This window comes from Erigeron canadensis, chromosome 2, assembly GCF_010389155.1.
Source record: "Erigeron canadensis isolate Cc75 chromosome 2, C_canadensis_v1, whole genome shotgun sequence".
In the NCBI taxonomy this organism is placed as follows: Eukaryota; Viridiplantae; Streptophyta; class Magnoliopsida; order Asterales; family Asteraceae; genus Erigeron; species Erigeron canadensis.
The window spans coordinates 6343973-6408812 of record NC_057762.1 but is presented as its reverse complement, the minus strand read 5'-3'; the positions used below and the strand labels follow the sequence as shown (position 1 = coordinate 6408812).

The window sequence follows — 64840 nt, the reverse complement described above, 5'->3', positions numbered from 1 at the left end:
TTATGAGGCCTAAGAACCTCCGGGGCCTAAGAACCCCATAGTTGATATGAGATAAAGGCCTAAGAACCTTTGAGGCCTAAGAACCTCTTGAGATTATTGTTTAGCATATATGGATCCATGTATGTTTTGTTAGCGCAAAAGTGAGTATGCAAGTGATGATATGACGATATCATTGGCTACATGCGATAGTCTTTTGTGTTTTTGCCCTCCTTCGTATGTATAATTGTATGCAAGTATATTCACTAAGCCTTTGCTTATATTTTAGATGTTTACCCTCTTATAGGTAGTTCCGGAGGAAGGAACTATTGATTGTTGATTGAAAATAGTTGATTTAGAGTTTGAAGCGATTTTGGACGTCTTGAAGGTAATTAGGTCATTCCCGGGCGAATGACGATCTTTTGGTATAGATACTTAGTTGTCCCTCATTTCTTGGCTCATGGTACATTTTAGTTTGGGGTCATGCTTTTGGGTAAATTTCTGTAAATGTTCCAGTTGTAAAGTTTTTGGATAGTTGTGAATTCATAATTTTGGTCAAAAAGGTGTCAAAGTGGGTAAATGACCCGTTTGATGAAAATCTTGATTTGTGTACTCGTTGATGTTGTAAATGTGTTTGAAATGTGTCTTTATTGTTGTTGGAATATTTGAAATTTAGTTTGTGGAAGTTGGGCAAATGAATATTATAGTTTGGAGTTGTTTGGTATGTCAAATGGCTAGTTTTTGCATCAGATGCAGGTCAGAAAGTTCTCACTGAGTCGCAGTGGGAGGTGTCCTAACCCCACTGAGTCGCAGTGGGAGGTTTTTCGCTCGCAGATCAGAGATTTCCCACTGAGTCGCAGTGGGAGATGTCCTAACCCCACTGAGTCGCAGTGGGAGGTTTTTCGCTCGCAGATCAGAGATTTCTCACTGAGTCGCAGTGGGAGGTGTCCTAACCCCACTGAGTCGCAGTGGGGGTAAAAAAAAAAATCTTGTATTTTTGGTTTATCGAGTCGGGTTCTTTCAATAATTGCACTTTATGGAAGCGTATCTGGTTGTTTAAATATTAAACACTTAGAGAATTCATATGATATTGGATCCATAGCCATGTTAATTTTTAATGAGGAAACTTAACAAACCAGCATGACAGTTTGACTTGTTTCGACCCACAGAGGTAAAACTGATTCATCTTGACCCGTTCATGTTAACTTTTAAGGCACCCGGCCAGGGCCAGTCTTGAGTTATACGATGCTCAGGGCAAGACAACTAAAATATGCCCGTACCAATATTTTGTGGCAAACCACCAATACACAAGTTAGGTTAATTTATGATTATTTTGTTTTAAAAGCTTATGAGAGAAAGCATTATAAAACTAGAAACCAAAACTAATTTTATTATTAATTTTTTCAACAACAAAATATTATCCAAATAACAATACACTTTGTTATTAATTAACAACAACATATAATATCATATTTACATACTAACAGTTTAATTCTTAATAATTTTACTTTTTAAATATGAATGAAAGTAGTCAAAACTCTAAACTACATATAATTACAAAAGCAAGCCTATGAGTAATTCATATCCACAATATAATATAACTTAATAATAATTTCAAATATAATTGTAGGTAGAAATTCTAAACATATAGGCACATATTCTTTATTACTTATTAGAAACATCATTGAAGAACCTTTATTATAGCATCAAGTTAAAATGGACAACTTCTATAAATTTGTGAAAATCAAGGGGTGTAAATGTAAAGTTACCAAAAACTATGCAGCCTTCATCTTCCACTTTCTGCAATAGAATTTTTTTTTTCCCTCAGTTTTAGTCTTCACTAATATATAATAACTGTGATGCCTAACTAAACCTATTATAACATCATTTTGACTCCTAAATGAACCTAGTATATTATAGCTTGAACCGAAAATTTGTTGCCCCTTATTTTTTTATACTCCGTGTTGTTGCCCGCCCTGAAAATTTGGTGTACCGTTCATGTTAATGAGTAAGGCATATTTGGGCACAAGTTATGCTATAAGCATATTGTGCACATCAGGTTTTTTGCAAAAAAATTGACTCACATTAACTCAAAACCTTAATTTATTGGCCCAAAAAGAAACAAAAAGCATTTAATTATTTCCGAAAATATTATAAAAAAATTAAAAGAGAGTGTCTAAAGGTACACCATATATGCTAAGGGTAAACCTATATAATCATTAGTTACAGTAATAAAATATAAATACAAAATGATGTCTTAAAAACCATATATCTACTTGCATGCGGATCATAAATTTAACATGTTGACTGTTACCATCAGATTTAATAGGCAAAATTAATCCCTCTAAAATAAAACTTTACATGTAAAAAGTAAGCTTTAAAGTTTTAATTAGTGAAAATGTTAAACATTAAAATGTTAAAAAAACAGCTATACAACCGCTCATCAATTTTTATTTTTTTTAAACAAAAAGAAAGCATGTAGACCAACTGCTAGCCAACTAAGTTTAAAACTTTGTATATAGCTTATAATTAGCAAAAAGTAAGCGATGGACATCATACTTTATTAGCAAAAATATATTTAATAGTAACAGTAATAACATCAATAATAATAAGCAAAAAAATAATAATAATAGACGTAGATGTGTAAAAATATATGATGTAATATTTAAATTTAAAAACCTAACAATAATAAAACATATAACTTTTAATAATATAATACATATATAAATGATTCTTAATAATAGGGGTGAGTACGGTTCGGTTTGGTTCGGTTTTTGACTAAAACCGAAACCGAACCGTTATAATTCGGTTTTTGAAAATTAAAACCATTGGGTTTCGGTTTTTTCGGTTTTGGTTTTTTTTGATTTTGGTCTATTTCGATTCGGTTTTTCGGTTTTAGTCGGTTTTTAACTACTTGTGGTTTGGGTCAAATTGAGCTTCAAAATTTTATAAGTTTATACCCTATAATTACACCTTAATTAATTTCAATAAGTTTTCAAAACAATATTAGTAACAATAACACAACAATAATGACAACAAATCCATAAAAGTGACTTGTACAAACTTCAAACAAATTTTATATATAACTATTTATATCTTTTACGCGTTGTTTAATTATACAATTATTAAAACAAATTAACTTTGTTGTGTATTTTCACTTAAAATATATAAATGATATTATTATATACACCTAAAAATGCAAATATTATAACATATTTATCAAAAATTAATAATAAAATGATATAAATATAAAATAAAGTAAAAATATATTTTTTTTGGTTCGGTTCGGTTTTTCATTAGAAACCAAAACGAACAACAACTTTCAGTTTTTAGAAAACCAAAACCAATGGTTTTTGGTTTTTTTGGGTTTTGATTTCTTTGGTTCGGTTTTTTCGATTTTTTTGGTTTTCAGTTCAGTTTTTGCTCACCCCTACTTAATAATTCGTGAATGTATTGGTTGATATTAATGTAAGAATGTATATAAACACATTGTCATTTAATGCAAAAAAAAAATTTACAAAATTAAGGGACCTATTATAGATTCCCTCAATTTCTAAAAGCACCCCTATTACTCTTTTGATTAGTTAAGGTTTTAATTCATTTCATTTTCCAATACAATTAAACATTAACATAAAATAACCCGGATTAATTGTAATTAATTGTGTGATAGCTTGATTTAATAATTCAGATTATTAAATATTAATGTTTAATTGTATTAAAAAATGAAATGAATTAAAACCTTCGCTAATCAAAAGAGTACTTTAGAAATTGGGGGCATCGGTCCCAATTAAAATTACCATGTATATGAAAATCGTATAATTTGTAAGGCCCAAAAGTTAATAAAACCCAGTGTTTAAGAAGCCCATTGGCGTGGAGTTGTCAATGTATATTTAAGAGGAAACACGTACGTACCTTTCATCATCATCAAAACCCCAAAACCCTTTATTCGTAATCAAATATCAAATATGTCAGTAGACGAAAAAGAGATAGCACCTGATATAGTATTTGAAATATTAAAAAAGATTCCTGTAATATCATCATTGAAATTTATATCAGTTTCAAAACAATGGAAATCCATCATCCAATCCTCCCCATTCAGGTATTTTATGTTTTTATATGTAAAACTGATATTACTAAAAATAGTTACTTTAATAAATAATAAAAAATTAATATATGAATTACACTTTCAGGTATGTATGTATAAGCGGCTAATAGTGTGGTTCCGAAGTTAATTGTGATTTAGAAATAGGAAAAAAAAAAAAGGCTACAAAAGTATGTTAAACACAAATGTATGAAGAAGTGGCTGATCAGGCATCAAGAAGGAATTCAAGTGGCCGGGATCCTTTGCTCCGATCCCTGCCAGATTCCTTTAGCAGCTCGGCCAGCCATCGTTTCTCCTTGTCGACGTCTGGGTTTGCTGTTCCGAGTTTCTCCTCTCTCATGACAACAACATAATCCAATATCTCAATTGCATCATTCCACCTAGATATCACATTCAAAAGATTATTCACACAAACCAACAACAAATTATAAAACCATGTTATAAGTAAAATCTAAATAAAAACTTGCCATTCAAAAAGAAGTTAATCTTTATCTAATCATAATTAACACATTAATGATAGTTCTTGGTTTGACAAATTATTGGGGCTAATGGTCTGCCCAATCTGAACTGCATTCAAATTACCCAACTTAACCCAATTGTATTACCTGACCCACCTATATTACCACCTCAAATAAAACTAAATATTTTGATAAAAGCATAAAATACCTGCCCATTGCATCATAGGTACCAGCAAGATTGACATAAACCCCAAGTGTATTCGGATGATGAGGTCCGTATTCTGTTTCCAAAACGCTTCTAGCTTCTTCAAACAGATCAGCAGCCTCCTCAAACCAATTAATCTGCACACATGCTAGTCCCATTTGGTTCAAAGCAATCCCGAAAACTCCAGATTTCTTCTCCCCAGCAGCCCGAAACTTTGAAATGGAAGCTTCAAAGTAATCATACGAGTCAGAATAACTGCCCATCATGTAACATAAAACGCCGATCTGAGCCTCAACTCCAGCTACCGTTGTCAATTGACCAGGAGCTGTCCCGTAAGCCTTGAGTGCTTTCTTCAGTAAGTCAAGTGCTTGGTTTAGTTCATTCATGGACTCATAAATGGCAGAAACTTCAATAAGCCCATTTGCTATTTCGTCGCTTTGGCTTCCGGAAGCTGGCTTGATGTAAATACGTAATGCGTGTTCACAGTATGTTTCAGATTCCCGAAACTTCCCAATCTTGTTGTAAAGATCAGCTAAACGAACATAAACCGAAGCTACTGACGGATGATTCTCTCCTTTTGTTAACCAAAACACGTTGAGTGCTTTCTGATAAGTGAAAATAGCTTCATCATAACGAGCTAATGATAAATAAGCATCACCTATACAAACATCAATAGCAGCAACATCAGAATCATGCCCATTTGCTGACATGGCCATACGGGCCAACACATAATGCTCGATTGCAGCTTCATAGTTTCCCATTGAATCACAAATAAACCCCATAAGCCTCCGATCTGCAGCCTCTTCTAACGACTTACTCATTCCGTTCTTTCCATGTATGTCGATAGCCATTTTACATAACTTTTTTGCCTCGTCAAACTGCATAGTTTGAACATGAGCCTCGGCTACATACCTACACGTTTCACCAAACCGAGCATCATATTCACCCAAAACATGTTTCTGAATCTCCAAACCTGCTTTATAACAAAGTATAGATTTCTCAATATTTCCTTGCATTGCGTACGTATCACCTAGCTGCATACACCCTGCAAACTTAGCCAACGAATGTTTTTTTCCTTCTTTAATGTTCGTGATCTCAATCGATTTTTCAACAATGGGAATAGCTTCATCATACTTTCTCAAGACACAATACAATGCCGCTACAATATGCAAACACATAACATATTCCAAATCTGGTTTTTCAGACTGATAACTTTCAATAGCCCTCATAGCTCTTACTGCAATACTGAGTCCTTTATTTTGATCATCACCCGCTGACAATACTTCCCTAGCTTGCTTAAGTAAATATGGCCCAAGATACCTCGGGTCCTCATTTTTATTCAAATTCATTTCATTTTTCTTTAGGTTAACCCTTAAGCCTGACTTCTTCTTTGGATTTGGTTTTGGAAGCTTTCCAGAAGTCGAAGATTTAGCAGGTGACAATTGTCTCGTTTTCTTGTTCTTAAGTGTAGTAACATCCACCTCTTCTACTTCTTTTTCATCACTCGATACAGAGGTTTCCTTTTTCTCACCAACGTTTTCCTTTTTGCTAAGCTCGTCTTTTGCAAAACCGCCACCAGCAAGATAACGTAGCTCAGAATCAATTCTTGATTCCTGACCATATGATATAAAACTGAATCTTGAAGGGGATTGATCAGAGCTCTCCATTTCACATACATTGTCATATAGCTGATCAATAGAGTTGTGACTATTGATGGTTAAATCAATGGAATCGTTTTCAGGAGTGTGTGTGCTCAAAGGGCTTCTTGGTGAGATATGGGTGAACTGTTCTTTGTTGGAAATGTGGGGATCGTCTTGTTCGGTTTTGGTGCTTGAAGTTGAGTTTGGTTTCTCTGTTTCAAGTTTGGACATTTCAAATTCAAATATTTGTTTGAATCACAAATCCTTGAACCTGCAAAGAATAAAACGAATCAAAACGACTTAATATATAAATGGCTATACTTATGAACATATTCATTCAAATAACTTCACTAATTCAGATAAAAGTGTTATCTATTGCAACCTTAAATAGTCAGAATTTTGGCAAACATGTTAATGCTAAAACTTCAAGTTGCAATATAAGTACATCCTAACTCTCTGTTTGTTAGTTCAAATCAAACAATCCAATACCCCTACTTGAAAGGTACATCCAAACACCCCCAAATCAGGTGCACATATTTGGATCCCATATATATATAACACCAAAAAAAGATGCATTATACACGTAAATCACCGGCCATTATCTTTCACAAGTGTTGTAAGCCTCTGATTTAAGATTTAAGATCAAGACGAGTTGAGTAATATAATCGCTACATGGTCCACAAATTGGTCAAAATTGGTCAACTCGGGCTAAATTCGGTCAACAATGGGTTAAAATTGGTTTGAGTTCAGTAGTTAAACTATTGTGCTAATGTTGCTAATTATACTTCTGAGGTCCTATGAATGAGTATGCTTATGTTTCTGGTAATCTGGTCTATTTCTAAACATGTAATTTCAAGGCCCGGGAATTCGTGGACCAGTAGATCCAAATCCGGGTAGCGATTTTTGCAACCTTGTATTTCCTACACTTTCTACCAAGGAAATTTTTCTCTCAATCATTCCAACAAATCACATGTCATGCAAATGAATAAACACCCTAAGTAAACAATTTATAGTGAAATCCGAAAATCCAAATCACATATTTACATTTAGTTTCTGGTTTCTACAAACAGAATCATGCAGAAAATTACGTTAATATTATCATGCGAAGCGTTCATGTTAACATAGAAAGAAAAAAAAAAGACATAACATATTCATCAATTTTGAATAAAAATATCAGAAACTTAATATAGAATATAAAATAAGAAAATGAACCCCTACATCAAAAACATAATCTGTTGACTAAATAAAAAAGAAAATGCATAGACATTTTCATATAATAAATGTATCGGGTGATTGCAATAAATAGATAGAGAATTCTTAGAGAATTGATGTTTGATATGTAAGAGCAGTTACCATTCATATATTACAAAAAATGTAAAAAGGGTCTCACATGCACGTTATGAGGTAAACAAAATGAAGGGGGGAAAATAGAAGTTGATAATGACATACCGTTAATGTATTTGAAAATGAAAAAAAAAAAAGGAAGTAGGGGAGAAGGTGAAAATTATATTTTGAATATATATGTATTATATTGTATAGATATATTAAAAAGGGAATTGAGATTATATGAATTGATATATTGTGTGAAACGAGAATTGTGGGAGGTGGGGTGGACGGTGGAATTAATGTTGGAGACAACCACATGAAAGGGCAAGACTTAAAATTTTGTCACATATGACTTTTGAAAGTTTAAACTGCTCTCCTCACTAGCCTAGTGAGTTATTTTTTGAAAATGGCTATCAAATTAGTTTCCCAACATGGATTTCCCTTTTAGTCACTACTTGTGTTCCCCCTCTTATCGAATTCGCAGGGTAGATATTCTGTTTTATCTATACTCATGTGTAAGCCATTTTGTTCTAGAGCCTCCATCCAGTGCTTTAGTTTAGCTCCTTTGTAGAATCCGATACAAGCACGATATCATCGACAAATATCATGCACCATGGGATGTGTTCTCCCACATCCTACTCGATCACTCATGGGATGTTCTTTTGCATCATACTCAATCGCTTATCTAGGGTTAAAGTAAAATTTTATGGGTTAATGGATAATCCCTGCAGTAAGCTTACTACAATTGAGAAAAAATATGTGTTGTCCTCTAGGTTTTTAAGGTTTTGTCCCTTTGTACTATCTCGGATGGATCTTATGTATCTTTTTGGCACTTGTTTCCCATTTGAAATCTTTCAAATTGGCTTCCGTGAGACTCTATCACAGGCTTTATCAAAATCTTTAATAAAAAAAGATCATATGTAGATCTCTCTATATATCCCTTTACTTAGCCATGAGACTTCTGATAATGTCTATTGCCTCAGTCGTGGACCTTTCTATTGGTTCTCTCATACCCTTGTTTGGCATAAAAGCCTTATCTCGACCACTCTTTCTCATAGTTTCATGGTATTGTTCAACAGTTTAATACCTCTATAGTTGTTACACCTTTAAGTGTCTCCCCTTTTTTTTATAGATTGGGACAACCTCATTTAGTCTTGCATCTTTGCACGGAAAAGATCAAGGTAAATAAGTCTGCAAGCCACTTTTCCACTATTATGACTAGCGATGCCACAATTCAATCGATATTTGGTATGAACCTATTGCTGTGTTTTTTTGGAACACTGAACTTACTACTTTGTTTCTCCCCATCTTCTGTAAGTTCAATCTAACTTCATCTTGACTAATTGTCGTGTCGTCATCGTCGTATGTTGAATGGATAGTCCCGATTCCAGTCATCATTTGGAACTTTACAAGAGCTTGAACCATTGATGGGACCATTTACATTCGTTGTATCTCTGACCTTCCTAAAAGGGTGTCATATGGAGATGGGAGTGGACTATTACAAAATCGAGCATCTTGGTTCTCTGGTACAGGCGATCTCCGATCTTGACGTTCAGATCTATCATTGATCACTCCTAGGGGCCATACATGTTCTCCAACGAAGCCTACGAAAGGTCTCGAGGATACTCCTTCAAGAAATGGGCTGGAGGATAACTCGGTCCCAACATCAATATACACTCTCAGAAAACATGGATATTAAAGACCAATGCTTTGATGATTAAGGTCCCACAAATTTGCAGTCCCACGGATGTTGGTAGATGATTGTACATCGGCCACAATTAGGGAAAAAACTCTTTAGGTTGGGGTTGTTTTAGGGGTGGGTAATCGTGGACAGGTCATTGGCAATTCCCAGTTGGTAGAAGGGACTATTTTATGCCTTTGCAATGTTGTAGATGGGATTGTTAGAGCCTCCTTTTATACGTGAGGTTAACTTTAGTCCGATCTTTAGGCCCTGGGGTTTATCTTCAAGAGTTTCGGCTTTTCTTAATTAGTTTGTTGTTATCTTCTATTCATATCTATAATCTATAATGTACAAATCTATAATCTATAAACCCCTATAATACAAACTGGACATCTATTTTAAGAAATTTAAGCATTTTTTTCAATATCCCAAAAACGCCCCTAAATAACCCTAAGAACATCTTATCACACGGTCGTTTCTTTGTCTCTTTCTCACACACACAACCTCCATCTACACAAACATATACACATCGTGACAACACCCACTACACAAGACCTCCTTCATCTCCCGTCACCACCAGTGACACCATCTCCAACCGGCAACCCCCGCCACGATCACCACTCCACCATCTATGGCGACATGACCTCCAAGACTTCCTGTCGTCGCCACCACCACTTCATTATCCTGATAAGTATGACACACTACAACAAAACAGGGAGATACCGACAGAAAAATCTGTCAGAAATCTGTGGCTAAAGGCCTTTACAGACAGAATTCTGACAGAAATTTTTCGTCGGGAAAACCCTCGTGGGAAAATAAATTCCCGAAAGAAACTTTCAGTCAGAAACAATTTCCGACAAAAAATTTTGTCGGAAGTTTGTCGGTAATTCACCCTTATAATCTTGCATTATCCCGTCGGAATAACAAAATTACCGACAGAATTGTGACAGATTTCCCATAGAAATTCTGACAGATTATTATCTGTTACAGACAGATTACCGACAGATTGTTTTCCGAAAGAATATTTTTACCGATGCTTTTCTGACGTTTTTCCGACAGGTTTCAAACTACTTTTCTGACAGAATTTTACATAATTTCGACAGATTTTTTGGTATGCAAATTCCGTCAGAAACACTGTAGAATTTTCTTATTAATAACCTGCTGCTAGAAAATTATACAGAAACCATACATATTTGATATATCAAAATACCAACACCCAAATTGCATTTTACATTACAAGATACAGAATTCGTCAGTCGTACACTTGTTCAAAATACAATGGGATCCAAATTCAAAGTATATGTTAGTTCCAAAAGGCGAACAAGGATCAATACTAGGAGCTTATATTGATACTAACTTGATTGTGGCATTTAATTTGTCTTGCATTAACTTGGTAAAAAAAGGCCATTTGATCTTTCACTTTTTTTTAACTCGAGTTCCCTTTCTTTTTCACGCTCTTCCATCTCAGCCACCTTTAACTTCAATTCATTCGCTTCCCTCTCGGATGCTTCAGCTTTCTCTTCGGCCACTCTCTTCTACCTTTTGAATTCTTCTTTTAAATTTTCCACCTATGAAATTAAGAACATAATAAATAACAATTAGATCTAAGTTTGATATTTCCATCAGAAACATAAATGAAAAGAACTAAACTTATAAAACTAAAAAAAATATTCATAAAGCTGTTTAAAACCCTAGTGATCAAAATTTAAGGCCACATATCTAACTACAATAATGCAATATCCAAGTACCATGACTAAAGTTCACAAATAGGCACCACGACACAAGTTCATAAATAGCAAAATTGAAGCTGATCCTAATAAACATTTATAGCAAAGGTATAATGACCCAACTCACGAAAAGCAATCTTGTTTTTGGTTTAAGGTTAAGTCACAAGCTAGTTTAAGTAGGATTCACAGCCTGACTCTTACAAATATACATATATACGACATATCAGTGGCTTGATAAATAGGTAAAACTTGTAATGAGGCTAGGTTGTTACATAAAAACTTTTATAAAATGACTCCACAGAAACATAGATAGTACATAGAAATTCATACTCTGATCAAAGAAAAGAAGAGCACATAAAATTCTATTTGTTAGCAATGCCATGGCCTGTTGTTATTCATGAAGTACTTTAAAAGCCAACATATATGAGACTACAATTATGAGGTAATTGTATACACATCAGTAACCAACCAAGGTTATTAAAACACATGCAAGCATTATCTATCGCGAGCTTAAATTATAGTACAGGTCAAGAAATATACATGCGTAGCTCAACTTAGAATTAGTCATTAACTTAAAGAAACATTGCACAGATACTCATAAAAATTTCATGTATCACCTTCCGTACCCACATTGTACCTGTACCTGATGACCCATTTGGACAGTCATTGACTCGGCTCATATTTGGCTCAATGATATTCATTGTATAGTAAGTCTAACAAGAACAATGACTTCAAGGTATAGCCCAAACTTGTTAGACCAAAACACCAATTCAGCCACCATCACGAGCATTTTCTCTGGTCTTTAGACAACCAGATACACATACACACAATTATAACAGTTATAATTCTTCCTCGAGTTTCAGTTTCATGACTTCAAGGTGACCAAAACACCAATTTAGCAACTTCCTCAGTTAACCAAGTATAATATGCTACGAGCAACCTAAACAATCGACCCAAAACAAAATGCATACAGTTAATCGAAACAAAAGAATAGAAGGCAAATAACTGATCTCTTCATTAGAAGTTCCAACCTGGTTACTTCCACTCGGAGTACAATTTTGAATAAAGAAACAACAGGTTGTGGATTAGCCTCATGCACTCTTATCAAACAAATGTGGGTTCGAGCCTTTCTAGTGGTTCTCCTATTTTAATAAAAAAAATTAAACCTTTTTTTTTTTGTAAAATTCCAATATATCAAATTAATGAATATTTGTTTCAACAAATACAATAACGATATTTTAGGCCCGTGTCTAATACACGGTGATTACAACATTATAAGCATTTGATGTTAATTTATTTTAAAAATACAAAATTATGGAAAAATTTTGACATCATATGATATATTAAAATAGTAAGAATGAAAATCTTGAAAGAAAAATTTAGAAGTGCTATATAAATTATTTTTTAAAAATGAGATGTCATTACAATTTTCTTTTATTTATTATATAGATTTAGTTTAAAATTTAGTTTTTACTATTCTTATAGCTAAAAACTGATCTATATATTAAAACTAGTGCTCAAGCTCGTCCAATGGAAACAAAGAGAGAAACAAAAAATGTACAGTATATAATTTAAAAAATACATACCAATTCATCAATAAAGACCCCCTGTTGTTGAAAAAGGGGTCATAATTAACCTATAATGGACAACATACTAAATTAAAAATAATGAATAATAAGAATATATTAGATATTATTATATTGGCTATATATTAGATATTATATTTATTTATTATATTGAAACTATTAGCTAGAGAGTGTAAATTTGTGATTAAAATATATATATATAGTGAAAAGTTATTTTGAGAACCCTTTTTTTTTGTGAGAACCTTTGATAACTTTTCAAATTAAGCCCAACCGATGATTATTCTTTACATCAAAATTGTTTTTTGATTGTTTTTTGAATAACTTATGTGTAATTTTGAAGTTTATAATTGTGTGGAGGCATAAATTATCATCCGTTATACAATTATGTGGAGATTTGGATTCTTGATCACATGTGCACGAATATTGCTATGATTACATGTGATCGACTTGCATACATGTGATCATAGCAATATTCATGCATAAGTGATCAAGAATCCAAATCTCCACGTAATTGTATAACGGATGATAATTCATGCTCCACACAATTATAAACTTCAAAATTACACATAAGTTATTCAGAAAACAACCAAAAAACAATTTTCATGTATAGAACAATCATCGGTTGGGCTTGATTTGAAAAGTTCTCAAAGGTTCTCGCAAAAAAAGGGTTCTCAAAATAATTTTACCCTATATATATATAAATTAAAGTTTTAAGATATGTTTTAGGATACCACTATATGTAGTTGAGAACGATTTCAACATTTGCCTTATTAATGCCAAGGTCTCCCATTAAACAATTGTGAGGATATTATACAACTGTAGTTCGGGACAAAATGCTACAAACGGTATATAATCATTGTAATTTTTATAAATGTTATTAGCATAGGTGTCATGTTATACTTCTATTTAGTTCATACATGTGAATATAAATGTATAAATATGTATAGGTTTATATAAAGAAGTATATGCGTTTATGTATATTTAGAATATCGTTTCATTGTATATAAACAACCAAAGAGATTTTAAAAAGAGATTTTCTTTCAAGTACACTATATGACATACTTGTAAAATAATGCATATTAACATATTAAAAATAATGTTAATAAATCCCATACATCCTAATCATATATGCATTATGTATTTAAAAAAAAAAACAAAACAAAAGAGCAAAACAAAATCTGTCGGAATTTTGTCGGAAAACTGTCGCAATCCCGTCAGAACTCTGTCGGAAAAGTGACAATTCTGAAGAATTTGCGACAGAATGTATTTTAGGCAATTAATTGTTATTTTCTAATCGAAAATCTGTACGAAAGCCGTCTGTATTTTCCGACGGATTTCCGACAGAAACTAAATCTGTAGGAAATCCGTCGGTATTTTTCTGACAGACTTCCGACGAGGCGTTATATTTTATTTTTTTATTTTTAAAAGGTCATTCTTTCGGAATTCTGTCGGTAACTTTCCGACAGATTTTCGACAGATACTATAATTAATGTCTTTATTTGCTAGAAAAATTATTCTGTCGGAATTCCGTCACAAATTTCCGACCGAACATACTTTAAAAAACAAGAAAAATCAAAAAAAAAATTATGACAGATTTTTGACAGAGAGTTTAATTTCTTTGTGAAATCTGTCGGACTTTTTATATTTTTCCCACAGATTTTCAACAGATTTATTTTTAGTCGAAAATCTGTCAGAATTTTCCGTCGAAAATTAACAATTTTGTAGTAGTGACACTTTTTATTATTATTTTTTATTCTTACACATATATTTGAGGGTTTGAATAAATACCCGAACGGTCATTAGCACTCGACAATCTCATTATTTACTCTTGGTAATTAAACTCAATTAGAATAAAACATACACTTTTTTATGATTTTTTTAAATGTAATTATAGCATATGAATGTGTGAAATTTAACAATGATGTCAGTTATATATAATGGAACAAAAGCTTAATAATCTGTGCAATTGTTATATAAGATTAAAATCTATATTAGAATTTAACTATCTTGGTATTAATCTTTGATGTATTTCTTATTGATAGTTACTTGGGATTTAAAGGTGCAAAAGCTAAGGGTATAGGATTCGAAATTGAAGCGGTCCACGCTCTTCAAAGAGGACACAGGCAGTAGAGATTCATAATCTGTCTCAGAAGGTTTGTATTTAGTTTTGAATATGGTTGGCTAATCGAGTTTTAATCTACTTCTAACAAGAAATGGACAACTTAGTAAAAGAATCTGTATAAATATTTTAATAATATAAATACGATTTGGTCGATCATTGATAGCTATAAGTATGGTTCTTAAATTGATTTCGCTATGTTGTTTATGTTATAGACTGATAAAGCATTGATGTTGGATGAGGCAATCGAATATATGAGTGACTTATTTTTATATATCCAACAAGATTTCAGATTTAAGCAGTAGACTTGATTTATAACCATTTTGTTCAACCATATATGTCTATATTTGACACCATTTTTTGTAAAAATTGTGAAGCTTGGTTACATTTTTGAGCTGAAAAAGGGAAACTTTGTTTGGTCTTCATTGCGAGTATTCTACTATATACAACTCGTGAGTTTGTTCATACATTTACACAACAACACGGTACCACCACACTTATCCCCTTTTTTTAGAGGTATCGCTGCAACGCGTGGGCATCCATCTAGTTAGAGATTATTATGAGTGAGAAAAGATATGGCCAAATCCCGTATTATGAGGGACGAATCTAACCTTTGGTAAATTGTCTTTTGTACCGGAGATCCTATAATTAAGCATCTTTCATGATTAGTTTTCGTTTCATAGGGGGATATATCGTCATTACTAAAAATAAAAAATAAAAAAAAGTTCTTACAAATTATAATCGCAAACTTAATCATTATATCTTAGTTTTTCATTTGTGTCAAGAAAGAAAAGGAGGAAAAAAAACAAAAGATGAAAACATAAAACTTAACATATTATATATATATATGGGAACCCTTTTTTTGCGAGAACCTTTGAGAACTTTTCAAATCAAGCCCAACAGATGATTGTTCTTTACATGAAAATTATTTTTTGAGTATTTTCTGAATAACTTATGTGTAATTTTGAAGTTTATAATTGTGTGTAGTTATCATCCGTTATACAATTACGTGGAGATTTGGATTCTTGATCACATGTGCACGAATATTGCTATGATCACATGTATGCAAGTCGATTACATGTAATCATAGCAATATTCGTGCACATGTATCAAGAATCCAAATCTCCACATAATTGTATAACGGATGATAATCCATGCCTCTACACAATTATAAACTTCAAAATTATACATAAGTTATTCAGAAAATAATCAAAAAACAATTTTCATGTAAAGAATAATCATCGGTTGGCCTTGATTTGAAAAGTTATCAAAGGTTCTCGCAAAAAAAAGGGTTCTCAAAATAACTTTTCACTATATATATATAACAATTAATGAAGCCTTAGCTATAGTAAACTTTGGCTTCTTTTAAGTTTAACCCTATGTTGTTAATACTTAAATATCGGTTATAACGGTCGAGGACCGATATTTGATAAACCGATTATAGCGGTGATATAACGGTGTTATAACGGTGATTATAATATTATGCAATATATATAATTTCCAATATAATTATCACTTAACACTTAATACTAATATTAAAAGTCAAGCTAAAAAGTATTTGAAACCAGATAGAGAAGTGTATACAAAGAAACTGATGGATTACTTGAGAAGTGAAGACATAGAGGAGAAACTCTTCTTTGATTGGAAAATAATAGTCGGACCTTTTTCTTCGTTTTATGTTAATATTAGAGCTGGAAAATTGGACTTTTATTTATTTAGGATTGGACTATTAAATATCTATTAGTTTTGGGCCCAAAAAAAAGAGTAAAAAGAAAAAACCTGTATTAACACCGCTAAAACCGATATTTAAAAACTAAATATCGGTAAATACCATCGCTAATATCGAAACCGTTATTTTGACCGTTATTATGACCGGTATTTTTAGGGAAGGACCGATAACCGACATACCACCGTTATTAACAGCATAGGTTTAACCACATAATTATTAATCTTTTGATCTTGGCCACAATCTTCAAGTGTGCTTAACTATAATGACTTTTTTGACTTTTTAATTTTATGACATAACTTTTAAAATTTAAATTTTGCCACAAAACTTTCATCTTTTAAAACTTTTACCTTTAAATATAGTAAATTTTTTGACTTTTTAATATTACCACATAACTTTTCAAATTTTTAATTCAACCATAAACTTTCATTTTCTTTAATTTTTGGTTTTTAACTTACAGACTTATCCCTATTTAAGGTAGAGAGGTTTATATCTTTAATAAACTAAGACATCCGGTCTTGTAAGGCATCATGATCAAACTTTTAACCACTGCCTCCAAATGCAAGGGTGTTAACATGTCCAGGCGCACAATAAACTTTTTATTTCTACCACATAAGTTTTTTAATTTTACCGTCTATCACAAAACCTTTCATCTTTCTTAAAATTTTGCTCATAAATACAGTAACTTTTTTTTTTGATTTTTTAGTCTTACCGCATAAGTTTTCAAATCCTTACTTCAGGCACAAACTTTCATCTTCTTTAACTTTTGTCATTTAAGTCGCAGTCTTACCCATACCTAAGGTACAGAGAGTTATATCTACAATAGACTATGACATCCGGTCTTATAAGGCATAAAGATCAAACCTTTAACATCTATCTCCAGATGCAAGGTTATTAACATATCAAGATCTGCAGCAAACCGCGGAGTATAATAACTAGTTTTAAGTTACTTGTATTCTTTTTTTTTTGCTCATTTAGACTGGCTGGATATCATGATGTTGATGTTGCACGAAATTTTATCTCAATATTTGAAGAATGTTCTATGCGCTATTAATGCGCTAGGAAATTCGTCAAATATGCTGCACATGGAAATATCTTATTGTGATTTTGCTTCTTTAAATGCATTATGATGTGGTCTTTGTCATTGTCCTTGTCATCTTGTTGGTAAGTCGCATACATTGTGTACATGGTCCCCGATGATGAAATTTTAGTGGTGAGAAGAACCTTTGTCATTTATCTTTCATTTTTTTTTCTTTCCCATTTTTTATGTTATTTTTGTAAATCTATAGGAAAATGATCTTAATATCAGAACGATTTATTTATCATACTGTACTATTTTAATAACACTCTATACAAGCCAGTATAGCATATATGTGATACATATATCAATAAACATGATACGAACATCACTTCCCATTACATAATATTGTAAGATGACACATTTTTTTCAGGCTTTATAAAATGATATTGATAATTGTTATATATTTAGACTTTTATTTATGTGATCTTATATTATGTGCATGTTTTAGAGAGTCTTTGAGATTGCGTTATAAAATGATTATCTCATTATTACGTTTATAAAACGCAAATAATATAAAAAAAACGTTTTTATGAAAAAGTGATTATTGGCTATGAAAACGCAGTTTTGGAGAAGCATGTACCAGCATGCTTTTTCAAAACGCAGTTTTGAAAACACATAATCTATTTTGAAAAATTAGATTTTGTTTTGTAAACGCAATACCAAACAACCCCTTAGTGTATTATATTTATTGTCAAAGTAACTAGTCTTTACTTAACTCCTTTATAAAAATTCTAATCCCTTTCTATTTTTAAAAAGATATACAAAACAAGTTAATTTGAAATGACCCGACCCTTAATAAATCTCACTTTTGGAAAGAGTTATAAGTAATTATTTAAGTTTCCCTTAAACTATATCTTTTAAGAAAATCTTTACAAGCACCTTTACATCAATTACATAGACATCAATCTACACCACTCGACAACGCCACCATCATTTCCATCCTCGCCTGTCGCTAATACCACCATCGCGTTGTCGCCGCCACCACCACCAAATCACTGTTGTCGCATTGCGAGCGACTGTGTAGTTATATATACATATATATATATACACACTAGTGTTCAGGCCCGTCCAATAGACGGCTAGTCTCAAAATATATTAATTAAAGCTAAAAAATTGGAATTCAAATATATTAAATAGATATACCGAAATCAACTTGGAAATTGCTAGCTGAATAGCCACTCCATCGGTCAAAATACTCTGAAAATTTTCCGTACATTCACCATTGGCCGAGCCATGTATGATAGTGCCCTGCAAATAGCAAAAAAAGAAAATGGAAAAAACTGGTAAGTTCTGTTAGTGTGTTTCTATATATTTAATCCAATTTTAAAAAATAAACCACAAACAAATTAACCATAAGAATCGAATAAACATCTTTGCATACAAATCCAAAAAAATTATTCAAGATAAAAAGGAACCCAACCAAGGACATTCCAAACGTCAATCAAATGATTTTATCGGCTAATGCAAGAAAGATAGGGAAACAAATTGTAGACAAAAAAAAAGTCGAGTCAAAAACCTTGCAAAGCCAACACCTGTTGTGTTAAACATAACGTGGATCAAACGGTTTTATTTAAAGGTATTATTTAAAATTGATATCATGTTTTTCATAAGATCTGAAGTATATCTGTTATACAAAAACTAAAATGATGAATTGTTCCACCATGCTAAATAATCATACTAAAACATTCACCATCATCTCAATATGTAGCATTTTCCCCTGATAGAATAATAGCGGCTAAAAAATTACACCATTAATGAGCTAGTTTCAAAACAGATTCAAAATAATCGTCGATATATTAAAATAATCATAATCTTACTCATAGCAAAATTCGACTTTTTATCTAAAAGCTTATAGAAAGATATAATCGTAAATCTTAAGTATACACCATTAATGAACTACTTTCAAAACGATATCAAAATAATCAAAGTCAATATATTAAAGTAATCAGAAACATACTCATAGCACATTTAGACTTTATATCTAAAAGTTTATAGAAAAATATGATCGTAAATCCTAAGAGTTAATATAGGTTACAAATACAAAATTTAATATATAATATTTAGATTAGTTAAGTCATATATCACAACTTAATTAATACAAAAGCTAAAGAAGGAACATACTAAAATTAACTCCATATAAATATTAATTCCAGTTTACCCTTTTTTTTCAACTTTAGTTAAATAAAAAATTTACAGTTTCTTATATTCTAAAAGTGTAAACTATATAATTTGAAAAATACATACCAATTCATCAACAAAGATCATCTCGAACGTTTTGATATTATTCGGGTTGTTCCACTCCGAAACAATCCATACATGCACCACACGGAGTCGTAAATGATGGTTAACATGTGTTGGCTTAAGATATTCAAGATAAATTAATGTGGTCATATTTTTTTTTGTTGAAGAAAAAGCCATAACAAACCTCAAACTAAATTAAAAGAAATAATAACAATAACATAAGAATTCAATGTTAAAAAATAATAATAATGATTAATTATGTGCAAAGTATATAAAAAGAAAAACCCTTTTGTAGTTGATCGTAGCTTCTTCTTTTTTGTTGTCGTACGTGAGTTATATTATAGATTACCAATAAAATCAAAAAGTGTAAATTAATTATTTTTAAATTGGGTGAAATTGTAAATTGGTGATAGAAAACCAAAAAGTGTAAATTAATTATTTTTAAGTGTAAATTGGTGATGGAAAACCAAAAAGTATAATTAATTATTTTTAAATTGGGTTAAAGTGTAAATTGGAGATGTAAAATCAAAAAGTGTCAGTTAATTATTTTTAAATTGGGTTAAAGTGTAAATTGGTGATGAAAAACCAAAAAGTGTAAATTAATTTAGATTAATATTAAAAAAATTAGAGGATTAATAAGAATGGAGGATTAGGCTAAAGGAGGAGTATTAGGGGTGCCAAGTGTACCCCCAACCCCTATTTTAATTATATATATATATATATATATATATATCGATTCTTTTGAAATTGAAATGACACATGGGATAAGCTTTTTTATTCTTCATATCTCGAAAAGAAATGAGATTCGCTCAGCTTATTTCTCCAATTTGACTCAAGTTGGAGAAATCTTAACTATTCAATGAAGATCAAGGGTTACGATTCAAATATCATCTTTAAATCTTAGTCCATGATTTTTCTCTAAGGGTCAATATTACCCTAACATCTCATGTTAGAGATAATTTGAGAGAATACTTGACCCATAACTTAAAGGTCATATGCTTTAATGTGGTGGAACTCACTTAAATCATCAAGCATATGCAACGCTTGGGTTTTGAACTCTATAGACTCATGCCACCTAATTAATCAGTATATAACGCTCGTATACACTTTGGATTATATTAACTCATTCATTTTTTTCTCTTATAAATAAACATATATAGTTTAACCCAACTAATTGACACTATATTGATGAAACACGCAATTCAAATAGACCCGTTTGTAAGTATATGGATCAAACCTGTAACATCTATACATGCACACATAATATGAGTCATCAATAAAAATAAACTACCATGAGCCCTAGATACAATCCTTCGGATTAACTAAAGATCAAGTCGAACCTTGTCATCTAAATATTCGACTTATATCATAATTCTTGCTGGTCAAAAAACATAAAAAGTGTATTCAAATGCATACAACCTTAGATTGTTTAATTCATTAGATTATCACTCTATAGTTTGATAGCAGCTTCACTCTTCCTATTAACATCTACTCAAACATTTACCGCTAAATGTTTCTATCCGCATATGATACTAAGCCGCCGGTATGGCCTTCTTTCGGCCTTGCAATACCTAGATTCCATTTGTTCACTTCATATCTGAGACCAATTAAATTTTGGTCTAATTGACGTTCTTACAGGTAAAAAGGTGAAACAGATAAAAAGATAATGAACTGGACCCAATGACAATAGTATCCATACAAAGAAAAAAATATGCTGTACCTTTTTCAGAATCTTGTTTACATGGGTATAACTTAAAAGCTAGAATCTCCTTTGGGCCCAGTGTGGTCAAAAGTTCCAGCCCATTCAACCCAGAATCTCCATATATCTTTCTTTCGAAAAGTCCTCATTTATATTCAAGGCTCCCCTGTATGCACCCATGATAGTTACTACACAAAGAATTCTAGACCTGAGGTTCTCAATAGACTGTCAAACCTGTCCTACGATGGTAATCTATTGGTAGGGACATGCAGCATAAAAGTTGAGGTTAGTGATTGAAATCCCACCTCACGTCCATTTAATCACAGAGTTGGGTGACTTACCTTCCTCATGTTGGCTGTGAGACTGCTTGGTAGGAGGACGATAATGAATTGGTTATCCATAGGACCATTCGTAACCATTCACTTCTTTCACAGACACTTTTTCTGCCACATCAGCATCACCTTCTCGCCTCATTCACTCTCTTTTTTTCCTTAATCGTTCACCTGCCATTTGGACCCCACATTACTCAATTTGATAACGCACTATATAGCCAAACACTCAAAATAAAAAATAAAATATAGAAAAGTTACAAAAAGAAATAGGAAGTGAATTAGGTGATAGTCTTCACCTAGCCAAGTATCACCTACCTTTCACCATGTCCTTCTAAGTCCTAACTCATTAACCCTTTCACCCACCCCTTTGGTCCCCCATAGCCTCTTTAGTTAGCCTTTTCACTTAGCCTTTAAGAATGGTTTTATAAATGCTCAAACCAAATTCATAATTTCAAAACTGACGCATGAGATTCTTAATAATAAAGTTTTTGCATCCTGCATATTATGGAGCCTTTTTGGTTAGCTCTGGCGATTATCAAGCTGAGAAACAAATAAAATAAGAATATATGAATTGACCGGGCTTCATTTTTAGTGATTCCTTGCCGCCATGGCCTATAACTTTTTAACGTGTCATTTTGCCAAACCTAATAATAATACACTTGTAAAACTAAGTATCTTCGACATGTTAACAACCTCCCACTTATATCATTAACCCAACTGCTGGTTAATCCCGTTGAGGTTAATTATCTGCATATATATGAGGTTATTATGATTAGGTCCTGATGTTTGGCAGAATAACACATATAAGTGAGGTTTTAATCGACTTTTCACGAAAACTATATATTGCAAACACCCCTATTAGCCAAGTTTTGTTATAACTTGTGAATTAAATCCTAAGTTTAGTAGCAGAAGGAAGTCTGTCCATGAAATAATAAGAAAATTTAAAGTGAAAGATAAGATAGGAAAACTATAGTATTAAAATAACACATCTATTGTAACTCTTTTATATCATTCAAAGAACATGATAAATTTGTCGTTATACTTTATAAATGTGAGCATCAGTCTATCTCCGTACTTCAATTTTATGAGGTGCATATCAGTTCTTCTCAAAAAGAGATATTTGAGATACATTACATAATAGTGTCATCATATACCAAATGTGACAATGAAAAAGTTGACATGTTAATAGCCTAGATGAATGATACAGAAAGACCGAATGAAGCAACATAAGATGACATGCATCAACTGACCAATCAAATATCCCGAGTGGTATCCGTCTCTTTATTCTTTGACAAATGTAAGCACATTCATCTACTTAAAGAGAAACCAATAATTAATCAGAATATATCCAATCTGATGTACTAAGGAAACTAATCTTGATCAAGGTAAAACTGAAACCAGAATATAAAAAAAATTTCAACAAAGCTAGAGCTAAGACATCAATGAAAACTAAACAGATGACAAGAAAAACATGTGGTTAATTGAAAGAAGAGGAAAATAGGAGTGTCTAAAAAATATGAGAAATAGTAAAAAAAAAAAAAAAAAATTGGGTATGGGTATACACGACCCATTTTATTTATTTTACCTATTGGTCCTAATATCATAGGCGACCAAACGGCCGTCCCCTAATTACTAGAGTGGCCTGGTTTAATAGTTCCATGTGTGTTAAGCTGGAAGCATAATAGGCCTGCACCAGGGAGCTTTAGCATAGGGAAGAAAGGAAGCCCATAAGCTGTTGTTAGACTTGTGTTACTTAGGGTCTTAAATAGTTAAACTTATAATATAGTATATAATTAAGTAGGTATTTTGTTGCATAATCTGTATACACCTATGCTGTTTTAAGAAGACGCATTTTGTTATAACTGCTCTTATTTTTAGATATATTTATGTCTCGGGTCTTATCAACCGGAGAAGCGATTTGCACACTACCAACTTTTTAGTACACCACCAAATGTGTTTTATAGTGTTATATTGTACAACATTGTAAAGCACGTTTGGTGGTGTATTGCCAAAATCTGGTGGTGTACACACCACCATGGGAAAGTTGCCATACACAGACACATGAGCTTGGAATATTATTGCAATATACAGAAGCATTAAAAAGATGAAAAATATTCTGTAAAGCCTAGTGCTGAACAGATTTTGCAATGAAAGTTTTTTGTTTTCACATAGCAGGCATATGCGATGAAGATTCGGAGATGGATACTGAAGTATGCATGGTTACTAGAGTAAATTGGGTCTCAAGAATCAATCATTTTCGATGTACTAGTCTTTTCGTGGTTCGGAAATGCTATAAATACCCAAGAAATTCTAGCATTTCTTCCTCAAGACCACTCAGCTTCTCCTCCAAAATACACATAGAAATTGTGATTTAGTAATATCAGAATTGATAGGACAATGGATCCTTCTGAGAATCAAAGGTAGTAACAATAAGAATAAAAATAGATCATTATAAAAAAACAAACTAAACACACGAGTTCTTAAATTTATTATTATGCTTAACTAAAACATGTGGTTTCTTGGTTAGGAACAAGTGTGCAGCATGCTATAGGCAGTTTAACAAAAAGGAGCATTTGGTGGAACACATGAGAATTTCATATCATTCAGTTCATGAACCGATGTGTGGAATTTGTGGAAAACATTGTCGGTCATTTGAGTCTCTTCGTGATCATCTCATAGGTACTATATTATACTGTATATGTTTTAAATACGTTATGTGGATCAATACACATATACACTAACCACGCTCTGATTCCATATACAGGACCATTGCCAAAAGCTGAATGTGAAAGGGTGTTTAGAGACCGCGGATGCACCTTTTGTTTACACATCCTTAGCAGCCCAAATGCTCTAAGGGTTCACCGTGATAGATGCCAATTATCACGTGGAAGTAACGTAAGATCATAAATCCTCAAACCTTAAATTTTCTGTATATTGTTTTAAGTATTCTAATGGATATCCTGTCTATGATTTATTTATTGTTTAGGGCGTACTACATCGATTTGCTAACTTAGGCATCCAAGACGATCTGAGAATTGATAGTGGATATACAAGAGCAGTCGCTCTTGCCTGCAAAATGGTTGGTGGTGGTAGTGATGGTTCTTTAGATCAATGTGCACGGATTTGCATTATCGATGAATACGAGAACATTCTATTTCATACTTATATCAGGCCACTACTTCCTGTCACAAACTACAGGTAATTTCTTTTTTTTTTCCAACGCTCTTCTTATAGTTTGGGGGCACATACTTAATCAACTAGGACTGCAAAACATTACATATAAGCTTGACTTGTTAATTTGTCATCATAATTACATAAGGTACCTACATGGTACATAGGGTCCAAAAAATCCAGATAAATGGGTCTCGAATCAAAGAAAATCAAGTCAAGTTTAAGCTTGAATATATAATGACAAAAGTTTGACTCGTTTTCAGTATTATAACACTATGTTGGACATGGCTATGTTTGGCAATATAAACTCCGAGTTGGGTTGTGACTAGGGTCTGTGGGCTATTTTTCCAGCCTATTTTGAGAAGCTTTTATTTTAAAGACCTTTAAGGGTTTTTAGAAGTAGCTTAAGGCTGCAGTTTTCCTTTTTCACAATACCATTCTAAGGCTAATTTTTTATAGGGGCTTGTTTTTATGGGCCTTAAGCTACTAAAAGCCCCTCAAAAAGCCCGTTACCAAACATGCCCATATATATATTTACATTAAAATCAAGTTTCTTCAAGCATCTCCTCTTCATATCACTAAAGTATGATACAATTCTCAGGTATGAGAGCACAGGCATACGACCAGAATACCTCAGGGATGCAATGCCAGTGAAACATGTTCAAAAGAAAATTCAAGATTTCTTATGCAATGGGGAACCAATTTGGAAGATCCGCCCAAGAGGTGGGAAAGCAAGGATTCTCATAGGCCATGGTCTGGATCATGACATGAGATCCCTCGAACTAGATTATCCTCTCATAAAGATAAGGCAAGTACTATATCATCTATTCATGTAATTAAACATATACTCACTACATGATTGCGAACTTATTATGCTCTTCATATTTCTTTAAAGGGATACCGCACAATATCCACCCTTAATGAAGACTAGCAAGCTTAGCAACTCACTCAAGTACCTAACAAAATCATATCTCGGGTACTAATAGTCTTTAACAGGCTTCAACATCTATGTTACTTACATTATTGGTGTACTCAAAAGTATGTCCAAATGTTCATGATGGATATCTTCTCTTGCAGCTATGATATTCAAAACGGGATACAAGATCCATACGATGACTGTGTTGCAACAATGAGACTTTACAGAAGAATGAGATCTCAAGCTCATAGAGTGGAGGAATATCCTCTTGCTACAGATTCCCAAAACAAGGGTAACTTTTCTTCATGGCGGCAGGGTGAGCTTGAGAAGATGAGTCCTCATGAACTGTTGGCAATCTCAAGGACTGATTACTACTGCTGGTGCTTAGATAGTAAAGATGTGTCTTGAATGAATATATATGGCTCAATTGGGCTGACTAATTTATAAACTAGTTAGATATAAATGGAATAAACATGGATATATATCCATGTATCTTTAGATGATAATAAAGAGATTATGCATAATACTTAGGACAGCACTTTGGTTAAGATTCTAATTACTTTGTATGCTATATAATTTGAGTATGAATAAATGCATCTTCATTTTCTAAAGAATGTTTTTACGAATTGCATCACACGCTTACACAAGTTTGTTTTTTTAAGATACAGTTCTTAAAATAATATAACCAGATATGACATAAGGTCTGCAATATATGTAGCTCTAACTCAAGTTCAAAACAAAAACGGAAATGACCCGTTATCGGCTCCCACCAACCGGTTTTACTACCAACATGAGGAAAGGTAAATCACTTAATTTAACACTATGATTAAAAGGACACGAAGTGGGATTTAAACATTTGACTTCTGCTTTTATGCCACATATCATTACTGAGTACCAGATGTTGTTGAAACCATGTTAGTGTGACCATCATTCATCATCTATCCTTCCTAATATGATCACTACTAGAAAACTGGGCTTTACCGACGGAATTACCGACGGGCAAAATTCCGTTGCAATTACCGACGATTTACCGACAGATATAACGTCGCAACGTAGTTAATGAAATTTCAGTTAGGTTATCGACGGATTAGCGACAGATTACCGACAAAGAAAACTCCGTAGGTAATTCGTCGAAAAAATACAAACTTCACCGGCGGATTAGCAGATTTCTAAATATTATTTGAAATTTTTTATTTTTAAACAAAGTTCTATGTTTACCGACGGATTACCGACGAATCAATATATTAATTAATTTAGATTTAATACTTTATTTAATAAATTTCATTTTTAAATAAACTTTTATATTTACCGACGGATTACCGACGGATTTGATAAATTAATTAATTTGGTTTTAATACTTTATTTGACAATTTTTATTATTAATTACAATTCTATGTTTACCGACAGATCACCGACGGATTTTAAAATAAATTAATTATTTAAAAATGTCCGTAGGTTATCCGTCGGTGATAACGACGGATTACCGACGGTTAATTTTTTTATTTTTAGTTTTCGCTTTGGTACTTAACTTTCTAGCTTATATACTTCCTACATATTAGAAAAACATACAAATACTAATTATAGCTTGTTTATACTCACAAAACTCCTGTTTTTCGTCGTCACACATTCTATAATTATTCTTAACTTGAAAATATTCATCCTTGACTATCGTAACCATTTTAGCATCCTTTTTATGATACGTTTCATCAATGATCATAGTATATAACATAAAACAACCACTTTTCATATCTGCTTTTTTTGTTGTTTGTTTGCTGGCCAAAGTAACATTTGAATTATAATACAATAGCAACACCAAACTATAACTTTATTAACATATTATAAAAGTTAAACAATTTCTAATGTTTTTTTTTTATGTAATTTAGGTTGAAAAACACAAGTTTTTAGATTTGAAACTAAAAGGCAACTGAGCTAACCTCAATCGACCAATCACAACCTTCAATTTATCAAAATTAATTAAATCAACACATGTTTATATTAAATTTACACTATTTTCTTTTTTATCACCAATTTACACTAAAAGACATAATTATATACACTTTTTAGTAATCTATCACAAATTTATACTTTAACCCAATTTATGCTCTGCCACTAAGCAGGCTGGCAGAGAGGGCACCAAATGCTTAAATAAGATAAGAACTATGTGCTTAACACAAACTGGTCCTCCCTCTAAAAATAAATTTCTACACTTTTTAGTTTTCATCATCAATTTACACTTAACCCAATTTAAAAATAATTAATTAAGCTTTTTTTTTTGTCACCAATTTACACTTTAACTCAATTTAAAAATAATTAATACTTTATTGCATAATATTCATCTAATAACAAAATATACCTAAAAGTTAGAGATGTTTCAACACTTGGATTAATACGAATTAGAATTTATATATATTTTTTTATTTATATTATTTTTATTATAAGACTTATCGACAATAAAGTATTAAAAATATAAATAATATAATAAAATATAAAACAAAACTAACGATAATATCAATTGAATATATTCAATATATGTATTATATCTCACATATACGATTTCATACAGTAATATATATTCATCTATTCAATTGAACCCTATAAATATAAATTGAACCTTACAAATACAATCAAAATACGCGAAATCATTGAAAACCCACGACATTTGAAAAGGTTTATATAAAAGAAAGCCTACTACATCATCCAACCTTGATATGATTTTGTATTCATTTTTTACATTAAAATATCTCAAATGTTTTATAAGTATATTTTTGCAAACCTATAAGTATTTTTTTATTCTATATATTAATATTAATTCTTATATTGATAATGTTGTAAAACTTGTGTATTTGACATGAGTCTACTATAAATGTGAATAATGTAAATTGTTCTAACGTTTATGACAAGTAAAAACCATTACCTTTTCTTGTGAAAAATATACTTTAAAATCCCAAAGCTATTTTTTTTTTTAAGCATGAAACCTTGATATGATTTAACATTCAATAATTACATTTAAATATCTCAATTTTTTTTTAAAATATACTTTTACATTTTAACGTATAAGTATTTTTTTGTTTCATATATTAATTCTAACATTAATAATATTGTAAAAGCTGTGCATTTTACTTTTGATTTAATAAGTCTTTTTAGCTTGCATATATATTTACTTTGATAATAATCTAATCTTTATAACAAAGTAAATCCGTGTATTTGACACGGGTCTGAAAGCTAATTTACATATTAAAATATATACGTACGATATAATAATACAATTTTCAAGATATTTATACATGTGTTTTAAGTTTAGGAGATAAATAACACAAACACTTGTAAAAAAAAAAGTATAATCTTGTAAAAATAAAAAATAAAAACAACGTGTCTGCCTTTCAAATTTTGTAGTTTTGTTATCACAAAATCATAAGCTTTTAATCTTTTGTAGTTTTATTATTACAAAATCATAAAAAAAAAATTATGTTGTAAGACTATCTTGTGGTTATTTGGAAATGAAAGTGACATTCTAGAAATTCACTTTGAATTTTCACCCCTGCCTCTTAATTTTTCATTTTCATTTCATTTCCCACTAAAACTTCCCTCATGTATTTTAGGCAACTCTAGTCCACATATTCTTACTTTCAAGATTCATGAAAACTTATCCAGTTATCTTCATTCTCACCATCACTTTTTCTACACTAATCTTTTTCATCCTTTGTAACCTAATAAAACCCACCAACAAAATTCTTATCTTAATAAAACATTAATGAAACCATTATTAAAACCTCGACTACCTCTTCACTATTCTTCAAAGTATGTAAACAACAAAACCACCACCAAAACAATCCAAATCGAGCCAACACATCGATGTTTAAGTTCCTTTTTAGTTATATCTATAAATTTTTGTTCGTTTTTTATAGATCTAAACACCCATCTTTATTTGTTTTGTGTAGATCTAAACAGTATCGTAAATCATGGCCGAAGATATGAGGTTATGTTGTTCGATCCACACTAAAAGAGGTAACACAACCGATCTTTGATGATGTATATTGTTATTAAGTTTTTTTCCATATCCACTTGAAAAGTTCTTATGTTTTTTCGTTTATCAGATTGTTGGACTAAAAAGCTTTCATCTTTGTAAATGAAATATAAAAAGATTGTATATAGGTAATGTTTGTCTAAATTAAAAACAAGCAATTAATTTCAAGTTCTATTTTTATTTTTATATTTTGTGATATTTTACTTGGGTTTGTAATATTATTTGGTTTAATGTTATTGTTTCAGATCAGAAAGAACAAAGAACAAATCTTGGGCTATTGATGGAAAAAAACATAAGAAAAGGCAAAGAGTTTATAATTTTGTATGTAGGTGTATAAATTTAGAATGAGATTCATATTTTGATTTGAATTGGGAATTTTGTTGCAATGTTTGTTTGTAATGGTTATTTTATAATTTTGATTTCAATTATATATTTTGTTGTGATGTTCGTTTGTAATGGTTATTGGTAAAGAAGAATTAAGAGAGATTAATGAATGTTTATCTTAATCTTAATAATTAACTAAGATTATTTCTAATTTTTTTTTTTGTTTTTCAAAAATTATCCGTCGCTAACTTGCTTGATTAACAAATTATTTCACTTTGGAAAATACTTGCAGCGTCGGATTACCGACGGATGATTCTGTAGGTAAAATTTGAGATCGGTCGCTAAATCTGTTGGAAAATATTACCGACGTGGTTTTTACCTACGGATTTTTTTCGTCGGTAATCCGTCGGAAATTGTCGTTACCGACGGATTAACGACGGATTTGACCGTCGGTGAAGCCCAGTTTTCTAGTAGTGGATACTCCGTAAGAAATTTGTCAGAGAGGTAATCCCTTCTTTCTTGGAAAAGGTGCTTTTGGTGGGAGTCAAATCTGTAGTGATGACTATGCTTAACAAGCTCCTTTTAAACTCAAGTACGAAGAGTCGATAGTGCAATTCTTGACAGTAACATAAATCCCTATTTCTAGTAAATATTTAATGTGTGTATAAAGACATACTATAGGGTTTCCCATTAGGTGTTTGAAACTAAGAGGACTAACAGTGCACACATTAAACACCAGAGGGATTGAATGTGTAGATACTTTCATAATAAATAGAGTCATTTAATTTAACCCCTAAATAAAAGGTTAATCAAATAATCACACCCTAATACCCTCAATAAATTTGCGTTTGTCTTCCTCTCTGATTTTGGCATAACTCTACTTCATCCCATTATATTAAAATCATCTTGTTTTGGGAACCCGAAATTAATAACAATCATGGTTAATGTTGTTACAGGTTCAAACATTATCACTTGAATCGAATCATGTCTATTCCAACAGAAGTCAATTTATTTCGTTAACTTGCCTTACGAAAGAGAATATATCATTGAAGTAGAGCATTTAATATAAATTACAGTTTTACTACATGATCACGATCAAGAAACTATGACATACATACATCATATATACAGATAGGTCATAGGGAGAAATAAGAATCAATATGAATACCTTAACTGAATGTCTGACCAACAATGGCGTGACTTCTTGGAGAAATCGATCGGGTTAGTGTACAAGATAAAAGGTCACTAATAGTATTCTGAATTTCTGATTGGCCCGATATTATTAATGAGTAAAAGAAATTTAGTTTAAGGATTAACTCAAAGAAATTGTTCCTGATTGCATATTTTTAAGGAAGAAATATGTTTCCCCTCACAAACTCTCCATGCCTTCACAAAATCATGGAAACAACATACTTGTTACCCCCATATTTTTATGCACTAAATTGTTTCGTGAGCTGACTAATCCGACGACACCACTTGTTTTGCGGGTAATCGCGATCTTGTGGTCTACCTCGCGGGCCACAAGAGTTTTTATTTATTTATTTATGTACTGTATATTGCATAAGACCGTGCACGTGAGAGCGACGATGTGATGGTACTGATGATGGTTGGTGTTGGAAATTAGAAATTGGAAATAATTTACTTTAAAATAATTGTTGTATAGAATTTATGAAAATATTTTAAAAAGTTAAAAATTGTTATTGTAATTTACTACATTAATTTTATGGGATAGTGTAGATTAAAATATTTTTAAAAAATAAAAGATTGATTTTTTATCCGACCAAATAATTCGTTGGCTATATTTAATAACTAGATATAGATCCGTGTCAGATACACATATTTTTATGACATATTAAGGATAAATTTTGACATATGTGATTAGAAAAAATTGTAAAAAAACAAACCAGTGAATTTAAATCTAAAGAAGGTAATTAAAATTATGAAATAAGTAATTTAAAATATAAATAATGTAATGAAATCAAAGTAACCGAATATAATACTGGAACATTGATGAAAACTTGTTTGCCTATTAATATCATGTCAATGCTTGTTGTTGAAACTGTTTTCTTAATAATACAATTAAAAAAAGTTCTTATAGTTTTTGTTGTAGTACTTTGTTTTTCATACTAGTTTTGAATTATATCGTTGTTATCAGTTAAATATATGTTATATATATATACTCATTGATAATCGGATAAGTTATATATAAAATAACTTGAATACGTTATAATTATAGTTGGATGAAGACTAATTGTAATCAAATTTGGCTTTTTATTTATTAAAAAGATATTTTTTTTAATTACTTAATTAGTTAGATATTTGAGATAAAGATGAGTTTTATATTTTATGCATTTTATTTCATTAAAATTATTATTTTTAAGGAAAATGTTTAAAATTGTAAATTGATGATGAAAAACAAAAAAAAAATGTAAATTATATTATGACATGTGCTAATTTAATATAATTAGAGAAAAATGAGAGCTTTGATTAGGCAAATGAATTTAAGTCAGTTGCGTTTTAGTATATATTAAAATTAAAATTAAGATAATATAAGATTATTTGTTATTTGTATTTAATTTTATAATGTTAGTTTTATAATTAAAACTTATAAAACATAATTATAATAAATTAAATTATCTTATATAAAATTCACATGGACCCTACCATCAAAAATAACGAAATTTTGTAGAAATAAAAATATGGAAGACTAGTCTTTGGATTCCCAATTTTCAAGTCTTGTATCTTGTACTTTGTAACTATAACAACTAGGAAATTGCTGCCCTACTTTACGGTGCTTCAGTTGTCGTGTTGAAATGGTTGATATTTTTATGTATTGTGTTGAACCTTCAACGGCTTAATTAAAATGTATTAGCCATTGATAAGTTTGTTTTATTTATATATTTATTAAAAGGCAAAACCACATCAGCTTATCGTTGCGAGCTTTCAAACATTGTGATTATGTTTTGTTATCGATGATATGTCATTTTATATGTTAGCTAAAGACTTTAGCTTCAGTATATTAGTTGAAAAAGGAGAAAAATGTGGGGGGAAAAAACGAATAATGATAAATAACAGTACATGATATGACCATGAAAAAGTCGCAATATATTGGTTGGAAACCCTAAAAGTTATTTAATTCATATCATGTTTTTATGGTTTCAATATAATAGATCCTTAGATTTTCTTTAAATTAGCCAATAATTTCTCAAGTCATGGTTGTCGTCAAACCAGAGAGCAATCAGGGATAAACTAGTTTCATGGTTGTTGTCTAACCCTGTTTTGATCGTATGTTAGCATGTTGAAAGTGGTGTCTTGCCATAATCACGTAATCAATTATATAATATTTAGAGCCATTTTTAATAATTAACTATCTTTTGACTAGACTATGGTTATTTAGATGTAACCTGATCGAGGTTTTATGATAGAAAGTAAGTAACTGCTCAGTGCCGTCTTTCGCGAGTTTTGAGCCCCAATATCTCGATGGTGTATGGGAGAGGTTAAGATGTAGGCAGACCTTACCTCTACCTAAGTAGAGAGGCTGCTTCCAGTTTCTACCTAAATGGTAGAAAAGACCCTCTAACTTTTGCATGGGATGAGGATCGGACCCATGACTTCTGTCTCCAAAGGCAAAGGTGTTTATCACTTATCTAACCATGCTGCTTATGATATCAGAGCTATTCATGTATGAGTTATTGAAATCCAAAATATGCTTTTAGAATGGTATTAGAGCCATAAAAAATGAGAGAATGTATTCATGCTAGTCTTTCATGCTATTATTCTTGTAGAGATTCTTCCTTTTTCATGGTAGGGTTGATGTCTATTTCATGTAGAATGTGTAATGTCATTTTTCTCAAAAGAAAAAATGATAAATCCTCATAACCAATCTTCCTAAAAATTCTCTTAATATATCCACTTGTTAACACATAGAATTTACTAATTCTCTTTCCAAATCTCAGCCTTTGATTTTCCACATGTCACAATCCTATTAATTAGGAGGATTTGTAGGCTAATAATTTAGGAGGATTGATCATTACCCTTTTCTTAATGTAACAGTTTGTCGGTTAACTTAAAATAATAATAATAATAATAATAATAATAATAATAATAATAATAATAATAACCCTAATGGATACTGGTTCAAAAGAAACGAATAGAAGTAAAAAGTCATTTCACATCATGTGATCCTATTTTAAACATTAACGAATGGTTAGAATTTAGAATTATACTTTGAAGTTATATAGCAAATACGTAATATTTCGAATCTTGTTTTAAGTAGACTAGTAATCATTGCGTTCAATTCGGTTGTACGTTGCAAACCAATACAATAAGCTAAATAATCTTGGTCCCAGACGAATAGAAGAAAGTTTGAGTCTCCTGGTCTACTTGGGTGTTGAATCCAATAAGTACGACTGTTGGCTACTTTATGCTAGAACGTTTTTTGGTCGGTGCAAGTTTCTGGTTGTCGTCGACTCTTTGTACATATATTATTTAATGCCTGTTCGGGACTATTGGTTATCTTTGGCTCCCCGCCTCCCCTCATGGAGACCTTGTAACAATGGTGCAGGTTGTCCATACAAAAGAATGTAAATTTATGATCTAAAAACGACAAATCCTTTTGCAGCCAGCAACAACTTTTATATACCATTTCGGTGGTGTAAGCTATGGCTTACAAGTTTCTGGAACCAGTTTACAACTTTCATTTTACTTGTTTGACCCATTAAAGTTAAAATAGGACATATATGGACCCATTTTAGAGAGAACGGGTCTATATCGCTACATCAAACTTTATGCTTAGATCCAATGAACATCAGCAATTCTACAGAGTAAGTGCTGAAGTTGAAAGTACAGGTCAAAAACTGAAAGACTACTTACTGCTGCTTCTTAAAGAAATACGGGGAACATGTTACCACTGTTCTTAGACAAGACAGTATAAACAAGAGTTTGTGTAATATAGATCTTTGATCATCTGAACAACTACGACGTCTATGAAAAATTGAAGACTAGAGTCTAGTATAATGATCAGTTGAAATCGACCACAACTCCCAATCCAATCAAAATCGAAAGTATTTCACCATTTTTCAAGAGTTTGGGGCCGCCTTAACTTCAATAAAAGGTTCAGTTAACAACCACCGTAAAGAACTTGAGCTCAACTCGTGAAAGGTACGCTCATAAGCAATTAAGCTTATTTGTTATAGTAGAAATATATATACAAGAAACAAGAGTATACTGTTCGCCTAAAATGACTTTACAGTTTCTATAATCATCATGTCACAAAATTTAGAAGTAATAATTGATCATGGATCAAGGAGATGTGGAACCATATAGCAAATAACCGGAGATGAGGGAGCTGAAGGCGAAGGCAACAAAAGCCACAAAACCCAGACCAACTGATGTAGTGGCCAGCTCTGGGAACTTGTCTGCACCCCAGTTTGATTTCCAATCATCCACTCTGGTGGCTGCCGACGATCCGGACGATATCAGAAGATAAGTCAGCACCTGAAGTTTACCAATATTCAGTAAGAGTTGTGAAATATCTCAAAAAGTAGTTTATAGAATCTACATGTGTTTTTAGACATACAATTATTGTTTTTATACCACATTTATAATTTGTTCACCATGCGACTAGAACCCACAACCTCTAGGTTGATTCCCGAATTTATGAAACTTTGATAGTGTCGGAAAATACATCAATGGTGGCAAAATTTGATAGTTGATCACCATTTTGTTTTAAAGAAAGAGGAAATTGTTAAAAACTTCAAGCAATGACGTCATACCATAAATTCTGAACAAATTTATTAAATACAAATGCAGAAGGGGCACGACAATCACTGCGAAGTCTCCAGAGTCCTGGCGTCATCTCTTAAGAAAGCTCACAACTTCAAAATGTTTGAATTAAGAGAAAACATATGATAGAGCTTATTGTCCAAACCCAAAATGCAGGTGCAAGACCCATACTTTTGTCATTGTGGTTTTATGATTTAACATTCTGATAACACTGGTTTACTTGTAATAACTTGTTATCATAATAGTGAAACATAACCACGCCTATATATCCACAACTTAAAATTAAGACTGCACTTATCAGTCTGAACAAATTATGGTCATAAAACTATAAAAGTCTATCTTTTCCACACAAAAAAATCAGTCTGAAATAAGTAAAATCATACACTAGTGATGTCATATGTATGTCGACTCAACATATTAGATGACATGTGACAATCAAGTAATTATTCTTAAGAAACTTAACCACTATGAATAAATAATCTAAAGTTAACCCAAAATGATAGAACTGTTAAATCGAAGAACCAGGAATGCCAGTATATAGGTTTTGCCACCTTGTGGTTTGCCTTGCTACAAAGATTAAATTGATTTTAGCATATGAATGGTGTGACACATGATAAAATGGCCTGCTCTGCTTAAAAATTGGTCGGTTTATCATGGCCCGTTGCAACCAGCTGATACATGTGGAACGCAATTTTTTTTTAAGAGCTGTGGAACACAACTTACCATCAAAATGATACATTTTTGGGAATGCTAATCAATTTTAAGGTTGGAGATGCACTTTAAAGAACATAGTGGTGAATTAACCAATTCTAAACATTAGCTTGATACAGTCAAGGTGGTAAAACTCGCTAACTGAGAGTCGACTGGTCCCGGACCTTGGAGTGAGTGATCAGCCTAGGCTGAGAGAACATTGGAATTTTTAGATATAAATTTCTAAATGATAAACATGACATGCTTGTTACACTATATAATTGTGCATAGGATCCTACTCCTAGTATCATCTTTGGAAACATTAACACAATTGCTCTAACCAATCAATTTTTGTCCGAGTTGACTAAGTTTTGACCAAATTGTAGACCATGTAGCAATTACTAGAATATAACTTAAATGGCCTCGTCTTGGAAACTTGTAGTAAGTATTCGGTGATAACTCAACCTTGGAATCAGACTTTACAACACTTCTTCATACTATCAACATATACTCTTACTTTACAAATCACTTAATCAAAACTAACCACACAGCAATACACTATATCTTTAGCACCAAATTTCATCATAGCCGATTATCCAACCCTAATTATCCAGTTTCATTTCACAACCTTCCCAGACACTCAACACATCCCTAAACCTAAACAAATTCTACTCAACAAGGAAATTCGAATCAAACAACTATCTAAATTCACAAAAACTTACCTGATCCATAGCAAAATCAAAGTAATACCGAAGATAATGCCGCTTATTAAACTGAGTCCCAGTAGCCAATTGATACACTAAATCACATCCTTGTAACACAGAGTATCCGAATCCAATCGCATTCACTGCCAAAGAATACCTACAATACATACATATATATAAGAATCATATACATTCAATCAAAAATTCAAAATCACCACAAAAAAACGCAAACTAACCGAAACTCCTTATATCGATAATACGAATCAAGAGCCCATCCTTGACGCTTATCAGTAGCCAAAACCGACAACGAAACCAAACAAAATATAAACTCAAACACCCGAAAACCCAACGCCATCTTTTTCATCAACCCTTCTTTCTCCGGTGACCTCAACCGCCGCCGGCCGGCCCTAACTTCCTCCGGCGTCCGTACAACAGAACCCTCTAGTGGGCCATAGTCCATTTTCTTCATGGGCACAGTTTCATCTCTAACATACCGGTTTACCATGGGCACCGGTGCCGGTGCCGGAGATGGTAACGGCGACGGAAACCTAGCTCCGGTCAAATCAGGTAATGGGTTTAACGGCGGAGATCCGTGTAGTTCGGGTTCTGGTTCGGGTTCGGGTTCTGGTTCCGGGTCGGGTTTAAGTTCATCATTATCAGGTGTGAAGCCATGGCTAAAAGATGAGAGAGATGACAGGGATGATACCGGAGAATCTTCCGGTGATTTTTGTGGAGATGAAGATGGTGGTTTCCGGTGAAGGTGACCGGAAGAAGTTGTTGCCGGTGAATCAACAATATCAACTTGATGTTTTAGTTGAAGTTCTTTTTCCATGATCAAATAAATTGTAATAAAAATTAAATTTTAATAAAAAAAGAAAAGAGGTCTTATGATGATATGTAAGATTTGTAGTACAAGTGAGAGAAAGAGAGAGAATCTAGGATTGAGTGTGTCATGAGTCCATGTGACTTGAAGATGATGAGAAAGAACAAAGGGTAAGGCGAAAATCTATGTATATGTTGTGTTTGTATGATTGGTTTTTTACAAAGTAAAGTGGGACTTCCAAAAGTACAAAAATTAGGTTTTATGATTAATCGATTATTTAAGATTTGATGTATCACGAGTCATTTGTTCAAAAAAGTATTACTCGTATATTATAGTTCTGCATAAACAAAGTGTCAAGGATAAAATATAGAGTGTAAGTCTTAAATTCTTAATCCAGTGACAAATCCTCATACTAAATGGTGAGCTATCATGGTTTTATAAAGGATGATTGGATTCCGCCTTTTCAATGTTAGCTGTAATGAAACTATCTTTTCATGTTATAAGTCTCGATTACGAATGACATTTCAAGGTATTTTATAAATAATGTCATCTAGTGAAACAAGTTTGAGTCCTGTAGAGGAAGCAATGTTTTATCTTAATTAAATGTCGTGCTTTCGGGCGGTTTAGTTGGGGGTTTCCCCTCCTACTAGGTATTGAGGATGATGGGGCTCTTTAGCGCGGACTCAGTTAAGACAACGTAAGCTAGATCCCTGTTTGCGAGCAAATGATCCATACCTTAAAAAAAATGCTATGGAACTATTAGTTAAAACAACTAATTATCGTATGAGTAAGCCTTCAATTCAAAAATCGACGTTTTCAAAGAAAACTTTTAATCAAATAGAAATAATTATATCTTTAATTATCAGCTAGTTATGTATATTTCTTTAAGCTATTTTAGCATGGTTGCTAAAATTAAAAATGTTACTTTTTATCGAAAGTTGAAACCTAACGTTTTATGTAATTTTCTAACTAAACTAGTCGTTTTGCAGAGCCTGTTGAGTCGGCCAAACAATTGAAAAATTGGTCGAGTTTGGCCTAATTTGCAGTTTAAAGGTATTATTTTTAAAGAGACGCAATTATAATTTGGTATGCATACAAATCCAAATAAATGACATAATCTCATTTTTAATCTTTATATCAATTATACATATGTAGGTCGTTAAAAGAAAATTTACTTTATGTCTATTTTTAACCTTGTTAAATAAGTAAAGATTGTTTTGTCTCAAAAAAATTTTAGAACATTAAAACTTTATTCATTGTATGAAAGACTAGCAAGAGGCTAGTAGTTACATACAATATCGGGATAGAAGGAGAAAGAATAAAACATTACAGGGAATGAGGCAAAAAACAATCAGAAAGAAAATCTGTTCAATTGGGACCAGTTAATGCATTGAGAAGTCGAGCGTTTTTTAAGCCATGAGAAACTCATTCCTTTTATTTCTTTGATAGCAAACCGCAATGATGGAGGTTTGTTGGAGAAGATACAATCGTTTCGAGCCTTCCAAAGTACCCAACACTAGGAGAGAATAACAAGTTGGAGGTATTTTCTTTTACCCTTGGGAACGTAAGTGGATGTATGTGCTTCCAGTAGGTCTCTCATGTTACCGGGTTTTGGAAGCGGGAAATTACACCAGGAATAGATGAAACCCCATAAAAGATCCGCAAAAGGGCAATAGAGAAAAATATGAGGTGCTGATTCGTTTTGAGAATTGCACAAGACACATAAAGGGTATGTCAATGGGATGTTCCTACGCATCAGTTGATCAGCTGTGGGGATAAGATTCAGTTCCAATCTCCAGTCCATTACATTAACTTTGAGTGGTGCATGTTTGTTCCTGTTAGAATATGAGCACATAAACATATAAAAATTCACGAGTACGCAGCGGAAAAGAAACGTATATGCAATACTATTAATTAACAAAGAGAGAATCGAAACGTGTACCTTAGTGCAAAGCTTCCAATATAATTATTAATAATAAGATTATTATTATTGTAGGGTTTAAAGTAAAACCCATCTACGATCGCACACTAGACACCCCTATACTGTATGCTAGTACTCCGATCATAAACCAAAAAACCCTTGTTTAAATCCTTATAGCCGAAAAACCCATGAACCGAAACTTAGATGGTTGTCGACAAAACAAACCAATGAACAATTAATGCTAACTATTAATTATTGAAGTTCCACATGGATTTTGAATAGCACAAAACCAAGAAACCTTAGATGGTTCTTGGTTCGGTTCGAACGAAAGAAAAAGGGGAGAGGAGGAGAGTTTTTCTTATGTGAAGGAATGATAAAACCTATTAATTAAGCTCTCTATTTATAGAGTTTAATTTACTTGGTGAACAAGCTAGATTAAGGCTTACAAAGCCTTATCAAAACCGGCCCCTTAGGATCCATCACCAATTTCCTTATTTGATCCTTCATTTAATTAATTAAATATAATTAACCCCTTAATATATTTAAATTAATCATTTCGTGATTTAATTAATTAATATATTACTTTAATATACTAATTAATAATATAGAGTTACCGTGTCATTTCGTGTGACCCCGTAGGCTTAAATTATTTCCGGACATGCGATTTATAATAAAATGATCACACTCCAACAACTCCCACTTGAGCATGTTATTATAAAGGCAATAACATTGGTTGACGTCTAGCAACACTCTAATGCTCCCGGAAATATTTAAGAATAGATTCTTAAATCGCCAAGTTGAAATGATTTAGTCTTTAATATCCCTTTGTTCAAATACCCTTGTTAATTATGAATATGGATCAATGTCATTTCATAATTTAACGATTATGTTTCTCATTTCTACAATTAATTAAGATTGCCAAATTAGTCAAGACAACTTCTTGAGTTCATTTGGGTGTGGCCACACAAACATCTTTAATTAATTAATGAGGGCGCCAAATGGTATCATACTTCAGTTGCAAATTGAAGGAACAAATCCTGTATTGACTACAAGTGTCTGACCTTGTCGTTTCTCAACATTTCTGAAAATAGCCCTTTATTACTGCCTTGTTCAGGATAGTCAGGAATTATATCAAGAAATGCAATCCACACATGCATAACTCACTTGTATCTCAAGTCAAAAGATAAATAAAGTAACCATTTCACGAATTTCATTTAACGACGCCGATCCATAAAATGATAATTCGTTCTGTGGGGTAAGTCCAATATTCACCTTTTGAATATCATGTGAGTTTGGTACGATCCACCATCTTCAAAATATTCCCTTAAATATTTTCACCAATCTCTCACAATTGTCTTACTTTAATTATATTCCCATATAATTAATCGACAATAGACATTTAGAATATTCAAGTAATATTCATGGATTTAAACATGCAAATATAGGACACAATTATTATAAAAATGAAACCACTTATACCGCGTATAAAAATTCATTTATTGAAAATAACAATTGTTTAGCATCCCATTATCCAAATACCAATCACAGATTTACATGATATAACTTAGCAATAACCTATGCCCACGGCATACTTATTGACCTTTCCTTTTAACAATGCTTTTGTAAAAGGATCTGCTAAGTTATAATCAGTGTGAACTTTGAGTAATTTGATTTCACTCAATTCGCTTTGCTCACGAACGTAGTGATATCTTCTCAGGTAATGTCTGGAACCTTTCTGAACCTCAGGTTCATTGGCAATGATAATTGCTCCTGAATTATCACAGTATAGTTCCATAGGTGTGTTATTTGAGGATTATCATGTTAAAATCCAAAAATAAACTTTCTAATCCAGACAGCCTTCATGTCGTCTTCTCTGAGATAACAATATACTCAGACTCTGATACATACATAGCAACTGTGGTTTGCTATTAGCTCATAGCATTCCACCGTGTCTTCATTTAAAATAAAGACGTATCCCGACTGATATTCTTGATTCATCTTCATCAGTCATGAAATCCAACATCACAAATTCTATTACCATTTGAATTTTGATCAGGATTTCAACCATACACCAAGAATAATTCTTTAGTACCCCGCATGTACTTAAGAATACTTTTCACAACAGTTCACTGATCCACTCTGGGATTTTGCTGATATCGGCTAACAATATTTTGAGCGAAACACAACTTCAGGTCTAGTGCATCTTTCCGCACACATGATAGATCCCACAGCCGAAGCATAAGGAACTCTTTGCACACGCTCCACTTTTTCAGGTGTAGAAGCACCTCTTGCTAGATAAATTAAGTCCTTCTTGCATAGGCAAAATTCCCGCGCTTAGAATTTTCCATCTTGAATCTCTTCAAGATCTTATTTATATACGCACTTTGACTTAATCCGATCAACCGTTTATTTCTATCTCTATAGATTTTGATTCCAAGTATGAATGTTACTCACCCAAGTCTTTCATAGCGAAACACTTTCCAAGATAAGATTTAACGTCTTTCAACATTGGAATGTGATTTCCTATTATCAATATGTCATCGACATACAAGACAAGGAAAGTAGCATTACTCCCACTAGCTTTGTGATATACACATGGCTCATCAGGATACTGAACAAAATCAAGCCTTTTGATCTCTTCATCAAACCTTTTATTCCAACTCCTTGATGCTTGCTTTAGTCCATAAATAGACCTTTGAAGTTTGCATACTTTGTTGGGATATTTTAGGATCGACAAAACCTTCCGGTTGTACCATATAGACTTACTTGTGTATAAAACCATTAATAAAGCGGTTTTGACATCCATTTGCCATATCTCATAGTCATAGACGCCGCTATGGCTAATATGATCCTAATAGCTCTAATGTCCGCAACGGGAGAAAAGGTTTCCTCAAAATCAACTCCAAAAAGTTGAGTATAACCTTTTGCCACAAGACGAGCTTTATAGGTGTGTATATTTCCATCCATGTCGGTCTTTTTCTTAAAGATCCACTTGCACCCAACGGTTCTACCATTTGGTGGAAGATCAACCAAGCTCCAGACTTGATTGTCTTTCATGGATTTCTTTTCCACATTCGCAGCTTCAAGCCATTTGTCAGATTCCGGATCTGATAATGCAGCATTGAAATTAGGAGGTTCATTTAAATCTCCTACTACGTGTTCTTCAGACTCAATCATAAGATTTAACCTTTCACAAGCACGTATTGTCCTTGAGGACCTACGAACTGGAATTGCTTTATCTTCAACTTGTAGTTCACCTAGAGATTCATCTCTTTGAACATTTCCCCCCCAAGTTGAAGATTTGCCAGTACTTACAGAAGTTGACTCATCTTCTTGAGTTTTATCAAGTTCAACAATCCTCCCATTATCCTCTTGAGATATGAGTTTCCTTTCAAGGAACTCAGCAAATCAAAAATACTTTGACAGTGTTTCCGGTAGGAAAGTAGAAGTAGTAACCCATTGTTTCCTTTGGGTGTCCTACAAAGATGCACTTAACAGATCTGGATTCAAGTTTTTCAGGCGTGTCTCGTTTCACGAATGCCTCACATCCCCAGACCTTTAAGTAAGACAACTTAGGAACACTTTCCATGCCACAATTCATGCGGTGTCTTGTCAACCTTCTTGGTTGGAACCATATTGAGAATGCATGCAGCAATCTCTAGAGCATAATCCCAAAATGAAATGGGAGAGTCTTAAGGTTCATTGTTTATCTTACCATGTTCAACAAGGTTCGATTTCTCCTTTCACATATACCCTTATATAGGAGTAAGCTCTTGGATAAATCCACAAGCTTTTAGATGATCCTTAAACTTTTGGCTTAAGTATTCTTCATCTCGATCCGAACGAAGAATCTTGATGGTTCTATTGAGTTGATTCTCTACTTCACTTTTAAATTCACTGAATATTTCAAAGACTTCATGTTTATGTTTAAGCAATTAAACATAACCGTAATGACTGAAATCATTCATAAAAATGATGAAGTAGCTAGCCTTTCCTTAACACATGCCTAAATGGGCTACATATATCTGAATGTATTAGTCCAAGTAATTCCTTAACCCTCTCCGGTTTTATGCGGAAAAGGTATTCTTGTCATCTTGTCGAAAACACAAGGCATGCATTTGTCAAATGATTCATCATTTGATTTTAAGATCCCTTCAAATTGAAGTATGCATTTCTTGCTAACGACAACACATTTATCAAATGATTCATCATTTGATTTCAAGATCCCTTCATTATGAAGATTTCCAATGTGTTTCTTGCAAACGACAATCCCAAAAACACGCAATTTATCAAATGATTCATCATTTGATTTGCAAAATCTCTTCATAATGAAGATTTCCAATGCGTTTCTTGCTAATGATAATGTCAAAACCATGCATTTATCAAATGATTCATCATTTGATTGTAAGACATCGTCCCTTTGAAGTCTTTAAATGCCTTTCTTGACAAAATTAAACAAGATGACTATGTCAAAGATAATTAGAGTCCAAGTTAAACTTGACTCTTTGCTATTGAATTATTATTTGTATAACAACGCATATAATTCAATTTTGAAGATACTTGAAGCACTTGCCAAACCAACTTGCTTCTTCTTCACATTCAACTCAGCTAGATACTTTAGCCGTATGCTCCTTTTGCCAAAAGGGTCTTTTAAGGTTTTGAGACAAACACAACTTGTTTTCTCTTACCAAAAATCTTGCCCTTAGCTTACGGTTGTTTTGCTTTCCGAACCTTTCCCCCTTGATTATAAGAACTCAGGATGTAGCAGATTTCCTTGGAAGCTCTTTCTCATACTCAATTAACATGACATGAAGTTTAGCTGTGGTTTTACTAATGCTATGCATATTACAATTGCGCATGAACTCCTAAAAAATCCCCTTTTTAGGTTCATGTCAATAGTAATATGCAGATGATAAGCATAGTTTAACCTTTCCAATTGCCCATGAGTACCTCTTCAACTAGAGTACTTGAGGACTAACCGATGTTCCATGCTCGTGTTGCAAGTCATGAAGTTGATCAACTAGGTCGAACAACTTTACTCCGGCTTGCTTTTAGTACAAAGACTTGAGTTCAGTGAGCATATCACATGGAAATGAATGCTCAAATTGCTTTTGAAGGTCGGCATTCATGCTTTCCAACATTAAACAAGCAACCTCATTGTGTCTATCATACCGAGCATTGTATGCAGCCAACTTTCAAGTTGAAGCATTCGCTCCCGGAACAACGGTGTCTGCTCATCAATGCCTTAAACCCAGTCATTGAAGTTTGGCTCCAGAAAGTCTTTTCCTTTCTAGCGTCGACCTGAAAGCCGATTGGTGTATGTTTTGAGAAGGATTTGTTGTTGCCATCTTCCAAACAGACAAAAGTTTAATTATCGATATTTTTGATAATTAATCCTTAAGAAATGTAATTTACCCTTGTTAAATTCATCTAACAAATTACTTTCACTAAGGCTAGGATCCAACTTGACATACAATCATTTCATCAGTTGATCTGCTAGAAATGACGGTATTCAAAAGGTAATCGAGAATCGACAATTGCATTCATGCAACTCCTAGAATTATGGGACTTACAAAAACACTGTAAAGGGGTATTAAGTGTTTTGTAAACATGTTTTGTCCCATCTTATGCCATGGGTTAAGGTCTCACCTCTTAACTCGTTTTAAGTCGCCCAATTAAGAACATGTAGATAGTCCACCGCTGTCTCACAACGAGTGGTAATCCACCTTGAAGAGATACAATTCACCTACGTCTCACGTAGAGCAAAAAACACTGGCAAGTGCTAAGTGGGTGGCATTGACTTAACTTTAAATGGGTAATGCATTTGATGTGAATCAAAAGTTTATGTTTGAAGACTCATGCATAATCTTCAAAACATAATATTTTAATAAAATCATTTGTATAGTTTTACAAACACAAGAGATCTCGGTAGCTCCATTTGAACGCACAAAGAAACACAAGGGCAAAGGTTTGCGATGGACGCAATTAAAAACCCGCCCTTTTAGAAGGCTAGCACACTCAGACTTATACCTCTCTTAGAGTTTGTTCAAATGGATGAGCCGGTGTATCTCAAGGTTGTAAGACTCCAATTTTATTAATGAAATCTCTATTTCGATAGTTCTTAGTCAAGTTTATTTCAAAATCCAATTTTTGCATCACCTTTATACAACTTATAAACAATACAAAAATTAATAAACTTACTAATTTCCGAACTACTTAATCAAGTAACAAGTTAAGGTAGGTCACCTAAACATGGTCACTATGGTTCATGCATATGTTTAAACCCGGATCCCCCTTCCGAAAAAGAGGACCACATGCATCAAGTTACCTTGATTGCGTAAGCCTTTAAACAAAATAACTAACAATTAGCACATAAACACATAAAACATGCTGACTGGAAATTTCCAGTAGCTTCACGACCAGTTTAAGTCTGTTTCTGGTCCGATTCAGCTTTCGACCAGAACTACAAATTTGTAGCCCTATGAGTCGACAATCTACAGTCCGAATTTGGGCTTCTAACTCATTACCAATTAAAAGATATGAATTTTTTAGTAAACTATCACAAACCAGAAAATTTACACAAAAAATTCACATTGTCACATAATTATCTAATAATTAACCCTAATTATTGGATCATCATGCTTTGCAAAAATATATCTCTATATATCCAGTAAAATCACAATTAATTTTGCATGAATTTCTTGTGATTTTACTATTATTTAACAACTTTAAATAATTAAGATACACATAATCATGCAATTCATTACATAAATCATGTCAATTCACAATTCAAAACTTGTTTGAGGGTTTCAATCGCCATTGAACAAGGTTAAAACTTTAATTAAACAAAAAACCAAATTTTTATTTAATCAAGATCCGATTTAATTAATTTAAAAAATAGAAAAAACAACCTTTTAATTATTTAACAATTATGAAATCAACCAACCCTTAAACCCCCCCTTCAAGTTTTGATCTTTGTAATTAATAGATCACATATGTGGCTCGTGATACCACTGTTAGAATAAGAGCACATAAACATATAACAATTCACGAGTACGCAGCGGAAAAGAAACGTATATGCAATACTATTAATTAACAAAGAGAGAATCTAAACGTGTAACTTAGTGCAAAGCTTCCAATATAATTATTAATAATAAGATTATTATTATTGTAGGGTTTAAAGTAAAACCCCTCTACGATCGCACACTAAACACCCCTATACCGTATGCTAGTACTCCGATCATGAACCAAACAACCCTTTGTTTAAATCGCCGAAAAACCCATGAACCGAAACTTAGATGGTTGTCGACAAAACAAACCAATGAACAATTAATGCTAACTATTAATTATTGAAGTTCCACATGGATTTTGAATAGCACAAAACCAAGAAACCTTAGATGGTTCTTGGTTCGGTTCGACCGAAAGCAAAAGGGGATAGGAGGAGAGTTTTTCTTATGTGAATGAATGAGAAAACCCTTGAATTAAGCCCTCTATTTATAGGGTTTAATTTACTTGGTGAACAAGCTAGATTAAGGCTTACAAAGCCTTATCAAAACCGGCCCCTTAGGATTCATCACCAATTTCCTTATTTAATCTTTCATTTAATTAATTAAATATAATTAACCCCTTAATATATTTAAATTAATCATTTCGTGATCTAATTAATTAATATATTACTTTAATATACTAATTAATAATATAGAGTTACCGTGTCATTTCGTGTGACCCCGTAGGTTTAAATTATTTCCGGACATGCGATTTATAATAAAATGATCACACTCCAACAGTTCCATGGGAAGGTCCATAGGGAAAGGCCAATCGCTGCGGTTTGAAGTCAGGATCTCATCCTTCTAACCGTATATAGTCCAGAAGAATCAAGCATGCATTTCCAAGAGTCATCAGAATTAGAGAGCGAAATGGAAGATAGCCGAGACAGGAGATCCTGCAGTTGATGAAACTCTGTCAAGGATGATGGAGGGCGAATCCATTTCCAGACCCATTATCAGAATCTTCCACCACCAGTACATCGATCCTTCAACAGACATCCTTTGTGTTTCTCCAGGTTGTAGAGATCAAGAAATGTCAAGCGGAGAGGGGTGTTGTCTAGCCAAGCATCAATCCAGAATCTGATAGTAGCACCATTACCAACCGTACCTGTAATCAAACACTCCAAAGCAACATCAAAAGAGCATAGGTGGGAGTTTAGACCTGCAATAGTCTTCCAAACTCCCACAAGGGTATTCTTTACGGGGTGGGTGAACAATTCCTACGAGACGAATGTAAAGCTGTAATGACACGCCCCCACAGATTGTCTCAAAATAAAACTTAAAAATAATGAGTTAAACTAACAATAATTGCTTATCAAGACCATTGCCATTTTTTTAGCAGTTATTGGTTAATTTAGTAATTTTACAAATATTTTAATACATACGTATATCTAAGTTATATGTGTCTGTTGAGTCGACAACATAAATATCACATATTATATACTTAAAATATTTCTTATATAACATTTTTGTTAATATAAATATAGATAGAAACGCAAAATAATGAAAAGTAGCGTTCCACCAGACCATTGGCCTGGTGTAACAATGGGAAATAGATTCTAATTTGGGTTGAGAATTTTAACATGTCGACATTTTATCACACTAACAAAGAAAACATATGGTTAAACTATAAATCTTAAACACAAAATTTTGATGGTGAAATATAAAACTAAAGACTTAGGTCGGGGACAAAAAATGACAGGCTAGAAATTTTTATGGTAAAATGAAAAGAGCCAAAACTTTAATACCATAAGTCTAAAAACACATAAAATATATGGTGAAATAAAAAGTGAAAATAATGATAGATCGAGAGACAAATATTAAAGAGTGGCGGTTAACGTGGAAATATTAAAGAAAACATGATTAAACTATAAATCTTAAACACAAATTTTTGATGGTAAAATATAAAACTAAAGACATAGGTGGGGGACAAAAAATGACAGGTTAGAAACTTTTATGGTAAAACGAAAAGAGCCAAAACTTTAATACCATAAGTCTAAAAACACAAAATGTATATGGTGAAATAAAAATCGAATGGTGTATCCCAACCAAAGTTTTTAGTATCTCGACCATATCGCTCCAAAATAGTGTGGGTCCCCATGTCTGTAATGACAAATCTGGTAGAGTAAAAATGGGTCCTATGCCATTAATAGTCTGGTCGGGTTATCAAAAATATGGTCAGGATACCAGGTGCCATAAAAACTGAAAATAATGATAGATCGAGAGACAAATATTAAAGAGTGTGGCGGTTAACGTGGAAATTTATATAACTTTAACATCATAAATCTTAAAAAAATACAAATTTTTGGTAGTAAACTTTCAAAGAGAAATAAAAAGCCCAATGGGCCACTTTCCTCCTTTTAAATCCTGATTTCCTATAAAGGGATTTGGTAGAAAAAAATCATAGAGAATGAAAATAGCGAGAAAGAGAATAAGTATTTGAAAAGAGAATGGATTCCGTTGTTTGGTACCCACAGAAAATGAATATATATAAAAAATAAAATTTTAAATAATAATACATTTATTAAATATAACATCTTCAAAAAAAAAAAAAATTTTTTTTTTCCATTCTCATCCATTCTCTACAAATTGTAGAGAATGGAAAGAATGGAATTGATTCCCCTTTCTCCTTTCTCATTCCCTTTTTTCGTCGCAAACAAACAAGGGAAATCTTTCTCATTCCCTTTCTCCTATTTCCATTCCATTATACCAAACACCCTCTAAGGCTATACGGTATGTTGGTAAGGAATTGATTTAGTGTTGTTTAAGTAAGATTAAACGCAGATGCTGAAAGCTTTTGTATATAAAACGCCAACTTGTACCATTGAAACCAACCAATCTATCATATTTTGTTTACTTTTTAATCCATACGGATTTTTTTTTCTAGATGTTACGCCCTCTTTTATAGTTTTATTAAACTCAGGTCTCAGGCCTGCCTATTAATCTATTATTGTTCACGTGAATTTCATTAAAACATAAGGTACTAAAATGTTTGATAGCTTCACTAATCATCTAAATCAATTTAATTGTCCGGGGGACCGGGCCAGGTATTGACCTTTCCAAGCGAGGCCATTAATAAGCAGGACCCAATTTTGTCTAGGAGTCCAATCCAAGCCTTAAAATCGTAGCAATCACACGTTCACATTCTATATGCCATTTGTTTATAGTTTTGTAGGCTATACACTATTTTCATACATGTTTTGTTTAAATTTCTTTTTTAATTTTAATTTTGTAAATATCATTACTGTACTACTATTAATATTCATATCACTATCACTTTGTTTTCTATTTAAGGAAACAAATGTTAGATTATTTTTATATATTATAGACGAGATGGGTATCCGCACAATGTAACTGCGGTGGCGGCAACAGGTGGTGATGGTGTCGGTGATGGTAACGATGTAGTTATTAATCTAAAAGTAATTGATGTAAATGGTAGTGTAATTATTTTATGGTTAAGGAATTGTATCTTATAAGGAATGTATCTTTTATAAATAATTATATTAAGAGTATGATAGAGATATTATATGAAAATATTTAAATTAATAAATAAAGGAGATAAATAGTTTGGATAAATATGGTTGTAAATTATTTTAGGGATATATTGGGTAGATTTAGTGTGTAAGTTATGAATGTGTTGAAAATTAAAGGTATTTTGGATATTTAAATGTAGAGAGTTGAAAAAAAAATGATGATAGTTTGTTTTATAATAAAGTATAAATTATTACTATAAATATTGTTATTGACTATTTAATAAGTAATAACTTTCTTTTAATCGTATTTCCAGATCAAGTTTCACAAAGAAACCCATTTTCAAAAAAAAAAAAAAACAACTCATGTCTTCATTGTTGATAGCAATTTGTTCAAAATAAAATTTAAACTCAAGTCTAGAAAGTCTTAGGGGTGCTTGGTTCACAAGAAGGAAAGGGTAAGGGAAAAGGAAAATGAATACTATCATTATAAAGTGGAGTATTATAATATTATTAAAAAAAATAAAACATAAAGCACCTATCTGCATCTACTTTAACTTTATTGCCCTCACCTCATCTTCTTTCCCTCTCTCTAATAATATACATATTTTCAACCACCACCACCCACCGGAGTTGTCTTCGGCCACCATCAACATATCTCATCTCCCTCTTCTCTCTCTAATAATACATATCTTTAACAACCACCACCACCCACCGGAAGTCGTCTCCAATCACCATCACCCTATCCCCTCAAGTCGATACATACATATGTATATACATATAGACGGCATGACAGAAACATATATACATATATATCACGTCCAAGGAGCGGTGGTGGTTCTTGTTTCAGAAGGATGTCGGATGGTGGATTTTGGTGGTGGCGGCTGACGGATGGCGTTTAGTGGAGGTGAAGTCCGAAGGTGATGTCTTCGACCACTATACACACACACACACACACACGTATACATATGTTTTTGAGTGGTGGAGGCGATGGAGGCTGTCGAAGGTGATGTCAGATGGATGGCTGCCGGAGTGATGTCGGATGACGGTGGCTGCCGGAGGTGATGTCGGGTGGCAGTGGCCAGTGGTGGATTCCAGCAAGTCCGGCTAGAAAAAGGAGAAAGAAAGGATGAAGAAGAAATTTGTGAGTAATCATTACCTTACCCCTCAATTTATTAGGTAATGCTTCATTACCCATTTCTAAGCATTGATTACCTTTGCTTAATTCAACCAAGCATGTGTTTTCATTGCCTTTCCCATTCCTTACCCCCAAAACCCCCCTTCAATATGTATTAATTGACTACTATTGTATTTGTGTTGATATTATTATTGTTGCAATTTTTCACTTGTATAAGTCTTATCGGTTTAAAGGTGTATTTTTTTTTAATGGGCCTGACCTTAGTACATTGGATTGTCCTATATTTGTATATCAATTGTAACAGCTTAAAAAACATCATATTTCTTAAGTATATATATATTTTTTTTACTACTTAATTAAACTTCAAGTATTTCAAAGTCGGGCCACCAATATGCGGACAAGTGTCCTCATCCCATGAATGTGCATGCATATGCTATTATGCCTTCCCCTTTCTCTCATATATTTCATGAAAGAAAAGCCAACTCCAAACAATAAAGTAGTTTTTCTTCACACACTTCATTTTCACATACATCAATAATCTATGCATAATTTGCATAAAAATCAGTGTTCCCCCAACACGGAAATGGAGGGACACGAGCACATCAAAAACGGCTTCTTGAGGGCGGATCAGATCGATCTCAAGAGCTTAGACGAACAACTACAAAGGCATCTTAACACCAACACATCTTCTGCTACATCTATTAGAAGAGCAAGAAGTTTCGAAAAAAACACTAACATTAATCTCAATATTAGTGGCATAAACTTCAATAACAACCCGCCGTCGTATAATCAACAAAAATCACATGATCATCATGAACAAAATCACCATGGAGTTGGAGTAGAAACTCATCACATGATCCCTAGGTTGAGGATTGATACAAATGTTAATAATAGACAAAGGCAAGATTGGGAGATCGATCCTTCTAAGCTTATTATTAAATCTGTAATAGCTCGTGGCTCCTTTGGCACCGTTCATCGTGGTGTTTATGATGGTCTTGATGTTGCAGGTATGTATCAATTCTCATACATGTAGTGGTTTCTGTTTATTCAGCTATACATAAATAATAATTAATCAGATGGTCATCCATTTGATAGAGGCTTTTGTCTTTTGAGGAGAAGACCAAGGTGACACTATTTTTCGGTTTTTATTATAGTATAGGAATATAGTATATTTTGACGTTCAAAACAGAAAAATAATTACTAATCGGTTTAATTATCAAGCTAAAGATAAGAGAAAGTAATCAATCATTTCCTGTGCATTGTGTCATTCATATATAAAACAGTTCCACATGTGCTCATCAAAGACAATCTTCACTCGATCTTAGTTTTTTTTTTTTTTTTTTCCGCTTAGCGATAGATGAGATTTTTAAGAAAATTTTTCATAGAAATGTTTAATTACCAAGATCCTTTGTACAAGACTTTTCTCGCGATACTTATATTCTTTTCCATACGCTTCCCCATATATGTTTAATTAAATTTGTTTAAGTCACATTAATTTGGTAAAGTCCATATATCATGTCATTAAAGTTATGTGTAGACTTTAATTTAGTACCAAAAGCCCAACTCACGTGAAGGACCTGATCTATACATACAGTTGGTTACTTTAACTTCATTGAGTTGCCACTTAAAGTTAACCTTTTTAATTCTATTAGTATCATCTACATAGATCATGTGGTTTTGAGATAAGTTTGAGCTTGACATGTGAAATTTTTGTGAAGGAGAGTTAAAGGTGTATCTCTTTTTATCGCAACTATAATCAAAGAAAAAGAACGGTAAAATAGACATCTAAGGCTATTACACACTATTTCTATCATGTGATCACTAAATTTTTTTTTTTAATTGTTCACACTTTGTTATAAAAAATGTGAAAAAATTTATGAGTTTAATCAGATATAAAAATGTATAGAAAAAAATTACATTTATAAGTGTGAATAAATTTAAATGTTATAATTTTTTCACACTTATAAGTGTGTAAACAAAATGTTAACACTTAAGAATGTGAACAATTGTCAAATATTTTCATACCTAAAAGTGTGAAAGTCAATTTATAACACATGATTTATCCATACCCATTATGTGTGAAGAAAATAAGTGTTACAAATTAACTTTCATACTCTAAAGTGTGAACAATTGATATATTTTACACACTTGAAAGTGTGAACTTTCTTTTTAACATGTATAAGTGTGTAAATATTGTGATTTTTTAAATTTGTTCACACTTTGAAATATAAATTATTTCTACACACGTTTAAATGTAGATAAATTAACAAAATTTTTCACCTATTTTAAAGGTATGATAAAACAAGTGTGAGGAAATGAAATATTTGTTGTAGTGGATAATGATAAAGGAAAAATAACCATATGTAGGAAAAGACGGGTCATATAGTACGGTCAAAATGGTTGAACACTCGGTAAAATCGACTAGCTAGGGTCATAAGGACTGAAAGAGTACCGGTCAAAATGGATATGGTTTTAGTTTAGTTGAATAAGGGTCGATCCCATACGAACAGTTTCTGGTTATTAACCCATTTAGACAGATTCAAGATTTAGTTAACTTTTTGAAAGTTACTTAATTGATCCAACCCAAATCGATCAATTTGTAGCAAAAGCATATGTGGATCTGATATTGGATTTGAAACCACCAAGGATGGACTCATAGACCTAACAAACCTGATCAAATCGTTGATCATCTTATGATAATAGAACATATTTCAACAAAAAAATGTCATATCTGCCAAAAGGTTAAACACTAATATACGGTCTAAATTCTTCTTTATGTATGTTCAGTAAAACTTCTTGATTGGGGTGAAGAGGGGCACAGGACAGATGCTGAAATAGCTTCACTTAGAGCCGCTTTTACCCAAGAAGTCGTTGTATGGTATAAACTTGACCATCCCAATGTGACTAAGGTAATCGTTCTTAATTATTCATCAAGGCGCGACTCTTGTTCTTATGCACATAATAAAAACTTTAGACTGCATTAGATTGAATTTAAAAAGCCAAATACTTAGAGAAAGTCCTATTTTAGTTTGTTTGATTTACAAGGAAATTATGCCACACTTAGTTTTGTCATCTGAGTTTATTGTTAAACCCCTTATGTTATTTCTCTTTGGTAGTTCATAGGGGCTACAATGGGTACATCAGAACTCAATATACAGGGAGATGGTGGTCATTTTGGCGTGCCACGTAATTCATGTTGTGTAGTCGTGGAATACCTTCCTGGCGGAGCTTTGAAATCTTTCCTCATAAAAAACCGAAGGAAGAAGTTGGCTTTTAAAGTTGTTATGCAACTGGCACTTGATCTTGCGAGAGGGTATGCATCCATCACTTTTGTGACAAGATGTTTTATATAAAATTTCACATTTAACTTTTAATCATCTGGGAGCCCAGCTTTTCATAGTCTTAATGACAATGTTTATGTCGAGTAGAGGGACAATTCTGTTTCTGATGAATTAACTTAGAATTATAAATGGGCTGATTAAAGTTATACTGTAATGGGTAAAAATTTACCTAGCTAAAGAGTCGGATGGGTTGAATGAGTCAAACGGGTCAAAAGGTATATATTCTAACAGCCTTCCAAAACCAGCCTATTTTGGGACTTCTGAAGCGAAGTATGGTTTTTACATAATTTTCAGGTTGAATTATCTTCATACTAAAAAGATTGTCCACAGAGATGTGAAGACAGAAAATATGCTTTTGGACAAGTCCCGAACCTTAAAGATTGCAGACTTTGGGGTTGCACGTGTAGAGGCATCAAACCCGAATGACATGACTGGTGAAACTGGCACACTTGGTTACATGGCACCAGAGGTATTTACTATTTATTCAATATGCGATTCTTAATTTAATTTTCCAGCTTGTAAGTTATGATTAACCATTTGTTTGAACGAATTCTGTGATGAACACGGAGACAGGTTCTTAACGGGAGTGCATATAACAGGAAATGTGATGTATATAGTTTTGGGATTTGTCTATGGGAAATATATTGTTGTGACATGCCTTATCCCGATCTTAGTTTCTCAGAAGTGACTTCGGCTGTTGTCCGCCAGGTATGCCTATGTATATCTCACCAAGGCTGCACAAAAGAGTAGTCAAATTATAAAATTTTTTTTATCTCTAACCAAATTTATTGGGTAATTACAGAATTTGAGGCCAGAGATACCTCGGTGTTGTCCAAACTCGCTTGCGACTGTTATGAAAAGATGTTGGGATGCAAATCCAGACAAGAGGCCAGAGATGGACGAGGTGGTGGCGATGTTGGAGGCCATTGATACTTCAAAGGGTGGAGGAATGATACCCGGAGATCAACAACAAGGATGTTTTTGCTTTAATCGGACTAGGGGTCCTTAAAGAGATAGTTTCATCATCTCTGTTTCTCAATCGCAATCAAATAGCGCGCGGTCGTCAATCAACAACTTTTCAACTTCTTCAAGTGTTTGTAGAGTACGTACAATTATTAGATGGACATACTTAAGATGTTTGTATAGTATAAGTATCAAATATTCAAGTAATATATGCACATCAGGAGTTGTTATAGTGGTTTAACTGTTTAAGCCTTGCATGTTACATTCAAAGATAAAATGCTTTTGTAATATATGGTTAAGAAGAGTTTGGCATCTTTAATTATGTATCTATGTAATGTTCTCTGGTATATAACTAAGTTCTCTCGTATATATAAAGCTTGTTTAAAACCTTAATTAATTAGCATGAGAACATGATAAAGAAATTTAAAATACTTTCCATCCATTCGAATTGAATGCCATGTTCAAAAACCATAGCAAAATTCCAACTTAAAAAAAAAAAGACATAAAAAATATCAAACCTAATAAAAACAATCTAAAAAGTAAGGCCCTAGCTTGTACTTAGAAATCTAAAACAATGTTAAAACTTCCATATTGCTTAAAATTATAAAACAATGAATCTAAAAACAAGCTAACTAAAATCAAAAGGCAATGATTTAGTAGCTAGGCTCCTCGCATGGTCGATCAGGCGTTATGTACTGGAGATCTCTATTTTTTCGAGTTGTACCTCCGCAGCAACCGACTTTTCGCTCTTCTTTATGGAGTTGTTTTGAAGTAACATGCATATAAGATGAGCTGCATAAGTCCAAGAATTGCCCCAGCACCATTTGCAACCTAAATGAATTAAAACAATGTACAATTAATACTACTGTAAAAAAAAGAACAGATATATCGGATGTTATTAACTGATTCATGGATGAATATTAAGTTTATGTTAATATTACGTACCAGGATGTACAAATCCAATTTGAGAAGAGCGTAAGTTGTCCAGCAGACACCATTCAAGAAACTCGCCAGAGAAAGCGTAAATGGCATGAATTCAACACTCTTTGTTTTCACCACTTGAAGCTGTTTTTTTTTTTTAAACAAAACATGAAATAATTAAATTAGCAATAGTGTTGAATTCCAAATAAGAATTAGTAAGATTATTGATTTCATTAGAGGAATTAAAAAAAAAAAAGAAGATAAGATTGAAAGAAGAATAGTCACGTACCATGATGGTTAGAGGAGCACCGTACATGACAATACCAAATATCACACAACAAATCCCCACAAACATGGATCGAGATTCATGGGTGTGGAAAACAGCCAAGTCGATAGCTGCTAATCCTCCAACGAAGATAAACTCGGCAAGTATCCAAAGACAGATCTTCTTCTGTTAAGAATGCACCAAAATTAAAAGAACATGTATTAACAATAAGCTAGAATGTCAAAAATCATACATATATTGGAGGTACATCGATCATACCTTATGTGTGCTATTGCCGTGTGTCCAAAAGATAATGAGATAGATGATCTCTATAGCTAAACCAATGGCATTAATAGTAATGACAAGAAGGCTGTTTGGATGATTGAATGGTAAGCCATAGAAAACCCATAGCATACAATTTATGAAACATGCTAAATATGGGTCTGGTTTGAACTCCTCCACTGACTTGTTTTTGATGATTCTCCAAAAGGTAGGCCTATATATATCCAAAATTAATCACCACCCATTAGTTAAGATCATATTAATTATCATACTTAACAAACCAAGCAATTAATTAACATAAAGCTATAAGAAATATATATATATATATATATTAAAAGGCTATATAGCTAGAATTAAGTTAAAAACTTACACTGGTGAGAGGAACAAACCAAAAGATATCACATTCCCTGCATATCGAGACCAAGAAATTGGATAAAAACAAGTTAGTCTTGATAACAAATCATTCTATTAAGTTACTAGCTAGTGTGACGAAAAACAAATTAAACATGTAACATGTTTGTTTAACAACTTAAAAAGGATGAACTAATTAAAGCAAGTTGAGTAAACTACTAATTAACACATTGAAAAACAACTTAAAAAGGAAGAGCAGTAAAGAATTTAAATCGCATGATCTCTATCAGTTTCAACAGAATTCATTATTATTCATCTAATCTAATTAACTCGATCAAATAATGAAATCAACACAAGCAATGCCAGATTGAAATCATAAACATATATATATATATATATATATATAACAATCAACTTAAACATAAAAAACAAGTTTAAGATAGCATGTGTTTTAATCGATCGATCAATCAATATTGAAACAAGAAAGAAATAAGTTTATTATGTTGTCCCTTCCAGATCATCTCGGGCTCGAATCAAACATGTTTAATGAACAAAACTTACACACACAAACTCACACTTTGTATATAATGAATTCTGTTATGTTTTACAATGCATAGACACTTGTATATATAGACATATTTCCTAACCATTGTGATTCTTCACGAAAGGTCACAACTTTCCATACATAACTACCATCGTGACTTTTCCTAAAAGTCACACCTTTCCATAAATAACTTCCTGTAACCGAAACTACCATTCGGTTAATAACTTTATTATTGACATACTAGACCCCTTAACTTATAAACATTACAAACACGACTCTAAATACACAAACTAATTACACAACGACTCATAAACATGGATTAATGAATTACTATCCAACACTCCCCCTTAATTTATTAATCCATGCCTTCAACGTCTTCATATCTTCAACTCGGTCATCTTTATCTTGTAACGGGTCTTGGTCACGTCTTCGTCTTTAAATAAATATCAATCAGGCCACTAGCCTTTATTCCCTTTCGAGCCCATTTTTCCAATTTGAACCAAAGTCCCAAAAACTTTATTCTTGTTTTATTATTTATGCCCTTTTAAAATATTTTGGCCTACAAAACAATTTGCACGCCACTTCCTACTGGTCCCTTTTTTCTTCTGGTCTTCGAATAACAACATGGTGAGGGAAAATAAATTCCCTATTCTTTCTTCTGGTCTTCTTTCTCTTGTATTGCTACAACCGGCCTCTTCTTTTTGGGTTCACCATTGGCAGTATCACCAGTAGGCTTCTATCTCTCCATTTTTCCTTCTTTCTGGTCTTCGGTGTTCTTGATGCCAACAATAATATCACAACAATGGCCGGTGGTGGTCTGGTTTTTCTGAACGGTCAACACCGGTGGTTGGTGGTTGTTTCTTCCTTTATGAGCCGACGATTATTCTCCTCCGCTACACGCGGCGGCAGTTTCTCTTTCGTCTCACAAAACGGTACATCTCCAGGTCTCCTTGTCTTTTACTTTCTCTTAATCTTGTTTCTGCAAGTTTATTATTTCTCCATTAGTTTGTTCTTCTCTTGTAATTAATTTTTGATCCCCAGTTTTTGAATCAATCTTTATCTTAATTAATCTCATAAACGGGTTCGTCTTCTCTTTTTACTTAACGACGTGGCGGTTTCTCCTTCGCCCAACCAGTATGCCTCTTTCTCTTCAAATTCTCGTCCCTCACTTGAACGAAATAACAATACTAACCTATTCTTGTTTCACAACACTTGAACGCACGACGCGTTCTTCTTATTCTTCACATTCTTTGATTCGATCTTGACTTGATCGAACCGTGTCTCTACTTTGAATCGATTCACAGTAAACCGAATCCGTCTCTTTTGTTAATTGATTCCCTGAATCAATTTCTTCTTGGTCTCTCTCTGATTTCGCTTATTCTCTTGATTGGTTTCCTGAATCAATCGGTTCTTTTTCTGTCCCTAAATCGTCGGTCTTCTTTTGATTGATTCCCTGAATCAATCGGTTCTCTTTCTCTGAACGATTCCTCTCAATTGTTGGTCTCTGGTTTCTCTAACCAATTCCGACCGGGCTGCTCACGGTCATTCTTCTCTTTATTGATTCCCTAAATCAATTTCTCTTTATTGATCGTCACTTGATCAACTCTTCTCTGGACGATTCCCTGAACCGTCTATCAATTTGATGCTACTGATCAAATTGTTCTTCTCTTGATTGATTTCTCTAAATCAATCTGTCTTTATTGATCATCTCTTGATCAATTCTTCTTTCTATAACAATTCCTCTGAATTGTCTGTCAATTTGATGCTACTCGTCAAATTGTTCGTCTTTCTTGATTGATTCCTCTGAATCAACCTCTCACTATTGATCTTCTCTTGATCAATTTCTTGCAGAAACGATTCCTATGAATCTATATATGTCCCTCATAATCTGATTCGTTCTTGCACCCTTGCAAAACGAATCTCCCTTGTTTGATTCAAGCCCCTGACACTCTGATACCACTGATGTCCCATCCGGATCATCTCGGGCTCGAATCAAACATGTCTAATGTACAAAACTCACACACACAAACTCACACTTTGTATATAATGAATTCTGTTATGTTTTACAATGCATAGACACTTGTATATATAGACATATCTCCTAACCATTGTGACTCTTCACGAAAGGTCACAACTTTCCATACACAACTACCATCGTGACTTTTCCTAAAAGTCACACCCTTCCATAAATAACTTCCTGTAACCGAAACTACCATTCGGTCAATAACTTTATTATTGACATACTAGACCCCTTAACTTATAAACATTACAAAGACGACTCTAAATACACAAACTAATTACACAACGACTCAAACATGGATTAATGAATTACTATCCAACATATTAGAAGAGAAGTTCAAAGATAAATACCGATAATGCCGACCACATTACGAATTTGCATGACACTCATCATCGTAACTGATCGATGAAGAGAGCTTGCTAGCGAACGAATTGAAGAGTAATTATGTTATTATTCTGAGTTTCTGACGTACGTTAATGCTAATATTGTATTGTGTTTTATCGAATATATGAATTTGCTTAATGAAGGTGTGTGTATTTATAGACGATGTATTAGAATATGCATGTGAGTTGATCGTTGTTGTTAATTAGTCTCCTGGTAGTAATAGGATAAGATACATAGTAGAGTCACTTATATTAACTCTGATCTTTTTGTATAATTTAATTAATTAAAATAACCAAGATAAGTTAAAGAAGATAAAATTAATGTGAAATTTGGCAAGTCGACTACTCTTGGTTGATTCGGATACGAAGACCTTTTCACGAAAAAGACGGGAGTCCGACATTATGGATTAGCTATTTGTGAATTTTATTTGGATTAAATTATATATGATGATGTAACGTAACGTATTACAAAAATATAATAAACGAGAGCAAGTACCCGCGCGTTGCGACAGTGAGATGGTGGGGTTGATAGGTCATAAAGTGTGATAGCCAAATACCTAAGCCGTACGGGCTCCACCCTCGGATTTAAAAATTCGTCAAAAGTATATCAAATGACATCTCTAATGAAAGAGAATGAAATTTTAAGAACACCCATATAATTTTTTTAATTTATCGATGTACGGTTTTTGAGATAAAAGATTTTGAATAAATTGGAAGAATAAATGATTTATGGAGGAGGGAGAAAAAAAATGATTGGTTGAGATTTGAGGAGGGAGAAAATGTGTTAGGTAAATATAAAATTGATATATGGGCATTTTAGGAAAGTAAATGTTGAAACTTAAAATATAAACAGAGAAATTTGCTTTATAATATAGTATAGATGTAGATATAGATAAAGTTTGTATACTTTTATTTAAATTAATATGTTTTTTAAATAACTTTGTCTAGTTTTATTTTGTTTATAATACTTTTTTATTTCATGTTTTTGTTTAAATAATTTTTTTTTAACAACAAATTTTTAACTAAGATTACCTTATTTAAATACACCAAGAAATACCATTGCCAAGGTTTGAACCTTGATATTTTCTCCAAGAAGACAAAGCCTATAAATAATTAATATACTTATTTATACAATTTGTTTTTAATAAATTAAAAATAAACAAAAACACATACATGTCTTCATACACCATTGAATGATTGTAAAAACTAAACATATGTTAGGTACGTTATATGAGACTGACCGAGATTGTAAATAAAAACTATAATGATAGTTACTGTATTATTCGTAATTTTCGTTATTATAAAAAATTATCAGATTACGACTTATATGCAGATAATAAGATTATGATCTATGAATATATATAATATATGTCAAGTGTGTTAAAGCACCAAATGCTTCGAATTTTTACATATCCATACAAATTCTTCCAAATACTTAGAAAGTTTTAGTCCCGATTGATGTATATATTCTGTATACATCTATAACTTGAAAACAGAATTTGTCGCATAATAAAATTAAAATTACGTTGAAAATGCTAGATTTACAAATTAGTTATATATATACTAGGTATTTTACCTGCGTGATGCGCGTGACTGTTTAAGATATCCATACCCCCGTTTTAATTATGGTTAAAGAAATTTTTAAAAATTAATATAGATATAAACCTTAATGTCGTTAAAGATTTTTAAAATATTAATGTAGATATAAACATTAATGATTGGTAAAAAATATTTTGTCTTAAATTATATATTATTCTTTCGTAGCTGTTTTTGTAAACATATATAAGTTACATTTTAAACATTACCTCGGAATGATTTATTTTGAGATTTAAAAAAAAAAAACTATTTAATTCTTTTATTAATGTTATCATTAACTTAAATTTAAATAAATATCATAAATATATAGTTAAAAAGGATATTTTTTAGGAACATGTATCTTTATCCCATGAATACTAAATATTTGAATAAAATAATTGGTGATAAATATATTTATGTCGTGTAGATGTAATGTGAATATGGAGTAGCGAATTTAAGTATCTGCAAAAGCTAGATTATAGAAAGTATAGTACAAAATCTATTTAAAAAGAAAAAAATATTTGCCAAAAAAAATTCAAACATTTAATAAAATCTTAATTTTTCTATTTTACTTCATTTATTCTCCATATATTTTAAAAATTCTATAGTTAAAATATTGTAAAAAATGTATGAGGATGACACATAGGATTTAACCCTATGTGGCAACGTTATAAGCTACTTTTAAGTTAAAGATGCTTTAAAATCGTTTGGTTTCTTACTGTTTTAATAATTATATAGATATGGTATAAACATCTTTTATTAAAGCACAGTTGCTCTAATAACTTATCGACCAATCACAGTTTTCGATTAGTTAATCTCGACTTTTATTTTCAATTTTGACTTTAATTATACTTTTTTTGTTTTCCATCACAAATTTACACTTTTTACCCTATAATTTTAATACAATAAATAAATATTTATAGTTAATATATATCCGATAGAATAATAGTTATATTTATCCAATAAAATAATAACTAATATATATATATCTAATAATATGTTTTATTATATATATAATTAACTGAAAATAAATTAAATTTAATGTAAATATATTAATATTTTTAATATATATATATATATGGGAAAAGTGAGTAAGGGGTTGTTCCCCATGGGGAACCCCTCACATACAAATATTTTAATATTTGTTTGAATTTTAAATAAATACATGGCCCCCTATGAATTTTATGATTATAAAAACCAAATGTGAGAGGTTCCTCAACTAAGCTTAGATGGGGGACAACCTCATACTCACCCCCCCTATATATATATATATATATATATATATATGTACTAAAAGACAGTTGAACCAATGACTTATTAACCAATTTTATCACTCGATTTCATCAAAGTGACTCTTGCTGATGTCATCCTTGTTACATAATTTTTTATTTAATTAATAAAAAACACATAACTAAAATAATTATTTTTATAATGTTATTAAAATTGGTTTCTATCTACAAAGCTACCATATTCACACACCAACAGTTGTACATTGCAATATCTCGAGTTAAGTCGAGAAAGGGCTTGAAGATGTTAATATGTGACAAAGATGAGAAAACAAAAAACACTACAATAAATTTCGTCTATAAAGAAGTCTTTCAAATGATGAAAGAGGGTATATGTTTCCAATGTTCTTTCATTACATTAGTTTTTTTTTATTAGCATAACATTTTTAGCATTTGAATTGAACACTTAGTATCTACTTATATTTTCAACTTTGAAGTTATAAATTTTATGAGTTACGTGTATCAATATCTATTATTAATAATGTCGCAAATCTCGTATCCAGTGTTGGATACGGGTTTGAAATCTAATTTAATATATTAAAACTAGATTATAGCGAAACACGGGCGAAAACTATAAAAAAAAATTATATATATATACGTATATGAATATGGATGTGTCGATGTTAGTTACTCTATTAAACACAGTTTGATCAGCCATGATATTGTATATGGTGGACTAGGAGCATATTTTTTTATCTTTATTTTGTTGATGTGTAGTTGATGTACAATACTTATACATTTTTCATATCACAATGATAACTGTTTGTCAAAATATCTCTGATGAGTTCATTCAATTGATTCACAGTAAAATATAATAATTAACCATATTTTTTAACCTTGACCATCTATCATCAAGTATATATAGAGTTATACTTCATAATCCAATACAAACTTATTTGTTATTATCTATTTTTAATAAAAACAATTAAAAATAATAATATATAATGGAAGATGGATCGTGATATTACTTGACACAAATCAAGAAACTCTTTATATAAT

The 64840-nt window shown here is 32.3% G+C and overlaps 5 protein-coding genes and 1 long non-coding RNA gene across 6 annotated transcripts; 3 read left to right on the top strand and 3 right to left on the bottom strand.

The window, feature by feature from the left end:
- Positions 1-4106: 4106 nt before the first annotated feature.
- On the bottom strand, positions 4107-6661 carry LOC122589445 (protein KINESIN LIGHT CHAIN-RELATED 2-like). Its single transcript, XM_043761738.1, has 2 exons — positions 4745-6661; positions 4107-4458 (listed from the first exon to the last, which is right to left on the bottom strand). The coding sequence occupies exons 1-2, from the start codon at positions 6610-6612 to the stop codon at positions 4284-4286; spliced, it is 2043 nt and encodes a 680-aa protein (XP_043617673.1). The 5' UTR covers positions 6613-6661; the 3' UTR covers positions 4107-4283.
- Positions 6662-24296: 17635 nt separating this feature from the next.
- Positions 24297-26517, top strand: LOC122587604 (RNA exonuclease 4-like). The gene is made up of 7 exons (XM_043759779.1): positions 24297-24319; positions 24427-24578; positions 24664-24794; positions 24886-25097; positions 25672-25878; positions 25966-26046; positions 26148-26517. The coding sequence occupies exons 1-7, from the start codon at positions 24297-24299 to the stop codon at positions 26392-26394; spliced, it is 1053 nt and encodes a 350-aa protein (XP_043615714.1). The 3' UTR covers positions 26395-26517.
- A 3095-nt stretch (positions 26518-29612) lies between these two features.
- On the top strand, positions 29613-30522 carry LOC122589613. Its single transcript, XR_006322292.1, has 3 exons — positions 29613-29991; positions 30081-30138; positions 30256-30522. It is a non-coding gene; the product is annotated as an uncharacterized LOC122589613 (long non-coding RNA).
- A 4966-nt stretch (positions 30523-35488) lies between these two features.
- On the bottom strand, positions 35489-38502 carry LOC122587239 (CASP-like protein 4A1). Its single transcript, XM_043759348.1, has 3 exons — positions 37749-38502; positions 37531-37669; positions 35489-35830 (listed from the first exon to the last, which is right to left on the bottom strand). The coding sequence occupies exons 1-3, from the start codon at positions 38342-38344 to the stop codon at positions 35636-35638; spliced, it is 930 nt and encodes a 309-aa protein (XP_043615283.1). The 5' UTR covers positions 38345-38502; the 3' UTR covers positions 35489-35635.
- A 13893-nt stretch (positions 38503-52395) lies between these two features.
- On the top strand, positions 52396-56527 carry LOC122588547 (serine/threonine-protein kinase STY13-like). Its single transcript, XM_043760680.1, has 6 exons — positions 52396-52917; positions 54698-54819; positions 55027-55223; positions 55546-55720; positions 55825-55959; positions 56054-56527. The coding sequence occupies exons 1-6, from the start codon at positions 52452-52454 to the stop codon at positions 56258-56260; spliced, it is 1302 nt and encodes a 433-aa protein (XP_043616615.1). The 5' UTR covers positions 52396-52451; the 3' UTR covers positions 56261-56527.
- A 440-nt stretch (positions 56528-56967) lies between these two features.
- On the bottom strand, positions 56968-60990 carry LOC122588548 (putative bidirectional sugar transporter SWEET7d). Its single transcript, XM_043760682.1, has 6 exons — positions 60948-60990; positions 58053-58089; positions 57680-57896; positions 57425-57586; positions 57160-57279; positions 56968-57045 (listed from the first exon to the last, which is right to left on the bottom strand). The coding sequence occupies exons 1-6, from the start codon at positions 60988-60990 to the stop codon at positions 56968-56970; spliced, it is 657 nt and encodes a 218-aa protein (XP_043616617.1).
- Positions 60991-64840: the final 3850 nt, after the last annotated feature.

Excerpts from the sequence above, each read along its gene's own strand:
- LOC122589445 (XM_043761738.1), bottom strand. The coding sequence starts at position 6,612 with ATGTCCAAACTTGAAACAGAGAAACCAAACTCAACTTCAAGCACCAAA. Across the intron at positions 4,459-4,744 it reads ACCTATGATGCAATGGGCAG|GTGGAATGATGCAATTGAGA; the intron begins GTATTTTATGCT and ends TGTGATATCTAG.
- LOC122587604 (XM_043759779.1), top strand. The coding sequence starts at position 24,297 with ATGGATCCTTCTGAGAATCAAAG. Across the intron at positions 24,795-24,885 it reads AATTATCACGTGGAAGTAAC|GGCGTACTACATCGATTTGC; the intron begins GTAAGATCATAA and ends TTTATTGTTTAG. Across the intron at positions 25,098-25,671 it reads CTTCCTGTCACAAACTACAG|GTATGAGAGCACAGGCATAC; the intron begins GTAATTTCTTTT and ends TACAATTCTCAG.
- LOC122587239 (XM_043759348.1), bottom strand. The coding sequence starts at position 38,344 with ATGGAAAAAGAACTTCAACTAAAACATCAAGTTGATATTGTTGATTCA. Across the intron at positions 37,670-37,748 it reads TATCGATATAAGGAGTTTCG|GTATTCTTTGGCAGTGAATG; the intron begins GTTAGTTTGCGT and ends TATGTATTGTAG. Across the intron at positions 35,831-37,530 it reads TTGATTTTGCTATGGATCAG|GTGCTGACTTATCTTCTGAT; the intron begins GTAAGTTTTTGT and ends GGTAAACTTCAG.
- LOC122588547 (XM_043760680.1), top strand. The coding sequence starts at position 52,452 with ATGCATAATTTGCATAAAAATCAGTGTTCCCCCAACACGGAAATGGAG. Across the intron at positions 55,224-55,545 it reads GCACTTGATCTTGCGAGAGG|GTTGAATTATCTTCATACTA; the intron begins GTATGCATCCAT and ends CATAATTTTCAG. Across the intron at positions 55,721-55,824 it reads TTGGTTACATGGCACCAGAG|GTTCTTAACGGGAGTGCATA; the intron begins GTATTTACTATT and ends ACACGGAGACAG.
- LOC122588548 (XM_043760682.1), bottom strand. The coding sequence starts at position 60,990 with ATGATGAGTGTCATGCAAATTCGTAATGTGGTCGGCATTATCG. Across the intron at positions 57,897-58,052 it reads GGTTTGTTCCTCTCACCAGT|GCCTACCTTTTGGAGAATCA; the intron begins GTAAGTTTTTAA and ends GGATATATATAG. Across the intron at positions 57,280-57,424 it reads GTGCTCCTCTAACCATCATG|CTTCAAGTGGTGAAAACAAA; the intron begins GTACGTGACTAT and ends AAAAAAAAACAG.